Here is a 72,089-nt window from a genome sequence, read left to right on the forward strand (position 1 = left end):
GTAGCTAACATTGTTCCTGTGCCTAAGAAAGACGACAAGGTACAAATGTGTGTTGATTACCGTGATTTGAACAGAGCACGTCCTAAGGACGATTTCCCGCTCCCTCACATTGATGTATTGGTCGACAACACTGCATATTTCTCGATATTTTCTTTCATGGACAGTTTCTCCGGTTATAACCATATTAAAATGTCCCCAGAAGACATGGAGAAGACCACATTTATCACACCTTAGGGAACCTTTTGTTACAAAGTTATGCCTTTTGGTTTGAAGAACGCAGGGGCAACTTACCGACGTGCAATGGTAACCCTATTTCATGACATGATCCATAAAGAGATTGAGTGCTGTAAGACCCCAATTTTGCCCCTAAGATCCCTCATGGCATCATAAAATTGCATTGCATAGCCTCAAGGATCATTGAGCATCTTGGCTTCCTTTCCCTTTGGGTGGGACCTCCTTGTGAGTGGTTTGAGATCACCAGGCATGCTTGTGTTGTATATCATTGCTTTTCTCATTTTGTTTACTAACCAAAAGCACAAAAATATGTCATTAACATTTTTGTTTTGTAGCATTGAGCAATCACAGGTCAAGCACTTCAAGAGCATCCTTTGTGCAAGAACTGAGATATTTTCCTTGGTATAAGGACCACATGATCATTACAAAGAGCTTACATGAGCCAGAGTTTCATTTTGAAGCCATTTCATCAAGAGACAAAGGCCCAAATTCATTCAGACATTTCATGGTCATCTGAGGACCAAATAGTCAATTGTGCAGTCAACTGAGTGGCTTTGAGGTGGGGAAATGATTTGAAACACCTCAATCATGTTCAAACAAAGTCTATTTGTCATTTCAAACATTTATCTTGAACATTTTGAAGTCATGGCAAAAGTTACTAAAAATGGAAAGTGACATGTAATTTCAAGTTTCCAAAAATGGCAAGTTTCTGGTCCACATTCAACTTGACTTATCAATACCAAAGGAGCTTCAAATGGATTTTTGGTGAACATGAAAGTTGTAGATCTTTGTCTCCCATTTCCAAAAAGTCCTATTTCATGTTCATATGATGATTGGTTGAGAAGTTATGGCCAAATGATCACAAGGTGTGCATGGAAGTTCAAAGCGACATAACTTTGGATACAAAGCTCCAATTTGGTCTACTCTTTTTGCAAAATGCTCCTCATGACCAATACTTCTCAAAACAAGCCTTGCCATGCATGAGAGAGACTCGTATAACCATTATTTCACATGTGTTCATTTTGGAGGGAATTTCCACAATTTAAAATTGGCTTATGATACAAGCAAATTAACCATTCCATGTTGATTATTGGTTGATATTAAGTGGATTTGAAGCTCTGCATGGAAAAGATCACGTGTTGCATGGACATGTTGGTGCATTTGGCAATTTTGCAATTCACCTCATATTTCCCTAAGCATGATTAACCAAGGCCTAATTTGATTAACATTGTGATTAGTGAACCATATAAATACAAAACCCTAATCTCATTTTCCAAAACAATAACAGAATTCAGATCTCAAATTCTCAAATTCCCTCCATTTTTCTCTCTCTTCGAAATTCAATTTTCTTCACACAATTCTTCAAAATTCTTGCATAATCTTGTTCATCATCATTCATTGAACAAGAATCATCATCTGGATTGTTCAATTGAGCTGGATTTCGAGCAGACCAAGTGCATGAACATGGAAATGGATTTTTGAAATTGAAGTGGATCTAGGTGTTTTTAATTGATTCTTATTGCACAAAGCTTCAAGGCAAGGTTAAGGAAGAAGATCTGGAGCTGTAGAGACCTTGAACACGTGTGAACAGTGAACTGCATTTCAAGTAAGTTGAAAATCGATCCTCTCCTTTTGCTGATTTCTTGTTATAATTGTGTAGATCTCACTTAGTAGAGCATGCTGATATGTTTAGATCTTGATTTGGCTTAGAATTGAGGTTGTATGATGAGCTTCAAGTTTTGATGATGAAAATGTTTTTGCTCGATCCGTGCGATACATGATGATTTAGATGAATTGAACATGATATTTGAGATGTGTATGAGAAGAGCTTTCGATTGGTATAAGATTCGTTCATTTCTGGAAATTTTGTTGTAAGCTCAACCGGAATACCACCGGAGAAGACGACCGGAGCTTAGCTCCGGCGTCTGGTTCATGTGCTAGGGTTTAGCTGAGGTGGCTTCCACGTGCGCGCTTGTTTGTCTAATTGATTGGCTGTGCTAGCTTTGACCCGTGCCACGCTATGTTTAACTGATGATGTGGTATTCCATGTAATAAATGAAACACATCGTTTCATTGGTGCTTACTGGATGTTGATTGTGTTGCTTGCGTGTGTTATTGATTGGTTGCCATGCTTTTGATCGTGCCACGCTTTCATTTGACTGATGAGTGTGCTGCCATGTAATTAATGAAACGCTGAGCTTCATTTAGCTTGCGTGTTGCCATGTGTGTTTGCTTGCTTGTCCATTCCATTGGTCCTAATTGCTTTGACCATGCTTGCGTGTGCATTGACTACTGAGTGTGCTGCTGATGTAATTTAATGATGCGCTGCATTTTTCCTGTTCAAATGTGATCCGTTGATATTGATTTCGCGCTTCATCCAATGGCCATGATATTTTCTGAGTTTAATTCAAATATTTGCTTCCCTCCAATTTTATTTGCTTATTCCATTTATTTTGTTCATCTTTGAAAAATCATTAAAAATAGTAAAATGATCCAAATTAACTCCAATTTATTTTCATGAATTGTTGTGTGCTGGATTTTTAATTGTGGATTTTTGATTGAACCTTGTGTTAATTTGACATGTTATGATCAATGCTTTGTGAAATGCTATGTGTTGATCCAATTGATCTAATTTTTTGTATGCTTGATCTTCACATGTGATATGAATTTTTGAGCACTGGTTTGAATTTTTTCTCATATGCTATCATTGTTTTTGACACATGAAAATGTATGTGACAATTTGTGTCACATTTTTTGCATTGCATTCGTGCATTTTTGTTCATCTATCATTTGAACTCTTCTGGATCTGATTTTTTGCATATTGTTTGTTCATAACATGAGTAGCTGGCATAAAACATTTCTTAGCCATTAGATGTATTTCTGTTTTGATTTGGATTTTCTAATTTGGATGTCCATTTTCTGCTCATTTGCTTGCCTTTGCTTTACATTGATCAGTTGAGCTACTTGCCTTGTGAATTGATATTAGTCCTTTTGAGAACACTTTATTGAATGTTTGAATGTGCATTGTGTGAAAGATTGGGTTCTGTTTTGATCATTTGGTTTGGTTTTGAACTTGGTCTTTGTACTAGTGTTTTGTACATGAACTAACCTTGACTTGTGTTTCAGGTTTGGACACTTAGCATTAATGGTTGAGTTGCTCACCTTTTGAGATGCAAATTGGATTGTGTTCTGACTTCTTTGTGTTTTTAAGGGATATAAGTTGATGTGTTGAGCTCATTGCCTCATTTGATTGCTTGACCATTGTACATTGAATTGTGTAACAGTTGAATGGATTCACTGTTTGTCTGTTGATTTTCTGACTGAGATATTAACTGTTTAGCTTTTGTACAGGTACATTAGTTGCTTGTTTTTAGCTCTTGCTTGAGCTTTGGATTGTGGTTGATACACCACTTAGGTAGTTATCCTCTTGCTCCATGTAGTCTGGAAGTCCTGTCACCTTTTTGGCAGGCATTTTGCTGGCAAGTCCTCCTTAAGAGGCTCTGTTTGTGTTTGTTTATAGATTGTGCCAAAGACCTCTAAGATGAGGCATGTGCTACTTGATAAGTCCTCCTAAGTGAAGAGGCAATTGACGGATAGAAGGGATTAGTAGCCAATCCCCCGTTATTCAGTGAGTCATTCATTATGCTCGCACTACGTGCTGATGCTTTTGAACATGTACCCAAGATCTTTGTCCAGTGTCTGTCAAGTGGAATAGGATCCCACTTTCTGGATCCCCACGCTTTCTTTATCATGAGCTCACCCAGGCCAGGGTTAAGAGCATGAGGTCTCATCCTCATATCCTATTTAATCAGCATCACCCTAACTCTCAATGTTAGTGGTTAAGAGCTAACAGATTACCCTTGTACAATTTGGCTTGTTTGTCGAGGTTGATATGACCCTCTTGACTAAAGCCACCCCTTGGTTTGAAGCCTCTTGTATGTATATAGTGTGTGATGGTTGTTTGCATGTTTGCTTTTGATATTTGTTTTGTTGTTTGGAGTCGGATATAAGTTCATATATTGGCATTCTGTTTCCGTTTTGTTGTTAGGAGTCGGATCTAAGTCCATATATTGGCATTCTGTTTCCGTTTTGTTGATAGGAGTTGGGTGTAAGTCCATATATTGGCATCTTGTTTCCTTTCATTTGAGGATCTCTTTTGAGACTTGGTTGTTTGCTTTTGCTTTGTGCTTGCTTATTCCAAAGGAACTTACTTGGATCATCTCTATGATCTCAAGAGAGGAACTCCTTGCGTGGTTTCATTTCTCAACCATCACCCTTTTACTTCATTTCTCCATCCTAACCTAAACCAAAAAAACTATTTGTGCAAACATTTGACTTTGTTTTCAACATTAGAAACCTAAGCCTTAGGATTTTGATTTTCAAACTTTCTTTTCATAACACTCATTGTGAATTGAATATTTAAGTCAACTTTGACCATTTTGTACATACTTCTAATTGGTTAATGTAACCCATTCAAATGTGCTTCTTTTATGGTTTCAATGATCACTTCTTAATCAAAATTTTCATAACCTTTTGCTATTAGGTTTGAGTTATCTTTGTGGTAGATGTAATACTCACCTTTGTCCTTAGTGAGTGGACAATAAGTCTTCCATGCTTATTATAGGGTTAACCCCTCACTAGCATGTTGAAGCTATCCTCACATGGTGGACTTGTGGTTTTTCAGGTTGAGTTTTCTCCCTTTGATAACAAAAGACCTTAAGGCTTTTGGACCAATCAATCCACTCATTTGTTTTGAAATCTTTTACCCGAACTACGAGGTTTTGATCCTAATCTTTTCATAAGAGGGTACGTAGGCAATGGGTTCATCCATCCAAACACAAAAATGTAAATAAACTTGTATATTCTTTTCTCATCTCTTCAATCATGTTTGCATAAATAAATTTTCATAAACAATAACCTTTGCAACAAGCGTGAAAAGGGCTCCCTAGGAGTACCTAGGATGCTTTGGGTGCCTAACACCTTCCCATTGCATAACCAACCCCCTTACCCCGATCTCTGTTTCTTTTACTAGTTTTGTTTGTAAAACTTTCTAGGTTTTTGTTCGCTTTCTGACCATTCCTTTGGATAAATAGAAGTGCGGTGGCGACTCGACTTTGTATGATTTACCTTGGATTTAGTCAATATCTCCAATGGAAACGAATACACCGCTACATAAAAGTGGCGACTCTGCTGGGGATGAAAGACCCTGGTGGGTTTTGCCAACTTTTCACACTTGTTGTATTATATTGTTTATGACATATTTTTGTGCAATTTGGGATTACTGTATTGTATGTAATGATTGAATTGCTTGATATATCGATTGCTTGTGTGCTTGGTGATCTTTGTGAGATGAGTTCTATACCCGAACTCGAGTGCACTTAGGATAGGAGAATGGCGTAGTCTCGTCGACTTGTGTGGAGTTATTCCTTAGCAAGTTGACTTGCGAGTCCATTCACATGGTGGAGGTCATGTTGGGATCAATAATGTCACACAAGTAAGTTGTGGTTAGACATTACTCTTTCCAATATAGACCTTAGAAGCCAAGGACCTTAGTTTACCAAACTCATCTTGGCCTATTTTTAGGACGTAGTGCGGAGGTCGTTCAAATGTAAGATTTGATGCGATTGTTACGCGATACTACACTCATAAGAGTCTCTCTTGAGAATATTTTTGGAATACGAGAAGTCGTTTCTCCGATAATATTCGAAAGATGGGATGATGACTATGGGAACCTCTGGTAGAACATGCTTGGCAGGTTTAAACCCTAGTACACTCCCTTTGGGCGGTTCTTAACCGAGACTCCATGCTCGTGACTTGCAACAAACCCTTGATTCATGGTCGATCTGTTCATATGGCCTTAATATCAATGGAACTTGGGTGTCGATAAGGTGTAAACCATAATCCACCAAAATGGATGATTGATATTAAGGATAATATGATCCATCCCATGACCTTTGTTTGTTGTGCTTTGCTTGATCCTTGAGTGTGATTGTTGCATTCATGCATTCATGCATTCATCTGCATCCATATCATCAGTAAAAAAGAAAATTTTCAAGGAACTTAAGGGGTTTATTTGCAAAATTTTCAGACATGGAAAGAAAAAGAAGGAATTCAAAGAAGTACAGCTTCAGACATCCCGATTTGAAAGAGTTAAGGAATCTGACATCCTATGTATTAGATCCCTTGGGTTTCAAAGCTCGTTTTGGAAAGCTTCTTCCTCTTCTGACTACTCAGGTGGATGAAGGTCTGATGAGTGTGTTGGTGTAGTTCTATGATCCTCTGTACCGTTGCTTCACGTTTTCGGACTTCCAGCTTTTGCCTACTCTTGAGGAGTATGCCTATCTTGTGGGTATACCTATTCTGGACCAGGTGCCGTTCAGTGGCTTGGAGAGTATTCCTACTTCTCGAGAGATAGCTGACATGTTGCACATAGATGAATCCCTGGTTGGTGCTCATATGACTACCAAAGGTGGAATTCAAGGTCTCCCTTCTGAGTTCCTCATTGCTCAAGCTACTGTTTATGGGAAGGCCATGAGTGAGGATGCCTTTGAAGCCATATTTGTAATTCTCATCTATGGATTGGTATTGTTCCCCAACATCGACAAGTTTGTGGATGCAAACGCTATTAGGATCTTCTCTGCTCTTAATCCCGTTCTGACTCTGTTGGGTGATACCTATTTCTCTTTGCATCTGAGGAATGCAAAGGGTGGTGGCGCTATTGTGTGCTGTTTGCCTCTGTTGTATAAGTGGTTTATTTCTCACTTACCTCAGACGGTCGCCTTCAAGGAGAATAAAGGATGTCTATGGTGGTCCACGAGACTTATGTCTCTCACTAATGATGATATCTCTTGGTATAACCGTATATATGATGGTGTGCAGATTATTGATTCCTGTGGTGAATTCTCCAATGTGCCTCTTCTTGGTACATGTGGTGGGATTAACTACAACCCTGTTTTAGCACGTCGTCAGCTTGGGTTCCCCCTAAAGGATAAACCTAATAACATTCTGTTAGAAGGTGTGTTCTTTCAAGAGGGTAAATATCCTCAAGGCTTGAAAGCCAGAATGGTTCGCGCCTGGCGCAAGGTGCATAAGAAAGGAAGGAATGAGTTGGGTCCTAAGAATTGCATCGCCTTGGAACCTTATACTGCTTGGGTAAGGAAGAGAGCATATGAGTATCTCATGCCTTACGATTATCCGAGACCTACACCTTTGGTAGTGGCTGGGCCTTCAACCCTTCCTAACCAAGGAGTAGAGGAGTTGAGAGACGAAGACCTATCACGTGCCTGGATCCGTGAAAGGGAAGAGTTGCTTCAGCAGATTAAGGAGAAGGATGCTCTGATTGAGTTCCTCGAGCATCAGGTCATTGATGATCCTGATGATGCATGGACTTCTCTACTTCCTCAGTCTTCCAAGTTTTGGAAAAGGAGGTATGACCGACTCGCCAAGGAAAAGGCAGATATGGAGGCAGCTTACGAGAGAGAGGTGAAGAGGCTTCGCGCATCTGTTCTTCCTGTGTCCCGAGCTTCTAGGGATCCATAGGATGATTATTTTCCTTTTCTCTTGTATATGATTGACAAACACTGTACTTCTTTTTCCTGATGATATATGATGAGATATTTCCATATGCGATAAAATGCTTAATATTTCCAAAATTTGCAAATAAAACCCAAAAGTTCCTTTGAAATAAAAATAAATCATATGCACAAGCATTGTATGCATCATATGCATAAGCAGGTGTTGTTCTCAGCTTCTGGTCTTGTGGTCTAACTCTGTGCTCTTCATTTATTTTGAAGACAAGCTGACTCACCGGTACTACACCAGAGCCAACTCTTCCAGATTGATGGATCATCTAGAGTAAGAGAACTGTGAACTCTAGGAGAAAAGGCTCTCCTGGTTAGCCATTTGTCTTCCTTCTCATACATAGATGCTGAGGATGAAGTTGGAACTCCTTTCCAAGCTTTATCTATAGCTGAGCCTGTTGAGAAGAGAAGTCCTTCATTTGCTTCCTATAGAGATGCGAAATTGGCCATTGAATGTGGTGCAATTGATGGTCTAGGAAAAATGATTGAGCTGGAAGACAATAAGTCCCGTGCTGGCATAGGCTTTTCTTCTGGGGTCTTCAATGAGAAAGGGTTGTTCAAGAGTGGAGGTTTTATCCACACCGGTCAGGAGGAGGAAGCTGTTGCTATCTTGGAAGAGGATGCAGAGGATTCTGACAATTTCGTCATCCCTGGAGGGATCTGCAACAATTGGGTCGCTGTGGATATTCCTACAGTCATCCACAAGTCAAAGTAATAATCACTTTGTTTGAAAACCTTTCTCCCATGCCAAAAGGAGAAGTGATGACATTGTTGGCAACATAAATACAATGATATTTTCATTCAATAAATTCATGTTAAATGTTTGTTTTTCCAATTATTTTCCCTTTTTGTTTTTTGCATGAAATTGGTGATCACATAAAACCCTAAAAAGAATAAAATCAAGCTTTTCATCTGCATAATGATTTGCCTTGTTTGATTTCTAAAAAGCTTTTTATATCCAAAATCATTATGCAGGTTGGTTTCTAAACCTATTGAACATAATGATCCAACGCCATCTCCCAATTTTGAGTTCCCTGTATTTGAGGCAGAGGAAGATGATGTTGACGAGATTCCTGATGAGATTACCCGTCTACTTGAGCATGAAAAGAAGATCATTCAGCCGCATCTTGAGAATCTGGAAACAGTCAACTTGGGGTTTGAAGATTGTGTTCGGGAAGTGAAGATCGGGGAACTCCTTGAAGAATCTGCCAAGAAGGGGTTGATCGAATTGCTACGAGAATATGTTGATATCTTTGCTTGGTCGTATGAAGACATGCCGGGTCTAGATACAGATATTGTGCAACATTTCCTGCCTTTGAAGCCTGAGTGCGTGCCTGTGAAGCAGAAGCTCAGAAGAACTCATCCTGATATGGCAGTGAAGATCAAAGAAGAAGTTTAGAAGCAAATTGATGCGGGGTTTCTGGTGACTTCTACGTATCCTCAATGGGTGGCCAATATTGTGCCCGTGCCAGAGAAAGACGGAAAAGTCCGGATGTGTGTGGATTATAGAGATTTGAATAAAGCTAGTCCGAAAGATGATTTCCCTCTACCACATATCGATATGTTGGTAGACAATACAGCTAAATTCAAAGTCTTCTCATTTATGGACGGATTTTCCAGATATAATCAGATTAAGATGGCACCCGAGGATATGGAGAAGACAACATTCATCACACCTTGGGGAACATTCTGTTATCGAGTGATGCCCTTCGGTTTGAAGAACGCCGGAGCCACGTATCAACGTGCTATGACTACCTTGTTCCATGATATGATGCACAAGGAGATTGAGGTCTATGTTGATGATATGATTGCTAAGTCAAGAACGGAAGTTGAACATGTAGAGCACTTCGTGAAGCTTTTTCAGCGTTTGAGGAAGTACAAGCTTCGTCTGAATCCCAACAAGTGTACATTTGGAGTCCGTTCTGGCAAGTTATTGGGCTTTGTTGTCAGCGAAAGAGGTATTGAGGTTGATCCTGCAAAGGTCAAAGCAATACAAGAGATGCCTGCGCCCAAAACTGAGAAGCAAGTCCGAGGTTTTCTTGGCCGCTTGAATTATATTTCCAGATTCATATCCCACATGACTGCCACATGTGCGACGATATTCAAGCTCCTCCAGAAAGATCAGTCTCATGATTGGACCGAGGATTTCCAGAAAGCTTTCGATAGTATCAAAGAGTATCTGTCTGAACCTCCGATCCTGTCTCCGCCTGTAGAAGGAAGAGCTTTGATCATGTATCTGACAGTTCTTGAAGACTCGATGGGTTGTGTCCTTGGTCAGCAAGATGAATCAGGAAAGAAAGAGTATGCTATTTACTACCTGAGTAAGAAGTTCACTGATTGTGAGTCTCGATACTCAATGCTTGAGAAGACATGCTGTGCTTTGGCTTGGTCCCTAAGCGTTTACGCCAGTATATGATAAATCATACGACTTGGTTGATATCCAGAATGGATCCAATCAAGTATATCTTTGAGAAGCCTGCTTTAACTGGGAGGATTGCCCGTTGGCAGATGTTGTTATCTGAGTATGATATTGAGTATCGAGCTCAGAAAGCCATTAAAGGTAGTATCTTGGTTGACCACTTGGCACATCAGCCGATTGAAGATCATCAGTCAGTTCAGTATGACTTCCCAGATTAGGAGATTCTGTATTTGAAGATGAAAGATTGTGATGAGCCTACACTCGATGAAGGGCCAGAGCCTGGTTCCAGATGGAGTATGGTATTTGATGGCGCTGTAAATCAGTACGGAAATGGTATTGGGGCAGTAATCATTACTCCTTAGGGCACACATATTCCTTTTACAGCAAGGCTAACTTTCAAATGCACGAATAATATGGCTGAGTACGAGGCCTGCATTATGGGATTGGAAGAATGCATTGATCTAAGGATCAAGCATCTTGATGTTTATGGTGATTCGGCCCTCGTTGTCAATCAGATCAAGGGTGAATGGGAGACGAATCAGTCTGGTCTTATTCCATATAGAGATTATGCGAGGAGGATTTCAACGTTCTTTACTGAGGTTGACTTCCATCATATTCCTCGAGATGATAATCGGATGGCGGATGCTCTTGCTACGCTCGCTTCCATGATTGTGGTTAAATATTGGAATGAAGTTCCCAATATCACCGTGATGTGCTTGGATAGACCAGCTCATATATTTGCAGTTGAAGAAGCAAAGGATGATAAGCCATGGTATTATGACATTAAGTGTTTCCTCCAGAACCAGGTTTATCCGCCTGGGGCATCTGTGAAAGATAGGAAGACTTTGAGAAGATTGTCAGGTAGTTTCTACCTCAATGGAGAAGTGCTTTATAAGAGAAATTTTGACATGGTTCTGCTCAGATGTGTGGATAGACACGAAGCAGACCTGTTGATGACTTAGGTCCATGAGGGTTCATTTGGTACTCATTCCAATGGACATGCCATGGCTAGAAAGATGTTGAGAGCAGGCTACTATTGGCTGACAATGGAGTCTGACTGCTGCAAATATGTGAAGAAATGCCATAATGTCAGATTTATGCGGATAAGATTCATATTCCTCCGACACTTCTGAATGTGATTTCATCACCATGGCCTTTCTCCATGTGGGGAATTGACATGATTGGCATGATTGAGCCGAAAGCGTCCAATGGACACCGATTTATTCTCGTAGCAATTGATTACTTCACTAAGTGGGTTGAAGCCGCGTCATATGCAAATGTGACCAGGCAGGTGGTTGTGAAGTTTATCAAGAATCAACTCATATGCCGCTATGGTGTGCCAGATAAGATCATTACTAATAATGAATCTAATCTGAATAACAAGATGATGAAAGAGTTGTGCAGTGAGTTCAAGATTGCACACCATAATTCTTCTCCTTACAGACCCAAGATGAATGGGGCTGTTGAAGCTGCTAACAAGAATATCAATAAGATTATCCAGAAAATGGTTGTTACGTACAAAGATTGGCATGAGATGCTGCCATTTGCTTTGCATGGATATCGTACATCTGTCCGCACTTCAACAGGGGCAACCCCTTTCTCTCTTGTTTATGGCATGGAGGACGTACTCCCAGTAGAGGTGGAGATCCCATCAATGAGAGTCTTGATGGAGGCCAAGTTGACTGATGCTGAACGGATTCAGAGTCGTTATGACCAGCTGAATCTGATTGAAGAGAAAAGATTGACTGCCATGTGTCATGGTCAGTTATATCAGCAGAGAATGAAGAAAGCTTTTGATAAGAAGGTCAAGCCTCGTGTGTTCCGAGAAGGTAACCTTGTGCTCAAGAAAGTCTTGTCTTTCGCGCCCGATTCTAGGGGCAAGTGGACTCCAAACTATGAAGGTCCGTATATTGTTAAGAGAGCCTTTTCAGGCGGTGCATTGATACTTACAACTATGGATGGGGAGGATTTCACTCGTCCTGTGAATTCAGATGCAGTCAAGAAATACTTCGCCTAAAAATAAAAACAGAATAGCTCGCTAAGTTGAAAACCCGAAAGGGCGGCTTAGGAAAATATGAGCGTCTCGGTGGATTGAAAACCCGAAAGGGCGATCCAGGCAAAAGTTAGAGACATGAAAAAATGATATTTGCATCCCGCTAGATTGAGTACCTCATCCTGGGGTAATCTAGGCAAAAATTAGGGATTTGGCAAGTAACTGCATCCTGACAAGATTGTGTTCTACAACTGTCATCCGTCAGAGGTTCTTGTTCATTCGTCGTCAACCAAAGCTTCGAATACATCGAACTCGGAATTGGTGGAGAAATGGTCATTATGTTCAATGTAGCCCTTTTCCAATATATATCACCAATTTCAAATTTGTAAAGATCTATGGAGTCTTGCCATTTGCAGACTACCATTCCATCAAATAAATTTGAGCTTTTATCCAATTATTTGCACTCTTATTTGTTTCTATTCAACAAATGTTTTGCATGTTTTAATTGAGAAAATGTCATTGTTTTAAAAATAAATAAAAAAATTCACAAATTGTTTTTTAACAAAGTGAACATTCACAATGATGAAAGGATACTTAAGGGATTCTCAGTGCTCTCCCAAGGGTGGCATGATTTCCAACAGGGTAAGACATTTGTTCATATTCCTGGCATGACTGAATTCTTTTTCTCCAGAATATTATATTGTGGGTTTTCTCCCCATCAGAGTGCTTGTTGAGGTTTTTACCTCCCCTCCCTTCAGCAGAGCAGTGGTCTTCCCTCCTCAGCAGAAGTGTTTTCTTTGGATGGTTCGGTATTTGGTGGTTGGTCCCCAGAATTCTTTCACTTCCTCGGGTAGATTCCCCGGTAGAGTGGCTCGGGTGGCAGATTCCATTTGTGCATTAAGCTCTTCTCCCCAGCTGAGATTTATAGTTCATCCCCAGTCGAGTTATTGGTGTGGTGGATTTTATTTGTGATAGTTCATCCCCATCGGAGTTGTTGGTGTGTTGGATCTTATCTATGATGACGTTATCCCCTGCGGAGATATTGCTGTTTCCTGGCATATCTAATCCCTGGTAGAGTTGTTTGTGTGGCAGATTCTACTTGTGCGATCTTTTCCTCAGCAGGTGTGATTTCCTTGGTGAGTTTGGTACTTGGTGTTGGATCGCCAGTTTCCTTTTATCTCCCTCAGATGGATTTCCCAGTAGAGTTGCTTTTGTGGCAGTTTCCGCCTTCACAATGAACTCTTTTCTCCGGCTGTGACCGTTCATTCCTCCAGAGCCGTTTGTGTTTTTCCTCCCGAGCAGAGTGTGTGGTAAAGGTATTTTAGCCTCCTTCCTCCTCAGCAGGCGAGAGATATTGGTTCATTTGACCTTTGAGAGCTTCTGGTTGGTGGTTGTATCCCCATAAAGATCCCTCACCCCTTTTAGAGTTCCCTGGCGGAGTGGTCTCCCCAGCAGAACTTATTTGCGCCGTGATCCGTTTCACAGTCGGAATGATTGTTGTTCATTCCCCTGCAGAGATTTTATGATTTTTTCTGATATCTCTGATTCCCCAGTAGAGTTGCTTTTGTGGCAGTTTCTGCCTGTGCAATGAGCTTTGTTCCTCAGTTGGGACTGATGATTCATCCCTGCAGATGATGTTGTTGTCCCTGATCCCCGGCAGATTGGATATTCTCCGGTGATCCTGGATTTCTCTCTTGAGATGTAGTACCGGGTGGTTGATTCCTGGATCTGTTTGTGTTAGATATGTCTGTTTGTCAGCATTCATCAAACATAAATCACGCATATACATGCATAATTATAACATTCAGATATTCATGTTGCATTCTTTGCCATATATCGTTGTTTGTTGTCTCCTGCTATTTGGTGATATATTTTTCCCCAAGCAGATGTCGGTGTCTGATCCCTCCATGTAGAGTCAGACCCATAAGCAGAAAGTGTTTATCTTTCCTGCCATTTCCCCACTGAGTTATATCCTCGTGGACGACGGTTGTTTCCGTTTCCTCCCAACACATATATTAGGATGGGTTTCCCTATTGAGTTATATCCTCATTACGACGAGTCTTGATTCAATTTTCCTTTTTGGTTTGATCCTAAATTGGCCTTTTGTGACGGTCTCTGGTGCTTCCCTGTGGTAGATGAATAATTGTTCAGTAACCAATAATTATTCACCTTATCCTCAGCAGAGTTTGTGGTTTGCTACCCAGTATCCGGTAGTTTGTAAATCCTACTTTCTTCCCCTAGCGGAGTTTGTGGTTTTCTACCCTTATACCGGTAGTTGTAAACCCTTTGTTCCTCCCTTCCCAGAGTTAACCTTTGTTGTTCATCCTAGTTGATGACGGTTACTCTTCTGTGGTTTCTAACCCAGTATCCGGTAGGTGTAATCCCCTCCTTGTTGGTTATCTTTATCCAGTAGTCGATGTCGATATTCCCTCTTTTTCCTGGATAATTGCCTTGTGTTCGCAATTTATCCCCGGTGAGTCATCTTTCGTCTACCCTGTTGTTGTTGGTAACGATTGTTTCTCTCCTGAATTGGTCATCATTATATACCTAGTTCTGGTATCCCAATGCCTTTTCTTTTTCGATCGATTTATCCTCTTAACCCAGTAACCGGTTGTGGATAATCTTCCATGCGAGTATACTATCTACGTTCTGACGGTAATAGATAGTATATCTCATGCACTCTCTGGTCGAAACTTTTGTTTTTCCCCAGTGGAGTAAGTTTTTTCCCCATTTGCAGAGTTAACCCTTGTTGTTCATCCTAGTTGATGACAGTTACTTTTCCGTGGTTTTCTACCCAGTATCCGGTAGATATAATCCCCTCTTTGGCGGTTATCATTATCCAATATTCGGTATTGATATTCCCTCCCCCTTTCGGATAATTGCTCTGATTAAGCAATTTTATCCCCAGTGGGTCCTCTTTCATTTACCGTGTGCCGGTGATGTTTGTTAATCCCCTTTTTTGAGCATATCTCCCAATAACCGGTGGTATGTCTCCTGGATCGTTGCCTTTGTCAATGTATCCCCAGTGAGTCAGCTCTCATTTATCCTTTGTTGATAATGATTGTTTCTCTCCTGAATTGGTCATCATTATATACCTAGTTTTGGTATCCCGATGCCTTTCTTTTCGGTTGATTTATCCTTTATTGACCCAGTAACTGGTTGTGGATAATCTTCCATGCGAGTATATTATCTACGTTTTGACGGCAATAGATAATATATCTCATACGCTCTTTGGTCGAAGCCTTCTGTCCTTCTCCCTTGGAGTAAGATTCGTATTCCCTTTGCGGAATCGAATGTCCATCCTATAAACAAGTTTGCGTTTCTGCTCTCTTCAGGATGATGAGTGTCTTGGGCATAAACCCTAATTCACGCCTCGGTCGATTTATCCTTTATTGACCCAGTAACTGGTTGTGGATAATCTTCCTTGCGAGTATATTTTCTATGTTTTGACGGCAATAGATAATATATCTCATGCGCTCTTTGGTCGAAGCCTTCTGTCCTTCTCCCTTCGAGTAAGATTCATATTCCCTTTGCGGAATCGAATGTCCATCCTATAAACAAGTTTGCATTTCTGCTCTCTTCAGGATGATGAGTGTCTTGGGCATAAACCCCAATTCACGCCTCGGTCGATTTATCCTTTATTAACCCAGTAACCAATTGTGGATAATCTTCCATGCGAGTATATTATCTACGTTTTGACGGTAATAGATAATATATCTCATACACTCTTTGGTCGAAGTCTTTTGTTCTTCCCTAGTCGAGTAAGATTCGTATTCCCTTTGCGGAATCGAATGTCCATCCTATAAACAAGTTTGCATTTCTGCTCTCTTCAGGATGATGAGTGTTTTGGGAATATTCCCCAATTCACGCTTTGGTTGGTCACCTATTATATACCCAATAACCGGTATCCCTGGTGTTCCTTCCGGTATCCCTGGTGTTCCTTCCTTTTTGCTCCCTATTATGACATTGGTCCCTTGTGGAGTCAGATTTTCCTGAGTCGAGGTATACCTTTTTTAGGTCCTCCTCAGATGATTTGGTTGATTGATATCTCTCACCCTTATATCGGTCTTAGATATTCATTCTTCCCGAGCTTGTTACCCAGTAACCGGTAACACCTCATCCCTTTGCTTCCCCTGGAGAGTCTTTTTAGATTTCCCCAGCGAAGTTTCTGTTGTGATTATCCTTTTGCTGTGTTGGCTTTTTCCCCAATACATGCATTTTCCCGGCATGGAGGTTTTGTTCATATCTTTCCCCAGCCTGAGTCCGAATTTTTATCCGAAGTATCCATTGCGGATAGTTTTGCTGTGTTGGCGTATTCCCCAATACATGCATTTTTGAGTCAGTTTGAGTCTTTCCATTGGATTTGTTCTCTTTGGAAACTCTTTTTCCCAGTGTCAAGTCGTGACTTGCTCACGCGGTGTTAGTCTTTTACTCCCCTAGTTTTGAGTCGTGACTTGCTCACGCAGTGTTAGTCCTTTACTCCCCTAGTTTTGAGTCGTGACCTGCTCACGTATTTCTTTTCTTATCCCCATAAGAGTCCCCGTTAGAGTCTCTGTTCCTAGTGAGTGTATTAGTCCTATGGATTGTCTTTTCTCCCAATGTTTTTTCTTCTTTGTGGACGCATATCCCCACAGAGATTTGATTGTTTTGCATACATACCATTGCATCATGAGGTCTCTTAGGGACCAAAATTTGTCTCTTTGCTATTATTTAATCCCATTCTACCTCGTCAAGACGAAGATTTTAACCTTTACTTCGTTGGTTAGAATGACCTTAAATAGGGGCATCTGTAAGACCCAATTTTTGCCCCTAAGATCCCTCATGGCATCATAGCATTGCATTGCATAGCCTCAAGGATCATTAAGCATCTTGGCTTCCTTTCCCTTTGGGTGGGACCTCCTTGTGAGTGGTTTGAGATCACCAGGCATGCTTGTGTTGTATATCATTGCTTTTCTCATTTTGTTTACTAACCAAAAGCACAAAAATATGTCATTAACATTTTTGTTTTGTAGCATTGAGCAATCACAGGTCAAGCACTTCAAGAGCATCCTTTGTGTAAGAACTGAGATATTTTCCTTGGTATAAGGACCACATGATCATTACAAAGAGCTTACATGAGCCAGAGTTTCATTTTGAAGTCATTTCATCAAGAGACAAAGGCCCAAATTCATTCAGACATTTCATGGTTATCTGAGGACCAAATAGTCAACTGTACAGTCAACTGAGTGGCTTTGAGGTGGGAAAATGATTTGAAACACCTCAATCATGTTCAAACAAAGTCTATTTGTCATTTCAAACATTTATCTTGAACATTTTGAAGTCATGGCAAAAGTTACTAAAAATGGAAAGTGACCTGTAATTTCAAGTTTCCAAAAATGGCAAGTTTCTGGTCCACATTCAACTTGACTTATCAATACCAAAGAAGCTTCAAATGGATTTTTGGTAAACATGAAAGTTGTAGATATTTGTCTCCCATTTCCAAAAAGTCCTATTTCATGTTCATATGATGATTGGTTCAGAAGTTATGGCCAAATGATCACAAAGTGTGCATGGAAGTTCAAAGTGACATAACTTTGGATACAAAGCTCCAATTTGGTCCACTCTTTTTGCAAAATGCTCCTCATGACCAATACTTCTTAAAACAAGCCTTGCCATGCATGAGAGAGACTCGTATAACCATTATTTCACATGTGTTCATTTTGGAGGGAATTTCCACAATTTAAAATTGGCTTATGATACAAGGAAATTAACCATTCCATGTTGATTATTGGTTGATTTTAAGTGGATTTAAAGCTCATCATGGAAAAGATCACGTGTTGCATGGACATGTTGGTGCATTTGGCAATTTTGCAATTCACCTCATATTTCCCTAAGCATGATTAACCAATGCCTAATTTGATTAGCATTGTGATTAGTGAACCATATAAATACAAAACCCTAATCTCATTTGCCAAAACAATAACAGAATTCAGATCTCAAATTCTCAAATTCCCTCCATTTTTCTCTCTCTTCGAAATTCAATTTTCTCCACACAATTCTTCAAAATTCTTGCATAATCTTGTTCATCATCATTCATTGAACAAGAATCATCATCTGGATTGTTCAATTGAGCTGGATTTCGAGCAGACCAAGTGCATGAACATGGAAATGGATTTCTGAAATTGAAGTGGATCTAGGTGTTTTCAATTGATTCTTCTTGCACAAAGCTTCAAGGCAAGGTTAAGGAAGAAGATCTGGAGCTGTAGAGACCTTGAACATGTGTGAACAATGAACTGCGTTTCAAGTAAGTTGAAAATCGATCCTCTCCTTTTGCTGATTTCTTGTTATAATTGTGTAGATCTCACTTAGTAGAGCATGCTGATATGTTTAGATCTTGATTTGGCTTAGAATTGAGGTTGTATGATGAGCTTCAAGTTTTGATGATGAAAATGTTTTTGCTCGATCCGTGCGATACATGATGATTTAGATGAATTGAACATGATATTTGAGATATGCATGAGAAGAGCTTTCGATTGGTATAAGATTCGTTCATTTCTGGAAATTTTGTTGTAAGCTCCACCGGAATACCACCGGAGAAGACGACCGGAGCTTAGCTCCGGCGTCTGGTTCATGTGCTAGGGTTTAGCTGAGGTGGCTTCCACATGCGCGCTTGTTTGTCTAATTGATTGGCTGTGCTAGCTTTGACCCGTGCCACGCTATGTTTGAATGATGATGTGGTATGCCATGTAATAAATGAAACGCATCGTTTCATTGATGCTTACTGGATGCTGATTGTGTTGCTTGCGTGTGTTATTGATTGGTTGCCATGCTTTTGACTGTGCCACGCTTTCATTTGACTGATGAGTATGCTGCCATGTAATTAATGAAACGTTGCGCTTCATTTAGCTTGCGTGTTGCCATGTGTGTTTTCTTGCTTGTCCATTCCATTGGTCCTAATTGCTTTGACCATGCTTGCGTGTGCATTGACTGCTGAGTGTGCTGCTGATGTAATTTAATGATGCGCTGCATTTTGCCTGTTCAAATGTGATCCGTTGATCTTGATTTCGCGCTTCATCCAATGGCCATGATATTTTCTGAGTTTAATTCAAATATTTGCTTCCCTCCAATTTTATTTGCTTATTCCATTTATTTTGTTCATCTTTGAAAAATCATTAAAAATAGTAAAATGATCCAAATTAACTCCAATTTATTTTCATGAATTGTTGTGTGCTGGATTTTTAATTGTGGATTTTTGATTGAACCTTGTGTTAATTTGACATGTTATGATCAATGCTTTGTGAAATGCTATGTGTTGATCCAATTGATCTGATTTTTTGTATGCTTGATCTTCACATGTGATATGAATTTTTGAGCACTGGTTTGAATTTTTTCTCATATTCTATCATTGTTTTTGACACATGAAGATGTATGTGACAATTTGTGTCACATTTTTTGCATTGCATTCGTGCATTTTTGTTCATCTATCATTTGAACTCTTCTGGATCTGATTTTTTGCACATTGTTTGTTCATAACATCAGTAGCTTGCATAAAAAATTTCATAGCCATTAGATGCATTTCTGTTTTGATTTGGATTTCCTAATTTGGATGTCCATTTTGTGCTCATTTGCTTGCCTTTGCTTTACATTGATCATTTGAGCTACTTGCCTTGTGAGTTGATATTGGTCCTTTTGAGAACACTTTATTGAATGTTTAAATGTGCATTTTATGAAAGATTAGGTTCTGTTTTGATCATTTGGTTTGGTTTTGAACTTGGTCTTTGTACTAGTGTTTTGTACATGAACTAACCTTGACTTGTGTTTTAGGTTTGGACACTTAGCATTAATGGTTGAGTTGCTCACCTTTTGAGATGCAAATTGGATTGTGTTCTGACTTCTTTGTGTTTTATAGGGATTTAAGTTGATGTGTTGAGCTCATTGCCTCATTTGATTGCTTGACCATTGTACATTGAGTTGTGTAACAGTTGAATGGATTCACTATTTGTCTGTTGATTTTCTGACTGAGATATTAATTGTTATCTTTTGTACAGGTACATTAGTTGCTTGCTTTTAGCTCTTGCTTGAGCTTTGGATGATGGTTGATACACCACATAGGTAGTTATCCTCTTACTCCATGTAGTCTGGAAGTCCTGTCACCTTTTTGGTAGGCATTTTGCTGGCAAGTCCTCCTTAAGAGGCTCTGTTTGTGTTTGTTTACAGATTGTGCCAAAGACCTCTAAGATGAGGCATGCGCTACTTGATAAGTCCTCCTAAGTGAAGAGGCAATTGACGGATAGAAGGGATTAGTAGCCAATCCCCGTTATTCAGTGAGTCGTTCATTATGCTCGCACTACGTGATGATGCTTTTGAACATGTACCCAAGATCTTTGTCCAGTGTCTGTCAAGTGGAATAGGATCCCACTTTCTGGATCCCCACGCTTTCTTTATCATGAGCTCACCCAGGCCAGGGTTAAGAGCATGAGGTCTCATCCTCATTTCCTATTTAATCAACATCACCCTAACTCTCAATGTTAGTGGTTAAGAGCTAATAGATTACCCTTGTACAGTTTGGCTTGTTTGTCGAGGTTGATATGACCCCTCTTGACTAAAGCCACCCCTTGGTTTGAAGCCTCTTGTATGTATATAGTGTGTGATGATTGTTTGCATGTTTGCTTTTGCATGTTTGCTTTTGATATTTGTTTTGTTGTTTGGAGTCGGATATAAGTCCATATATTGGCATTCTGTTTCCGTTTTGTTGTTAGGAGTCGGATCTAAGTCCATATATTGGCATTCTGTTTCCGTTTTGTTGACAGGAGTTGGGTGTAAGTCCATATATTGGCATCTTGTTTCCTTTCATTTGAGGATCTCTTCTGAGACTTGGTTGTTTGCTTTTGCTTTGTGCTTGCTTATTCCAAAGGAACTTACTTGGATCATCTCTATGATCTCAAGAGAGGAACTCCTTGCGTGGTTTCATTTCTCAACCATCACCTTTTTTCTTCATTTCTCCAAATTATGAATGGCCATACGTGATAAGAATTTTTTTCTCTATATGAGCCATGATGCTCACCATTATAGATGGTGAGGTCTTCCCATTCTCTGAATGCAGACGTAGTCAAAAAATACTTCGCATAGAAAGGACCCGCTAAGTCGACGACTTAGGAAAAAAGTCATCCCGATAAACCTCCAAAAAATGAATAAAAGGTTCGGGCAAAAATTAGGGATAAAAAATAATAATAAGTACACCCGCTAAGTTGAAAAACTTAAAAGTCATCTTAGGCAAAAAAGGGTATCCCGGTGGATTGAAAACCTGAAAGAGCAATCCAGGCAAAAGTTAGAGATTTAAAGCGAACGACTACGTCCTATGTTGGATCTGTTGATTTCATCATACTACTACACGGTGGAAACCCCGAGGGGTAGGAATCAGTTTAATCATTTTCTTTAGAAAGAAAATGGATGAGAGCGTTAAGGTCATAAGGAGTTATAGCCGAATCAGAACCTGATGGAGATCTGTTTTCACATTGCCATTCCTGTAATGATCTTTTATTTTTGCAATTACCTCTTCCTAGGAGTTGCCTACTGATGTAAATGCCTATTTTACAGGAAAATTCTCAATCAATAAAAATTTCTTTTCATTCAAAAGCTTGTTCTTTATTTTTATTTTGTCTGTTTTGTTTGCAAAAACGTCCGAATTTTTGATAATCATTGTATTTGAATTTTTTTGGGCTATATGCGGCATGATAAAAGGACATGTGAATATGCTTTTGATTTTGTGTGTGGTCGGGTTGTCAGACGAAGTGGTCACGCTGTACGGGGAACATCTTGGGTGTGTTTTATGTTGCAGGAGGGATGATTTACCAGCACGAAGGCAAGAATCGTCGGAATGATTTTTAATATTGCTTTGTTCCCTCAACAAGTTTGTTAAGATTTCTTTTCTCCCCAAGCAGAGTCTGTGGTTGAAGGGGATAACTGTTGAAATCTTTGGTAAATAATCCTCATTCCCCAGTAAAGTTGCACTGTTGAGACTTATTGATCAAGACTTCTCACATCTCCAGCAGAAGAGATGTTTTTCCTGTGTTTCTTACGCAAAGTTCACCTCATTCCCAGCAAGAGTACATTGGTAACCTTCCTCAACAACGTCCAATCTTCATTGGCGTCCCCACTCAGAGCTTGCATTGAGATTCGAGTTTCTTCGGCAGAGTTTGCAATATATTTTTGCAAATTCCTCTCAGAGTTTGTGGCTTGTAGTTACCGGTCACTTTGTTTTGTTACTCCCCACAGAGTTTCAAATATTTCGAGGACTTTTCTTTGACAATTCCTTATATTTTATTTATTCCTCTGCAAAATCATGCATCATTACACTTGATCCATAAAATTTCATAGCATTCCCATTTTACACGGAGCATTACGCCATAGAAAAATTCAAACATGCATCAAAGCATAAGCCAATGGTGTTTCCTTACATCCCCAGTGAAGTTGTCATCCCTTCAGCGTATCTCCAGTTCCTTTTTATCCTCACAAGATTCATTTGTTTTTACTTGTGAGTATCCATGGAATCTCTGATTCCTTTGGTCCCTATTTCAAATCCAATTCCATTCTGGTACCTTTGTTGGTGATCCATTTCTCTCCTAGAGAAATATCTTTTGTTCATAAGCGTGCCCATTCAGATTGGTAGTTTTTGTGATTTCCAAATCCAGTTCTACCATACTAATCTTGTTAAATCCAATTCTATCCTGGTAACCTTTCCAGGTCGAGTTCCATTCTGGTGTGTTTGTTGATGATCTAGTTCTTTCTTGGCGCAACATCTTTTGCTCAAAGACGTGCCCGTTCAGATTGGTAGTCTTAGTGATTGTTAGGTCTAGTTCCATCCCGGTACCTTCGTTAGTGATCCAGATCTTTCCTGGTGCAACATCTTTTATTCACGGACGTGCCCATATAGACTGATAGTCTTTAAGATTGGATATTTTGCTCGAATACACCATAAAACCTCGAAACCTGCACACTGATCTCTTTTGCCGCTTGAAAAGAGGCAACTGTTGTACCCTAAAATTTACCCTATTCTTTTCAATCATAATTGGCTTATCTTTTATCATCATATACATTCATGCATATCATTGGTTCTATGGTTATGGGATCAAGGCATCTCTCTTGTGACCTTCTTCAAGGCATCTCAACTTCATAATCACCCAAGCTACAAGGGGTTTCTTATGCCCTAAGACCTCTCAAATGGTCCATCACCTCATTAGTTGATTGAGAATTACAAGATTTTGGAAGTTGATCACACTTTTTGTCTCTTGGTCCTTGAGCTAGGGTGCCATAAACTTTTTAAATCATCTTCATCTTGATGTTATGCAAGACCTCTTTGTTCAAGGTTATCTCCATTTTCCCTAGAAGAATCAGGGTTTGTGAAGTGGTACACTCATCTCTTGTCCTTTTTGGCTAAATTAAGGTTTATGATAAAATCAGTTTATTTCTAATTTTTTGAGAAAGACTTGATTCCATGGTATTCTATGTGTCCAAAGTATCTATGAGTATGACATTGTTCATCAAATTCATTCATAAGAGGTTCAATTGCTCAGATGACCAATGTTTTGATTCAATTGGGGAAAAATCAATTGGGCAGGTTAAAAAGTTAACTCTTGATTCCTTTGGTCAAAATTGTATTCCACATGTCAAATATGGTCTATGGTTGAAATTTAATCAAGAAAAGTCAAGAGATTCATCAAAAATCAAGAATTATGGAAAGTTACCTAAATTGGAAATTAGGGTTTTAGAAACTTGTTGTTTTTGGCAAGTTTGGTGTTAGTGAGCATTTACCTTCATGGCCAATGTTCTCTATGATCAAGACTCCAAATCAAATTGGTCTTAACATGAATTTTGTCCTCCTTTCTCCAAGCTTTAAGAAGGTACCAATATTGGAGTATTTGGATCATCATGGTTCAAGATATGATCATTGAAAGATTGGTATTTCAAATTCATTCAATTGTCCCAACACATAGAAAATTTCTAAGTATCCCAAGTCAGGATTCCTAGGCATGTTCATGGCAGTTTTAAGGGATGTTACAGACTCCATCTCAATGTGCTTCCAACATGAAAATTATAGTGTCAAGTCCCCTATTTCCATTGGTTCCAAGAACACCTCAATTGGTTGGCCATAACTCAAGATACCATCCTCTAAAGTTATGACCTTGGATTGTTGATTTAGGTTTATACTTAGTGAAATTTTTTCTAAGTATTTGATCATCTCAAGCAACCCACTTCATGTCCAATTTTCATAAGGTTTCAAGCTTCATTTGGATCCGACCTCAACATAAGAGTTGTAGATCATTTTCTCCTCTCCACTTTTGCTTCAAGTATTTTCCTATTTGGTAGCTTAAGGAACAAATTATGGACATGGCAAGTTAGGACCTCAAGATCTCTAAGTGACCAATAATTGACATTTTGACATGCAGTTTCAAGCAACCATTTTCGTTCCCATTTTTGAAGGAGCTCAAGGTTCTGTTTCAAATTTCCTCCAACATCAAACCTTTTCCTCTCCTTTCCATCTTTCCAAAGAGCCCTAATTCATTCCATTTGGCCATGAAACCCTAGTGCTATAATAGTTTGAAAACGACTGATATTTAATCTCCATTATCACACTTATTGTTGGGTTTGTGCATGATGTTACCTTTTTTTACAACATGGCTTATTCCGCACGACCACAACACACCACTATTTTCCTTGTATGGACCAACAACACACGTATTGTGTGCATGCACATCATATCCAAACTTGGCCAAAAATTGAAATGTTTTTTATTGTCACCTTTTCTCTCTCCACTGCCTCCAAGTCACCTAAATCTTGAGGCTTTTCACTCCACCTCAGGCTCCCTAAAATGACACAAAGCATACATACTTTGCATCCAAAATGCAGCCTTGCATTCCACTCTTCAATCTTTGCACAGACTACCAAACTTTCCCTCCAATGGTTCTTTCACCTTGCAAAACATCACACCTCATCACAAGCATCATATAAAAGCCATTCTTCGTAGATGTTTGATTGGCTGCATTGTATGGTAAAACACTAGCTGGATTCTAATGTCTTGACTGATGTCATGACATGCTGTGGAGATGGTTGTGTAACTGCATTGTAGGTTAGAATATCTAACTGTACTCTGATGTCTTGACTAATGTCATGACATACTTGAGTAGATTACTGCAGGATTAGCTAATACAAGATTTATTGAATGTCAAATTGGATGTGGTGACATTCATCCCTGTCAGCAGATACTGAGGAATAGAACAGTTGGTGTTCTGTTAGAGCTCAGTATTCATTTCCAGTCTGGTTATCAAGGAAATACCAGACCTGGCATAAGGCCTACTGTCTGAATGTCAAACTGGATGTTATGACATTCATCATTGACAACATATACTGAACAATAAGCAGATTGGTTTTCTGCTACATTTCAGTATGCAACTCAGCCTGCTTATCAAGAGGATAACAGACCTGATGTAAGACTCTATGTGTGAATGTCAAATTGGATGTTTTGACATTTATTAATGTATGCTGATACTGAAGTATGGACAGATTGGTTCTGTACAATACAGTAAATTGTACAGTGTGAATGTCAAATTGGATGTTTTGACATTTATTAATGTACGCTGATACTGAAGTATGGACAGATTGGTTCTGTACAGTACAGCAAATTGTACAGTCTGTTTTCAGGAAAAACAGACTTAGCATATGGTTAATGATTTGGAAGTCAAACTGAATGTTGTGACATTCATTCTTGACAGCATATGCTATATTGTAGGTTGTTTAGTTTTTCTGTTTCAGCTTTTTTCTCAGGCTAAAATCCAGGAAACCAACAACCAAGCTACAATTAAGGAACCTAACAAATAGCCTATTTGTTAGCTCACTAATATGTGGAAATTAGTTAGAATCCTATGTAGCATTATTTGTGGAGGTCTTGGAATATATATAGGCTCAAAATAAGGAGATATATATGGAGAGATTTTAGGATTGAAGACCTTGTTTGTAGCAGAAAGTTTCTGCTGAATTTGTAACAGCAAAGAACAAGTTTGCTGCGATTTCTGAAGGCCCAAATCCAGTTGGGTGATTAGGTTATAAATAGCTTATTGTCACCTAGTTTTTGTAAGCCTCTTAGAATGAATTTTTAGGGGTGTGTGTGAGGTAAACCTCCCAATCTGTGGGAAGGTTACCATGTGTTTCTCAATGGTAAAAGCTGAGAGTTTTTGTAACTCTAAGCCTGTAGGCAAGAGTGATTATGTTCTTGAACGAAGCTGTGAAGCAAGTTCAAGTTGTTTAGTATTACATTGTAATTGTAGTGATAGGAATGGAAACTGGAGGTTTCTATCTAGGAGTTCCTAGGTATAGATTGCATTGGGTAGGGATTAAGTGAAGAGTTGTAAACGGGGGAGTTTAACTCTGAATTAATACTGCTGATAGTGGATCTTCTTCCTGGCTTGGTATGCCCCCAGACGTAGGTGATGTTGCACCGAACTGGGTTAACAATTACTTGTGTTGTTTACCTTCTGCATGTTATAATTTTGTCTGTTATAAAATAAGGTAAACCTGTAATGATGTAACAGGTGATGTTCAAATCAATGTTGAGACATCATGCTGATAACTGTGCAGGCTCAACAGAAGCAAGTGCTATGGTTGATCTCTGTTGTGTCTTTGTACCAGATGGACAGAAATGGGTGTTCTTCCATACTATGGTGATATAGTAGCAGATGTCGTGACATCTGTGAATGTGTGCATATCAGTACTAGGTTTGAATTGTATAACTATCTTGCTGTATTTGTAGCAATGTTGGATCAGATGTCATAACTTGGAGTAGAACATCTGAAATCTGACTACGCCAGAATTTCATTCTTAACCTAATTTCGGGAGGGGGGACACTGAAGAGAGATAATTTGAAGAGTGCAACATTGAAGCTTGAGGATTTTTTCTTCATTTGAAGCTCGCTTTCACTATTCGTTCAACTTCATCTTTGCCTCTAGAAGAACACCAAGCTTCATTGGAGGGGTTTCTGAAGCTCCATCCAGTTCAAGAGACAGTAGATCTTCTCCCCTAGGTAGAGTTTTCTTCACCCTACTCTTCCTCATGTTTAGTTATTAACCATGCCTAAGTTTACACACATGCATCTGGAGAGTCTACTACTGAGTAGACCATTGGAGCTAGGCTCAAATTGTTGTTTTCAGTTTTAATGTTTGATGTTTAAACATGTTGAACCCATATGTTATTTCTAATTTTCCTCCATGTTCTTCCATTTATTTTTGAAAACCAAGGATACCATTTGTTCTACTCTTTACGTACTACAATTTCGGTTTAAGTTTTGTTGGATTTGGAGGCGAGATGAAGAAGTTATTTGAGGTAGAAGTAGGCCTGTTGGGATAGGGATTAGGGTTTTATTGTGCATGAGCCGAGGTTGAAGACGAGTGTCTGACACGTTTTGATTGGCCATGGAGATGTTTTGTCCTTTAGTGCATTATTGAGGGAGTGACTGGTTGACATCAAGTGTACCACATGACCAAACGTGACATCCCACTCTTTTATTTCATTTTTATTTTTCTGATATTGGTTTGGACTGGGCCGCGTGTGCTTATGCTTTCCCCACCCCCTTGTTCTGGCCCAATTTCCTATTTCAACTAAATGACCTTATATTTAAATTACTTATATGCACTCTTGGGTAGTGTATATGAAGACCTTGAAGACTTTCAAGGAGGGTTTGTTCCAAGGAGGTGGAACTAATGTTCTATGCGATGTTAGAACATGTTGTTCAACAAGTATGCAGCTACTGGTTGAAGAGCAGATGTGTTTAGGTGTCAAACAAAGGGATACTTTTGTTTGGAACCTACTCCTGACCTGGAAGAGGAGACATCTGCTTGTGCTAAGTTGACAAGGGTAGGGTCAACTGTGTGTGTGCTCAAGAAGGTCACTCTTAGAAGTCTGTTCTCTAGAAGTGGAGCTGGTTGAGATGTGACATTGTGCAATTGCCTGCTATTTGCCTTATTCCTATAACTTGATCAGGGTTAGATAGTTGTTCCCTGAAGTACTATGTTGTGCTGGAAGACAAGTCCCCTGGATGATAGAAGTCAATAATGGGGTAACCTGACTGCTATTCCATTTAAGAGGATTGGGACCATGAATCTTGTTATTCAAACACCTCGCTCAGAAGTGGCAGTTCTTTCAAGGAGTGAGAATCTGAAGATTCAGAAGTTGGTTGAGGTAGTCTGCTTTGGCAATGCATATCTACTATTGACTGGTGTTGTTTTCGCTCACTAGTACGTATGGTCAGCTGGAGTCTGATTGGTGTGATTGGAGTATGTATAGGTATAGCTCATAGAGTTAGTTGCCTCTGGTATGGATGATGTATGTCATGTTGAGACATTTTTGTACAATGCATGGATATTAGTGTGGAGTTTCCATGATTGTTAATTTGAGGGGGAGCTTTGGTTAACCTCCTCACGTTTGGTCAGCCTAGGGTCTGGTTGGCTGTTGATCTGTGTCACATGGATTCTGGTGGTTGTGTGACACATTTGCAAGGAAGAATTCATCTCTCTCATTCCTAAGGGTGAATTTAATCTGAGAAGATTTTCAAAACTGTTGAAGTGCTTGCAAGCAGAAGATGTTGACACTTGAAGAGTATTTTCAAAGTAGTCTTATGGTGGAAGTATCTGAAAGGAATATTGGAAAAGGATTTAAGATCAATGTCAACTTGTGCCAAGTACAAGTAGTTAATTGATTATCCTTGGAGCTCAAGATAACTGATGTTCTTAAAGATGTTGGAACATCTCTTCTTCAAGACCCTGTGCAGAATCACAGGAAGGATAGTACATTGGTTTATGATCTATCTCTTTGGTGGCAGCAAAAGCATATGATCTCTGAAAAGGTTTCCTGGCAAGAAACATGTCCAGCCTTGGTGTGTACAAGAAGAAGAAGACATCAGAGTCTTGATGGTGGTTACTTGGATCAGTTTATCTCTGATCTAAGTAAGGAAGTGCATTGGCTAATGCACACTATGAAGTTAAGAACAAGTGGCAGCATTCTTAACATCATGGAAACAACCTTGCTTTAGGAAGTGGAATCCTTGGTATAGCTGAAGGGTTAGTTTCTAACTGGTCCTTCTGAAGACTCATGCATCAGAGTGTCTGATGTCTTTGGAGAAGAAGCAGGGATTCATCAAGGTGTGAGCTTGGATGACTTAACTGCAAACCTGCAGGATGGAGGTTGTTTACTCAAACTTGGTTCCACAATCAAGTCTATGAGAACATTGAACTCTTGTTCTGTGAAGGGAGGAAGTTCTTTCAAGTGGCAGAAGAAGGAGCTGAATTCAACAGCTAGATGTCAAAACACAATGTTGTGACATTTGGTTCAACATCAGATTCTTAGTTGGTGAAGTGTCACATCAACTTGAGATAGAAGGGTCTACAGGGTTGTAGATTGGATACTTCAAAAAGGTCGTCCTCGATGCAGTTCTTTGGAGTTGCTGGATATAAAGGATGTTACATGTTCATGCCTTAGAAAATCTAAGTTTTGTTCAACATGTAGCTTGAAGTTCAAGTCTCACTTGGAAGGTCAGAATATCTTTGGGAGAGGTCTGATAGACGTGGAGAGGTCAAAGAATGGCATTTGACTTTTTCATATGAGGATTCATGAAGGAGGTAATCAACCAGTGGCATTTGGTCTATCTCAGAAGTGAGTTCGAAGAATCAAGATAATCCACATATGGCAGCTGATTATTCTTGAGGAAAGTCTGAGACAAATTAATTTTGATAAGAAAAGTAGTAAGTTGAAGACAAAAGGAGGTGTTTTCTATTCATCTCTTGGAACTTGTGGTAGAAGCTCTGAGCTATCTATGGAAGATTATCTCTCGTAATGGGATGAGAATGTATATGTCCCAATTTATGTCTGGGTTCTTTTGGATCAAGCTGGTGACTCAGTGATATCTGAAGATTATCAGATGGTGCTCCTTATTATGTTGTGAAGGATGTCCTAATGAATGTTAGAACATTTTGTGAAGTGGTTTTCTGTTCTGATTAGAAGAGAGATTGACACAGAGTGTGGATGTGTTCAGCCAAGAGGGTTGAACAGAGGGTGTGCTCTTGAAGACATGAAGATGAGTCTTATGTTTTCCATTCATCAAGTGGTCTGGGTTCTCTTTGAATCAGGAAGTATGTGAAGGCCCAACTTTGGGGTGTTTGATATGTTCATGTGTGATCTCCAAGTTTCAAGAGGACAATTGGTTGTTCATGACAGGGGGAGTTCTGTCTTTGTGCTGCAAGTAATCATCAAGCTTGTGGTCTATCTGTGAAGACAGTGTGTGACTACTTGATCAAAGTTGTGAAGCAAGATCAAGTGGGTAGTGTCTTGATCAAAGCTGTAAAGCAAGATCAAGAGGGGGTATTCTTGATTAAAACTGTGAAGTAAAATCAAGATTGTGTATCTGTCATTTGTGTGTAATTCTGTTTATGTTGGTCTGTAATTTAAAGTGTTGCTTTGGCAACATTTTTGACAAAAAGGGGGAGTAACACCTGTGATGCCCCAGGACAACAGAGTGTTTTCCTAAATAGATATTGAAGTGCTGCAGCTGAGGTTCCACTTCTATGAGTATGTGTATGTGTGCTGCAATTAGAAGTTTTTATTTAACTTCTGTGTGAGTGTGCTGCTACTCTGAGTGTATTAGCTAGGTTAATTTCCTGCTAGATGTGTGTTTTCCGCTGCTATGGACTCTGTTGTGAAGCCAAAGTGTTTTAGCCAAAAATTTGCCAAAGGGGGAGTTTGTAGATGTTTGATTGGCTGCATTGTATGGTAAAACACTAGCTGGATTCTAATGTCTTGACTGATGTCATGACATGCTGTGGAGATGGTTGTGTAACTGCATTGTAGGTTAGAATATCTAACTGTACTCTGATGTCTTGACTAATGTCATGACATACTTGAGTAGATTACTGCAGGATTAGCTAATACAAGATTTATTGAATGTCAAATTGGATGTGGTGACGTTCATCCCTGTCAGCAGATACTGAGGAATAGAACAGTTGGTGTTCTGTTAGAGCTCAGTATTCATTTCCAGTCTGGTTATCAAGGAAATACCAGACCTGGCATAAGGCCTACTGTCTGAATGTCAAACTGGATGTTATGACATTCATCATTGACAACATATACTGAACAATAAGCAGATTGGTTTTCTGCTACATTTCAGTATGCAACTTAGTCTGCTTATCAAGAGGATAACAGACCTGATGTAAGGCTCTATGTGTGAATGTTAAATTGGATGTTTTGACATTTATTAATGTATGCTGATACTGAAGTATGGACAGATTGGTTCTGTACAGTACAGTAAATTGTACAGTGTGAATGTCAAATTGGATGTTTTGACATTTATTAATGTACGCTGATACTGAAGTATGGACAGATTGGTTCTGTACAGTACAGCAAATTGTACAGTCTGTTTTCAGGAAAAACAGACTTAGCTTATGGTTAATGATTTGGAAGTCAAACTGAATGTTGTGACATTCATTCTTGACAGCATATGCTATATTGTAGGTTGTTTAGTTTTTCTGTTTCAGCTTTTTTCTCAGGCTAAAATCCAGGAAACCAACAACCAAGCTACAATTAAGGAACCTAACAAATAGCCTATTTGTTAGCTCACTAATATGTGGAAATTAGTTAGAATCCTATGTAGCATTATTTGTGGAGGTCTTGGAATATATATAGGCTCAAAATAAGGAGATATATATGGAGAGATTTTAGGATTGAAGACCTTGTTTGTAGCAGAAAGTTTCTGCTGAATTTGTAACAGCAAAAAACAAGTTTGCTGCGATTTCTGAAGGCCCAAATCCAGTTGGGTGATTAGGTTATAAATAGCTTATTGTAACCTAGTTTTTGTAAGCCTCTTAGAATGAATTTTTAGGGGTGTGTGTGAGGTAAACCTCCCAATCTGTGGGAAGGTTACCATGTGTTTCTCAGTGGTAAAAGCTGAGAGTTTTTGTAACTCTAAGCCTGTAGGCAAGAGTGATTATGTTCTTGAACGAAGCTGTGAAGCAAGTTCAAGTTGTTTAGTATTACATTGTAATTGTAGTGATAGGAATGGAAACTGGAGGTTTCTATCTAGGAGTTCCTAGGTATAGATTGCATTGGGTAGGGATTAAGTGAAGAGTTGTAAACGGGGGAGTTTAACTCTGAATTAATACTGCTGATAGTGGATCTTCTTCCTGGCTTGGTATGCCCCCAGACGTAGGTGATGTTGCACCGAACTGGGTTAACAATTACTTGTGTTGTTTACCTTCTGCATGTTATAATTTTGTCTGTTATAAAATAAGGTAAACCTGTAATGCTTTAACAGGTGATGTTCAAATCAATGTTGAGACATCATGCTGATAACTGTGCAGGCTCAACAGAAGCAAGTGCTATGGTTGATCTCTGTTGTGTCTTTGTACCAGATGGACAGAAATGGGTGTTCTTCCATACTATGGTGATATAGTAGCAGATGTCGTGACATCTGTGAATGTGTGCATATCAGTACTGGGTTTGAATTGTATAACTATCTTGCTGTATTTGTAGCAATGTTGGATCAGATGTCATAACTTGGAGTAGAACATCTGAAATCTGACTACGCCAGAATTTCATTCTTAACCTAATTTCGGGAGGGGGGACACTGAAGAGAGATAATTTGAAGAGTGCAACATTGAAGCTTGAGGATTTTTTCTTCATTTGAAGCTCGCTTTCACTATTCGTTCAACTTCATCTTTGCCTCTAGAAGAACACCAAGCTTCATTGGAGGGGTTTCTGAAGCTCCATCCAGTTCAAGAGACAGTAGATCTTCTCCCCTAGGTAGAGTTTTCTTCACCCTACTCTTCCTCATGTTTAGTTATTAACCATGCCTAAGTTTACACACATGCATCTGGAGAGTCTACTACTGAGTAGACCATTGGAGCTAGGCTCAAATTGTTGTTTTCAGTTTTAATGTTTGATGTTTAAACATGTTGAACCCATATGTTATTTCTAATTTTCCTCCATGTTCTTCCATTTATTTTTGAAAACCAAGGATACCATTTGTTCTACTCTTTACGTACTACAATTTCGGTTTAAGCTTTGTTGGATTTGGAGGCGAGATGAAGAAGTTATTTGAGGTAGAAGTAGGCCTGTTGGGATAGGGATTAGGGTTTTATTGTGCATGAGCCGAGGTTGAAGACGAGTGTCTGACACGTTTTGATTGGCCATGGAGATGATTTGTCCTTTAGTGCATTATTGAGGGAGTGACTGGTTGACATCAAGTGTACCACATGACCAAACGTGACATCCCACTCTTTTATTTCATTTTTATTTTTCTGATATTGGTTTGGACTGGGCCGCGTGTGCTTATGCTTTCCCCACCCCCTTGTTCTGGCCCAATTTCCTATTTCAACTAAATAACCTTATATTTAAATTACTTATATGCACCCTTTGCCATTTTCTTTTATTATTTGATAATTGCTTCTTTTATTTTATTTAAAACACCCCCTCTTATCCAAAAACTCCCAATTAAATCATGATTAATATTTTGTTTATTATTTAATTTTACATATTTTAATTTTTAATTTTTGATTTATTTTATTAATTGTTTTGATTTTTGTATTTAATTATATTTAATTAACATAGTTTTATTTGTCAGGGTTTGATTTTTAATTCTCCCATTTGAATATTGATCCAATATTTTGTACACTTGTAGACATTTGTATTTAGGTCATTTGGGTTTCATTTGATGTTTGGATAATTAATTTTGGATTTTTTTTGAACCTATTCTTGAAAGTTGTTTAGTGTGATCAATTAATGTGCATTGCTTGAATGATGGATTTGTTTGGGCATTTTTTTTTACATATGAATGTGAGTATATCTTTGGGACACTTTGAGCTTCTTGTTTCATCTTGCTATGCCTAATTTTTCATAATTATTCTATTCTCCTAACAATTTTTCTTGATTTATTCAAGGCATACTTGTTTCTTTGAGATACCTTTTACATTTAATAGATTATTTTGGAATACACTTGTGCAACCATTAGGGATCTCTTTCCCTTTCTCTCTTGACCTCATCATCATCATCATCATCATCATTTAGGAGTCCTAAATTCACCCATGAGAACCATTTTAGGCATCTCCATTTGATGTTTCTTTGCTTGCTTGTCTTGAGTTCTTCTTACTTGCTTTTGAGACCATAATTGGATTTTGTCTTGTGCATTCCAATTTGAATACTATGAGTCCAATGGATTTTATTTAATCTTGCCTAAACTTATGATTTACTTGTTCTTGGTAAACTTATACCTTGATCTTATGATTCTTTGAATGGTATTCCATTGCCATTCATCATGATGACACACTAAGAGCTACATACTTCTTTTCTTGACCTAGTTTTGAGCTTTAGTAGATGGTGAAGCTCTTAGGAGCTTGGGATCCATTTTTGTGTGGTTTGATGTTGTTATCCTTTCATTATTAATTTCTCAACTTCATTTTGCATTGGTCATTTTCTTTGATTGGGCAAAGGATTCCTTACTTCGATGATGTCCACTTTTGGATTTGTTAGTTATGCTTAAACTTTGAGTTTACTTGATTATTGATACCACTTGAGGTTTGGAGGTTGTATTTGATGATTTGAAAAGGATTTTATTATTTTCCCATGACCTATAAGCATACCTCTTTTAATCTTGGTTTATCTTGTTGAATTTTGATAAAGGATTCTTTTTCTAGGATGATATACTTGTTTATCAAGTTACTTGGCTTTGATATGTGTGTGTAGTTTGGATGACTTACCTTGTTGATCTTTAACCTCATATTTAATTAACTTATTGAAAAACTCAAACATCCCTTGATGTCATGTATGTGCCTTCATTGTTTAATTACTTCCTTTTTAAGCTTCTTTGAACTTGTGTGATTGTTTGCGTATCTTTTGGCCTATCTCTGAGCATGGCTTGTGTGATTTATCCATGATGCTTGAGTGACTTGTATGTGGAGTTTAATATGTTATATACTTATGACTTATGAGGAATAATACCATTTCCCCATGATTCTATTCCATATATGCTTGCTTGAAATGCATTTTGCCTTTAAGAGCATGCCTAGGGTTTGATTTTGATCATTACTTGCCTCAACCTTTGAGTATGCTTTGATGTGATGACTTTGTGATGTCTTGAGTTTATTTATGAATATTGACATCATGTATATGCTTTTGATCTCATTAATTTTTAGTTACTTTTCCATGATCAATTGCTCACATTTTTGTTCACTTCCCTTTACAACTCTGAATGATGCTTGTGTACTTAGGTTCTTGGATCATGGGCTCAATGCTTGTTTGATTTTCTTCTTGATCTAGAGACTTTAGTTATTTGAATCACATGTATTTATGTTCATATTGATGTAATTCTTCTACTCATTTTGGTTTGGAAACTTGTTGCTTGCTTAATTTGCTTTCTCAATTTGTTTGAGCATTGGCTCCCTTTTTCATGACTAGTTCGAATAAGATTGCTGCTATTTGTTAACCTGTGACCATTTGGTGATAATTTGTGATGTTATAAAGCATGTTTAGACTTAATAATTCACCTCTATCTCTTGTTTGTGTGAGGTACTTTAATCTTCTCTTCTATGACTTGATATGGATTTCTATTGCTTTATTTCTCTTCCATGACTTGATATGGAATTACTATTGTTTTTATTTTCTTCCACAATTTGAGTGGATTGCTATTGCTTCACTTATCCCTCCATGACTTGATATGGATTACTTTGTTCATTGTCTATCTCTTTGTTCCATGACTTGAAATGGATTACCTAGTTTATCTTTCATATGTTCTTTCATGACTTGATATGAAATTGTTTGCTTTTCTTTTCCTCCATAACTTGATATGGATTACTATTGTTTATCTCTTATCTATTCTTCCATGACTTGATATGGTATTGTTTTTATTTTCCTCCATGACTTGATATGGATTATTTTGTTATTTCTTTACTTTTCTCCCATGACTTGATATGGCTTATTTTGTTATTGCTTTCCTTTCCTCCAATGACTTGATATGGCTTATTTTTTTATTGCTTTCCTTTCCTCCCATGACTTGATATGACTTACTTTGTAGATTTATTTCTACTTTCACCATAACTTGATATTGATTTGTCTTCTTCTTTTATCTCCTTTCCTTGTATGGATAACATGTTCCCCGTAGGATTTCTTTGGTTCATTCTTGTTTAAGATTGAACTAAAGTAGACTTTAGGTTTATGAACCAAACATGACAACATTAGGTAGACCCTCTTGATCCTTAACCATAGGTCAATCTTAGCATGTTAATCTAGGTAGATGTTCCCCTTTTATCCTAACTTTAGGACCACTATTGTATGCCAACATTAAGGTTATCTTTATAATTCCATTAGATTTTTCATTTTCCTCTTTGCATTCATTCAAAAACAAAAACCTTTTCTCAATCAAAATCCAAAAACATTCTAAATACTACTTGAACTCTTTCAACAATAAGAGAGAAGTACTCAGATACCTCCTACTTTGGGTGGATCATTTGATGCATTCTTTCAATAAAATAATCAACCAATTAAATTTCTTTTGCCACTTGGCTTTTCTTATTACAATTTTCAATAAGGGTGATTACCCATAAAAAGCACCGACAAACCAATTTTTTTAAGAAGAACTACGATGCTCTGATTCTTTATTGATACACGGGCATTGGGTTACAAAACCTAAGCGAGCGCAATAATAAAAACTTTCTTTTTATTTTTCAGTCCTTTTGCATGCATTCCCTTTTAGTCAGTAAGTTTTAGAATAAACACACCCTTTTGATTAGAACAACAAGAGTGGATCCTATAGAGTACTACAGATGTGAGGGGTGCTAATACCTTCCCCTCATGTAGTCGACTCCCTTACCCATCTTTTGGTTGCGAGATCATTAGATTCATCCTTTTGTAGGCTTACTCAGTGTTCCTTTTCCCTCTCTTGGGATAAATAACATTGGTGGCGACTCTATTTTATATGCATGTTTCTTTGAGATGCGACAATCTGCAATGGCTTAGACAATCGCAGGTGTGTTCGGATATGCTTCTCTGGATTTGCTTTGGATTATTTCCGGAGATTCATCTCCTGATTGGACTCAGGCAAAAAAAAAGGGTGATTTTATGGAATTTGTGAATTCCTCCGGATATGTTGTTCATATCTGTCAATGTTTCTAATGCAGTTGCAATGGCTGAAAATAACATTGGTCGGATTAGACTCGTGCATGTATCCCAAACTGCATCAGTACGACGTGAGAAGGCTGCAACGAGGACCACTAGGCCATAAGTTGCTGATAACTCATTTGATGGTGCATCTACTTCACAATTCCGATGTTCCCACCCGTCTGGTTCTTATAGGCGACTCTTCCAAGCCTCACATGTAGCATAACCTAAAGTTCATGAAGCGCCTGTTGACCCTGAAGCCCAGGAGGAAGTTATCGTCGATCTCGATGCCCGATTAGAGAGTTACCTAGGAGACCCATTTGACACCTCCTTACTTCATCTTTATGCTGTCCATGTTGCTAGGCATGTTTGACACGGAGAGGTATATATTTTTTCTTTTATAACATATATGTTATCCACTAATTAAATCCATACTGATGATGGCTATATTTTCTTTTTATAGGAGCGTGATCATTTGAAATTTCTTAACAACAACAAGAAGATTCAGAGACATCATATTTCCACCTACCTATAGGAAAGATGACCATTGTAACACCCTACAATCCGAAACTTATTTAAAAATATTTACATGATAATTTAAGGTGTCACCAATGACAACCCTTCGAAATATATCAAATAATTTGAAAATACGTTGCAGAAAAACATTTCATAGAGACTTTGTAAATAAAGTAATAAACTTCATAACAATAAAACATGATATTAACTCGAAACATAAAAACTCCCTCCCCTGATGTTACATGATTAAAGCACTAAAAACCATTAATGTATGATAACACGATAAATAACAAAATGAAGAGTAGCTCCAACAAGTCACCTTCCATACACGACAACAATGATCACTCATGAGCATCTGCAAGATGTCCATGATGGACAACATGAAGCAAATGGGTGAGAAACAATATTCAAAATGAATAGTGTAAAAGAATACGAAGGTAGAGAAACATACAACAAAACACTCATTAAATACACAAAGCAACATCACCAATGTCTCACATCCATTCAAAACAACACGCACATTCACCAGGTATACACACTGTTCATAACAACTCATTAACTGTGTCAAGTATTCTCAACCAATCAACAATATCACAAACAATCATTTACATATGCAAACATGTATGAAATATACTCCGCAACTGACTCATTATGCATGCGGTACCATTCATGGATAACACATGTCCATCTCGCTCCTGAATCCCCACCATAGGACTAGAGCACACCAAAAATGTTACTATCACCATAGGTAACACTTCACCGATTCCCATATGGAATAAGCTACTCGCTCCTGAATGCCCACCATAGGACCAGAACACACAAAATCTTTACTATCACCATAAGTAATGCTTCACTGATTCCCATCTAAAACCAGCTACTCGCTCCTGAATCCATACCATCAGACTAGAGCACACCAAAACTGGACTGAAGCCTGTACACCATTATGCATGACTCCAAATCACATGCATTATCACCAAAATAATCATCATACAATCACCACAATTATGCATACCATTATACTCACTACACAACAATTGACTAATGCCATAATAAATAATAAACAACACCAAACAACAACAACATATTAAATGCATAATCACATAGCATTCACCCATTTTAATTCATTATAACATCAACTCACCATTAAATAAACATAACGATTCACTAATTAATCATACATGTCATCATATACATTCCTATAATGGACACACAAATACGAATCAATCATCTCTCTAAGCACTACCATGATGTAGCTTCACGCGTTAGCTTTCTAACATTTCAAACCGCACCTCCATTGGAGTCATGTAGCTCAAGTTATTGCTAAAATAACAAATGAACCAATCAATTGATGTAACGAACCAATCAATTGGCATAAAGGACCAATCAATTGACAAAAGAGACCAATCGATTTTCATCAACTCACTGAATTTGTTTTTTTATATAAATTTTTCAAAGGGATCAATCGATTGGCATAAGGCACCAGCCGCTTGCTCCAAAGCTACTGTCTAATTTTTTTTTTTGTGTTTTCAAAAGGAACCAATAGATTGTTTCCTCCTATCAATCGGTTGGTCACTGTAATTTTTCCAACAATTTCATGTTTCAACAATTTTAATCACTTTCAAACACCACCCAAACATGCGCTAACATACCCAAACAACTTATTTCGAGAAACTAACTTTATACACCGACTATCTACTACTATTACCATAACATATACATCAATTAACATGAAACCTTAATCATCACCTTCATCAACATTTACACTCATGTCAACACTTTATACATTCATCAATGGCAGAAAAATACAGATGCATAAAGATGATGAATAAATATGAATTCAGTCACAACCAATCAATTAATCAACGAAATCAATAACTAATTCAGATTTGAACACAACAACAACACATCCAAAACAAAGTTATACAACCCTAATTAGAGCAATGACCTGTCTTCTCTACCCTATCATGCAATACCTCTCTTTTCTTCATCCAAATAACTGACAATCCTTCTTACTAAGTCTCTTGATCCTACACTTTTTCATTCCTTGGTTTTCAAGCTTGGTATCCTTAAAATATACATCCTAACTTGAGGTGGGATATTAGGTCATAAGAGTCAACTAGTTAATTATATTGCAGTTAGTTAATCAATTACTATTGTTAGTAAGTCTATTACTATACAATTGTATATGGTATTTAAGGACCATATAAAACTCTACATTTGTATTCTACATGATGAAATGAATATACAAAAATCCAATTTCCTTTCAATGTTCATTCACTCTCTATAAGAGTAATAGTACCTAAATACGAGAAAATATAAACCTCACAAACATACAAGAAGAATACAAAAGAGACTACTCACAAGATAAAGACAAACAACCAACATAACTAATCTAATAGAAATAAAAAACCCCGCATAACAAATATAGGGAAAGACTAAATCTCAACTTTTCGAGACCATCATCGACGTAAAAGAATACTTCAAAGGTATCACCGTCAACAGTCAACCACAAGGTCAAAACTACTCTGTTCACTATTGACTGAAACAGAGAGTGTGATTCTCAAGCCAATAAGAGAAGGCATAAGATTTACCCACATACATACCAAAATACTATTTTCAACCCATGAAAATGCTTTTATCTTCCATATCCTTCACACTAGTAGAGATACTTGTAAACACAATATCATTATGGGATTTCTAGATTGACCATAGAACAAAGTGTAATATCATAAACATCCCTCCCCTATACTTAGACAAAATTACCAACACACTAAAGATCTGAAAAAGAGACGAGAGATCCCTAACAAATACTGAACACCGACCCAACCACCTAAAGATCTTATACCATACAAAAGAAACCAAAACACAAGTCACAAGTAGAAGGAAAACATACTCAACCGACCCTTTGCAAATTTTACGAAAACCACCATTCGGATCCATTAAAACCATCTGCTTAAGGATATTATCTCTGGAAGGGACCTTATCTTGAAGAAGTTTCCAGAAGAAAACAACTACTTTAGATGAAGGTCAACTACCTCAAATAAAAGGGAAAGCCAATGCCATAGGGTTAAGTGCAACCACAGGAGGAGGACCACACTTAAGAAGAGCTAAGTAAGCAGAAGCAATAGAAAATATGCTATCTTTCAAATGTCACCACCACAAAGTATTAAATTTCAAGTATAAGGTGGCATCTACAAAAGCTACCAGGACTATCCACCACCACTTGCTGGTAAACAAAAAGCCATGTCTTCCATTTCAAGTTGCAAGTCAGATTTCCATTATCACAAACCACCAACTCATCCACAAATAAACCCTACTGATCAGAGATATTGAAATGCCTAAAGAACTAGACTCTAAGCGAAATGGGATTGACCTAAGTATCTTCCAATAAGGATATAAAAAACATACCCCACTTACTTCCTAAGACCAGTTACAAATCAATCAGAAGAGTCCTCAACAACAAAACCAAGAAGGGATCCACCTTTCCATTACGTATACGTTGAGCGAAATCGACAAGTCTACCCCTAACAGGGAGGTGATAGAAAGAGTACCATATATGGAAAATAGAATATCACTACAGAGATCAAATGCATCAGAGATAAGGTGTTACCTTCACTTGGCCAGAACGATCAAATTAACCAGGCAGAGACCCCAAAGACTCAACCCTCAAGGTGCTTAGGCTTACAATCATCAAACCAATTAATACAAAGAATATTAGAATCACCTTTAACTCCACCCCTAAATAAATCTTCTTTGAATCCTGACAATCTTCTTTCAAATCTTAAGAGATAGAATTAACTAAAACAAAAATGATATTCATACACCAATTTTTACACTACACCATATTTTACTTTTCACCAATACGGTGAGTAGAAAATATTATAATTATAATATTTTTTTAAAAAAATAATATTTTATTTTATTTTAAATTAAGAGGTACCTATATAAAATTGTGTGATTAACCAACTTTATAATTTTATTAATCAACATTTTACATTTAATTAATCAACTTTACTTTACTGCTAAAAAATATTTTTAATATCTGAACGTTTATTAACCAACTTCATCACTTCATTAACCAATTTTTATTTTTTATTAACCAATTTTAATTTATTTCTGAAAATTATTTTTAATATCTGAATTTTAATTAACCAACTTCAATATTTTATTAACAAATCTTTCATATTTCATTAATCAATTTTATTCTACTATTAAAATTGACTTGTATTTACTATTTAAGGACACTATGTATGAGCACTCTTTACGATCACTATTCATGCATATGTACTGTTCATTGTTCATGCACTTTATATAATAGTGTTATGGTATTGTTCACCATTCATATCATTGTTCATCATATTGTAAATAATCCACGTTATAGGTATAAAGGATAGTGTAAGAAAACTGTAAGTAAAATCACCCTCCTGTCATTCTAACATATCTATGTATCTACTAAAGTAACCTTTTACGAATACACTTTACACGTGTAAAACTTGAATGTGTGAAATCTGTTTTTCCAAGACAATGTTTATAGAATGCATATATTGTGACTTAACAAAATCTGTAATATTTTCAGCCACACACAGATAATATAAATTAGTAAGGTCTTTGTAATTACAATAAGTTCGTACAACATCACTAGCAAAATTTGAATTGAGTTTCTTTGTCATCCAAGACACCTGTCCCTTGCTTAGTGTGTATAGTATTTTTATTAGTTAATCGATCGTGCTTGTGGCTTTCAAAATGCATAATAGACACAAATCGCTTATGTTGCCATTTTGTCCATATAATTGATAACTTTATCATGATAGTTACATTTCCCCAATAGAGATTGATATTTACTGTCTTCCATGTTTGAGTCTCTTGTCCTGTAAAATTAAGATACGTGTCAATCTTGTAATATAACGGCATACATCATCCGATCACTATTATAAATAAATTTGATTTTTTTATACTTAACTGTCAATATATATATATATATATATATATATATATATATATATATATATATATATTAAAAATTAAATATATAAAAAAAATCAATTTTATTTATAATAATGACAAAAAGATATATTTTATAGGGTAGTAATATTTTTGTGCATAGATTAATGAATAGTATAATAAAATTATTTAGAAATGCTACTATATTTTTATTAAGTTAATTTTTAGCTGTTAGTGAGCTTTCTATTTACCATCACAAATTTAAAGTATATTATAATAATTTAAGAGTAGAGAATAATATTTTTTTTTAAAATTAATTACTATACATTGTCAATGTAAAAAATTTTACACCGTCGACTCATCAACATCATCCGTTTGTATTACTTTATAGATTTTTAAAATAAAAGTCAAACTTCTTTTAATATCCGACGTCTATGATTAACTGACAGTGTAAAATCCTTTTACACTGTCAGTGTATTTCAATTAAACTCTTTTTTAAAATAAATTTTCTTTATTAAAATGATATTTACTTTAAATCAGGATGAAACACTCCATTAAAAAATGGTTTTATCTTGTACATGTATTTATTATTTTTTAAATATAATGTCAACAATTATTACTTTTTTAAATATAAAAATTTAGTATTAAATATTTAGATCAAATTTATAAATTTTCTAAAATCAAATTATTTGATGTTTTATCACATTATTTTTTTAATGCATGATAAATTATTTAAAATATAGATAAATATTAACTATTAGAATAAATATTAATGAATGTTTAAACTGTTTGAAATTTTATACATATATTATGTTAACTTGTAACTTGGCATTGTTTTGTATTGTGTCTTTCACATAATTTACTGTTGTAGGTTGTTAGTTTTTGTGTTGATGGCAGAGTTAGTTAGGATTTGAACAAACTAAATAGCATATTGTAAATAGTTTATAGTAGATCAATTCCATTTTCAATCAACTTGAGTTTGTTTGCTTTTCTCATTTTTTTTTCTTTTATGTTGTTGTTCTTCTTTTTTACAAAGAATTCATGATGGTATCATAGTTTTTTTAACCTCTATTGCGCATCGTTCATCATGGTTCGTGGCGTCACAAAATGTAGTTAATCCTCTGGTTGTAAATCCATCTCAAATCTCTATTATTGTCTATTACGTCGATGCATCCAATGAACCTTTTTATGTTGCTGTTTAACCAATTATCAATTATTCAAATTATTCAAATTATTCAAATTATCATGTTTGAGTTTGATCAATTAGACAAACACTTGAAGGTAAGAATAAGTTTGATTTTGTTGACGGATCTATTGTCATTCATATTGAATTCAATCCAAACTCTAAGGCATGAAATGATTGCAACATGTTAATCCATTCTTGGATTATAAATTCAGTAGACGATTCTATTGCTTAAAGCACTGTCTTCTTTGAAAATACTATTGATGTATGGAATAAACCCAACGAATAATCTTTTCAAAGTGATTACATTCGAGTTTTTGAACTTCAATGTGAAATTTTTGGCTTGAAACGTGATTCAAGATCTATTTATGAATTTTTTAATGCTCTCACGATTCTATGGGAGGATCTTGAAGCTTATTTGCCTACACCAGTTGTTCATGTCTGCACCGATGTGTATGCACAACTAACATCAACAATGCCAAGCATCGCCATGAAATTACTCATTCCTTTCATTTTTTGGATGGCTTGAGTTACCATTTTGATCTAATGTGCGCTCAATTTTTTCAAATGAATCATTTACCAACCATTAACCGAATTCTCTTCATGGTTTTGCAACATGAAAGACAATACAATGCAGTTTATTGTGACGAGTCTAAAGTTCTCATTAATGCTATTAATTCTAGTGATGTACGTAGATTTTAAGGAAATGAGTGTGACTCTAGTTCTTCTTCCTTCCGTTCAGACAATAGACCAAACACCCGTGGATACAAGAATAAATAGTGCTTTCAGTGTGGAAGGACTGGTCACACTAATGGAAATTGTTATAGAAAACATGTTTTCCCCCACAATTATGGCAATAATTATTCACCAAACAATATTTCTCTTGAATCCATGAAGGGGATGGAAGATATTGATGAGTCCAAGACTACAAAAGGAAATGATTTTTATGTTTTCATAAAGGATAATCAATATGAGCAACTTGACAATCTGCTACAAATTTCTCTGTCTTAGAATCGACATGTTTCAGATAGTAAGGTGAATGTAGAAAATAATATTAGCAACCACATTACTTAAGGTGACACTAAATTAACCTTCTTTTTAAACAACTTTACTTCGTGTTCATGGATTGTTGACTATGGTGCAAGTGATCACATATGCTCATCCTTGAAACATTTGAATTCATATCATCATATTACTCCAATACAAATTAAAATACCAAATGGTCACGTGTCAATAGTCAAACATGGAAGAACTGTGCAATTTTCCCATGTCTTGACCATCGTCAAACATGGAAGAACTATTCAATTTTCCCATGTCTTGACCATATACGATGTGTTATTTATTGTTGGTTTCAATTTAAGTTTGATTTATGTTCCTAACTTCGCCTTGATAATAATTACAGTGTTACATTTGATCATTATAAATGTTGGATACATGAAAAGAAGACATTGAAGATGATTGCACTACTACGAAAAATACATACAATCACAATTGGAAAAGATATATAATCACGGAGGATCAACCATAATTAAGTAGCGTGTGATTGTATATGTATTACTTACAACCATAATCTAGTGTCTATTGTAGAAAACTAGAATGCGTGCTACCTATCACCACGATTGTGATACATAACTGTTGTGAAAAGTTTAAAGGTCATTGGTTTGATTCCCATCAACGCCATTTTTGGGATTTAAATTATTCTGGATAGCATTCAACATATAACCACTGTTGGATTTAGCAACCATGGTGAAATTATATATATATATATATATATATATATATATATATATATATATATATATATATATATATATATATATATATATATATATATATATATATATATATATATATATATATATATATATATATATATATATATATATATATATATATATATATATATATATATATATATATATATATATATATATATATATATATATATATATATATATATATATATATAGACACACACACATACATTTTCTCATTTTTTAACCTATATTTTTGTGAATCATATCAAACCAAAAACGACAACATGCATTTATGAATCATAATCATACAAAAAATTGTATTGCATCAAATATGAAAATGTATATTACATCAAAATCAAAATGGCATAAAACAACCTACAATTTACACACCATTATATCAAATAATTGTATCTTGGTGTTTTGGTATCTTGACTTTAAACACCTATAATTTTAAATAATCATACTTGTTAGTAAATAAACTTAGAAGTTATAACTTACATGCTTATTATCATCATCATTTTTTACTTGATTCCAAATTTTTTCCGGGACATTTATTTTTTTGGTCCACCGAGATACCTATTTTTGCCTTGGTTGTCCTAATGGGATCTTTGTTCATTTTTTGCAGGCATAATATTTTTTGACTAAGTCGGAGTTCACGGAAAATAGAAACTCCTCCCCATTCATGGTGGTGAGGATCAGAGATCCACATGAAAATACCTTCTTTACGATGAATGGTCCTTCATAGTTAGGAGTCCACTTGCCCCATGTATTCGAATGTATTGGCGAGTATTTCTTGAGCACTTGGTCACCTTCTTTGTATACGCAAGGGCGAAACTTTTTGTAAAAAGAATTCTTGATATGTCCCTGGTATAGTTGACCATGGCAGAGAGCAGTCAAGCACTTTTTGTCTATGAGATTCAGTTGATCAAATCTAGACTGGACCCATTCCGTTTCATCAAGATTGGCTTCCATGATGACCCTCAATGGAGGAATTTCAAATTCAATTAGAAAGACAACTTCCATGTCATATATCAGTGAGAATAGATTGGCCCTAGTAGATGTGTATACTTAAGTTTTGTAGCCATGTAGAGAGAAGGGAAGCATCTCGTGCCAATCCTTGTAAGTCTTTACCATTTTCTGGACAATCTTCTTGATATTCTTGTTTTCTACTTCTACATCGCCATTCATCTTGGACCGATATGATGAAGAGTTATGGTGTTCAATTTTGAAGTTCTTGCACAATTCTTTCATCATTTTTTTGTTCAGGTTATTGATATTGTCAATAATAATCTTGTTAGGTACTCCATAGCGACAAATTATTTCCTTATTGATAAACCTTGTAACCACTTGTTAAGTGACATTGGCGTATGAAGTAGCTTCAACCCATTTTGTGAAGTAATCGATATCGACTAAAATTAAGCGATGACCATTCAAAGCTTTCAACTCGATCATTCCAAACATATTAATTCCCCATATAGAGAAGGGTCGTGGTTATGTCAAGACATTCAATAGAGTTGGTGGCACATGGATCTTGTAAGTATAAATATGGCATTTGTAACACCTAGGTAGATCATGTCTGCTTTGTGTCTATTGGCATGGACTCCTTCACAACCTTCATGGATTACCTTTATGATCATGTCTGCTTTGTGTCTATCCACATATCTGAGTAGGACCAGGTCATAATTCCTTTTCTAAAGTACGTAACCATTCAATAAGAACTTAGTTGATAGTTTCCTTAGAGTCTTCTTATCTATGACAAACACATTCTCGGGATACTCTTGTTTCTCTAGGTACCTTTTGATGTTGTAGAACGAAGGTTTATCATTAGATTCTCCATTGGTTTCTAAACAATATGTTGGCTCGTCCAAGTGTTCAATTGTTATCGAGGGTGCTTCGTTAGCCCACTTAACTTAGAACATGGAAGACAGGGTATCAAAAGGATCTTCTTGTTGATTCTCTTCTCTAGGAATGTAATGAAAGGTAATTTTTTTGAAATTCTTCATCAATTCTAGAAGGTGATCTTGACAAGGAACCAATTTTGAGTGACGGGTTACCCATTTGCACTTTACTTGACAAATAACGAGTGTTGAGTCTCTATACACCTCTACATATTTGATCCTAAGTCGATAGCAGCTTTGAGTCACATGATACAAGCTTCGTATTCATCCATATTATTCGTGCAGTCAAAGCATAATCTTGTAGCGAAAGGAATATAACCACTGTCTAGAGCAATCAAGACTACCCCAATTCCACGCCCTTTTGCATTTGAGGCACCATTTTCTTCTAATCTGAGGCCTCTTTTGCCTCCCAACTGAAACTGCATTAGCTTCACTATCCTTCTTCTTACTGAAACTATTGCCATACCTCTTACTGGAGACACCTCTTCTCTAGTCAACCATCCTTCTCGGACACCTTCTTCTAGCCTCAGCCCCATGTTTACCACTTCGGTAAAGTCACTGGGGGCACTGGCAATCATCCGCTCATAATAAAATGAGCTCAGGGTCTTCAGAAAAATATTAGTCATCTCATTTTCCTCTAAAGGAGGGGTGATATGAGCAACAAGCTCTCTCCATCTCTGCACATACTCCTTGAATATCTCCATGTCCTTCTAAGACAATGAACTCAACTGATCTCTATCAGGAGTCATATCAACATTTTATTTATACTTCTTTACAAATGCTTCTCCCAAATCATTGAATGTGCGAATGCTCGCACTATCCAACCCCATGCACCACCTCAAAGCGGCACCGGTCAAACTGTCTTGAAAATAATGGATCAACAGCTAATCATTATCTGTTTGAGTAGACATTTTTCGGCCATACATCACTAAATGACTGAGTGGGCATGTATTCCCTTTGTATTTTTCAAAGTCAGGCACTTTGAATTTCACCGGAATCTTCACATTTGGGACCAAACACAGTTCTGCATCACTCTTCCCAAACAAGTCTTTACCCCTCAAAGTTTTCAACTCCTTACGCAGCTCAAGGAATTGATCCTTCATCTCATCCATATTCTCATACACATCAGGGCCCTCAGACGGCTCAGAATGATAGATGGTGTCTTTCACACGGGGTAGAGTATGCACAATAGACGGCGGCACAGACATGACCGGGCTAGATGCCGACATAGAAGCAAACGTAGGTGCAAAACCTTAAGGTAAGATGTTCGACGACATTCTCCACGAGAATCCGGAAGGCATGTTGGGTGAAAAATGAGCAGCAATTGTAGGAATGATAGAGGTAGCCACCTCGGAAATGACGGTCCTCTGAGGAAGAGGAGTTGCGGGTGTTGGAGAAGACTGGCTCTGAGCAGCTAACACTAACTCCATCATGGAAGTCAGGTGGCCAATCTCCTCTCTAAAGTATCTATTCTCTTGCTCAAGATGTTCCATGATTCTGAAGTGATTGGCGCGAGTATTATATCGATGAGTCAGCTTGGGTGAAGCACATAAGAAACACCAATGAGACATCTGGCGAAAGCGAAACCTACTTATGCAAATGATGCATGAAATGCAATGCTTGATTATTTTTATTTTCAAGGAACTTACTATATTATTTGCAAATATGTATACATAACAATAATTACAACAATTTGATATGACCATAAAAATCTCTTTTATTTATATAATTGGAAGGATTACACTGAGTACAATTTCAGAAAACCAAATGAAAAATACAAGAGAAAAGGAGACTAGTCATCCTAAGGATCCCTAACTACAATTTCAGAAGATTTGGCTGTAGGCACGTACTTCCTTCAAATGCGTCGGATCTCGGTCTCAAAAGAAGCCTTCATCTGAGTCTTCTCGAGGACAAGCTGATCAACAATCTTCTTCCATGCAACGGAAGGCTGAGGCATACTAGAGGAAGATGAAACCTCTAGATCTCAATGTCTCTTTGTCACTTGGTCTTCAAGTAGCTCAATGAGTGCCTCTTTGTCCTTAGACTCAAGCTCCAACTCTTCATGCTTTCTACTCAAAGCATGGAAACGCTCTTCCCACATATCCTTATCTTGTTTCATCTTGGTGAGCACGTCTTCCAACTCCTCTACATCTTGGTTAGGGAGAGTTAATGGCTCAACCACAACCAGAGACATAGGTCTTTCACAAGCATACGACATCTTCAACTCCATAGCTCTCTTCTTCACCCAAAGAGTGTAAACTTCCAAAGCTACACAATTGCACGAACCAAGCTCGGATCTTCCTTTCCTATCACATTATGCCAAGCATGCACAATCCTCTGCTTCAAATGTTAGGGATCTTTATCCTCTTGAGAGAAAAGACCTTCTAACAAGGTGTTATTAGGGTTGTCTCTCAAGGGGAACCCAAGTTGGCGATGAGCCAAAGCAGGGTTGTAGTTAATTCCTCCTTGTGTACCAATGAGAGGCACATTAGAGAATTCATCACAACAATCAATAATCTCCAAATTGCTCAAATTAGGATCATACCAAACTATATCATCATTAGTGAGAGACATAAGTGTCTGAGACCATCATAGACATTGTTTGTTCTCCACAAAAGCAGGTGTCAGAGGCAAGTCTGAAATAAACCACTTGTACAGAAGAGGAATACAACAGAAAATCCTTCCACCACCTTTAGAATTCCTTAGATGCAAAGAGAAATACATATCTCCTAACAGAGTAGGCACAGGATTCCCAATCAAGAAAATTCTAATGGCGTTAACATCAACAAAATCGTCAATGTTAGGGAACAAAGCTAGTCCATAGATGAGCAACACAAATATAGCTTCAAAAGCGTCAACACTACCGGCTTTAGCAAAGGCACTAGCTTCCTTTATGAGGAAATCAGAAGGCAACCCAAACAATCCTCCTTTCTTCACCCAATGAGCCTTTATCTCAGCCTTCTTCAAGTGAAGAGCTTCAACTATAAGATGAGATATGGGAATCTCTTCCAATCCACTAAAAGACACTTTGTTAGAAACAGGCATTCCCAAGAGATGTGCATACTCCTCCAACGTAAGCACGAGGTGATAATCTGGAAAAGTGAAGCAACGGTAGAGAGGGTCATAGAACTGAACCAACACACTTAGAAGTCCTTCCACTACATCGGCAGACAAGATAGACAGAAGCTTCCCATGGCGTTGTTTGAAGTCCAAGGGATCTAATACAAAAGATGCTAGTTCCCTTAACTCTTTCAAATCCGGGAACCTGAAACTGTACTTCTTAGTGTTCCTTCATCCGCAATCCATGGTCTGAAAATATTTGCAAATAATATCTCAGTTCCTTGAAAGTTTTTCTGGTGTGATGAATGTTATGATGCGCATGAATGTATGAATGCAACAATCATGAATAAGGGATCACACACAAGGTAAACAAACAAAGGTCAAGGGATAAATCGAGTCATTGTCAAGATCAATCATCCATTTTGGTGGATTATGGTTTACGCCTTATCAACACCCAAGTTCCATTGATATTGACAAGAATTGATTGGATCAACCAAGAATCAAGGGTTTGTTGTGAGTCACGAGCATGGAGTTTGGGTAAGAACCATCCCAAAGGAGTGAACTAAGGATAGAAACTTATAGATCATGTTCTAAAATGTTCCTAGAGTCTTAATTCCATCTATCGGATATTACAGGTTAGGATGACTAACTCATCAACCCATAATATTCTCAAGAGAAGCTCGTCTGAGTGTAGTATCGTGTAACAACTGTTATCAAGTCTACACTTGAACAGTCTCCGCACTATGTCTTAAATAGGCCAAGAGGGGTTAAATGTTCTATGGTCCTCAGCTTCTCGGACCCCAAATCATAAATAGTAATGCCTAGCCACAAATAACTTGTGTCACATTCCCAACTCCAAAAGGGTCTCCACATGGTAGATGGGTCTCAAGCCAACTTGTTAAGGACTACCCCACACAAGTCGAACATGACTATACCATCCTCCTATCTTAATTTCACTCAAGTTCGGGTTAGAACTTATCTCACCACTCAGAGATCACCAAGCACAACAAGCAAATTATATCACACAAACAACTATACATACATCAAATATACAAATATATACACATAAAAAAGTAGGATAAACCCACTGGAGACTACTCCCTAGCAGAGTCTCCACTTAATTTGTGTAGCGGTAAATTCATGATCATCAAGCTATGGATAAGCTAGACATCAATTAAACAAGAGTCGCCATCGCGGTTTTATTGTTTCCAAGAGAAAAGGGAAAAGTACGAACAAAACCCAAGAATAGGAAGTTTTCAAATCAAAACTAATAAAACGCCAGAGATTACAGGTAAGGGGGCTGGTTACACAGAAGGAAGGTGTTAACACCCAAAGTGTCCTAGGTACTCCTAGGGAGCCCTTTTTTATGTGCATATGTGTTTTTGTACAAATGATGTTTGCAAACAAATAGAATGGAGGGATGAGAAAATGATTCATTAATTATATTTTTGAGTTTGACAAGACCTTCAGACTTGTGCCTACGTACCAACATAAAAATGAGGGATCAAAACCTCGTAGTTCGTGGTATCAATTTCAAAGTGAGTGCATTACTTTTAACAAAAATTTAAGTTTGAAAGGCACAAAGGCCTAAAATGGTTTGAATGAGTGTTAGTTCTTTTTGGCTTTTGAAATTTTAAGCCACGTATAGTTAAGTTCATTTACAAGTTTGATTAAGAAAATGAGTTTGAAAATGCAATGGCATAAGGAAAAAGTTTCTAGTTTGCAAAAGTGGTCAAAGATTAGAAATCAACAAACACAACCAAAGAAGATTTTAAAAAAAGAGGGAGAGATTTTGAAATTAAAGAAGTGGGGAGGAGATGAAGAGACTAATCCTAAGCATAAAATTTAAAAGTTGAGAGTTGAAATGATCTGGCCAATGGGCTGCAATCCAATAGACAAGAATGTCATATAGAAACCCAAATTTCCCTTGGGCTTTAGAATCACGCAACAATCAATATACAAACAACAAGTTGAAAATCAAGGTATCAAATAAAGATAGCCACATCCAAGCTTAGCAACTTCATGATCTTTCTTCAAGTTTTACCCATGTAACAGATGAATTTCAAGATGGCACAAATCACAGGTTCAATATAACAGCTTCACCATGATCATGTTGCAGATGAAACCAGATGGATCTTCAATGATGTATCAGATGGAGTTTCAAATTTCAAGCATTTGGTTACATGAAAATTTGCATTGGCCAAGTCCTTTGCATAGGGAGTGTTGCCTAAATTCTAAGTTTAATTGTCTCAAATCAAACCAACAGTCCACACAAGATATCTTTTAGGGTTTTTGTTCTTATTATGCACATTAATGGTCAAAGACCACACAAACAAGATTTTTGAAAAAACGTCTATTACTTCGATTTCGGAATGTCAGAAGTATCGTAAGCTTTCCAACACCGCATCTCAAAACATGGGGTCCTTGAATCGACAATCACGATCTAAACAACACAGAAGTTTCTTCCAGTTAATCAAGCATCATGGCCCAGTACATGGACATATCAAGGTCTCAACGGATTGGAGAGTCAAAGTGTTATTGAAACCACGGTTCTCACAATTCCCACAATTTCACATATTCATCATACATATCACAAAAGAGGTTGTAGCATATGATTTATGACCACTCTTAGAAGTCTAATCCCCAACTATACCAATACAATACCTCAAGTCAAAGGACCTCCCTAACAAGTTTAACACATTCAGTAAATTGGTAATCTCACATGGTCGTTATCAACAAGTGAGCAGGTGTCCATCTCTCACATCTTAGGCTTGGTAACATATCTCGCACATGGGATAAGTTCCATCAATTACACATGGTTTTATCAAACAACGACCGGAGGATCGTCATAATCCTACCAAGATTCTAAATGATAAGTTCAGCATAAGAATCACAACCACCAGAGGATCGTCAGAGTCCTTCCCGATTTCCGTAAAATGATCAAATGATCATAGGAGTCGCACGCAAGTTTCACCAGGATGGGCTGAAATTATTCAAAGGGGTTCTACCAGGGTTTTATCAAACAACGACCGGAGGATCGTCAGAGACCTGTCCGATTTTCGTAACATGATCGGATGATCATAGGAATCGTACACAAGTTTCACCCGGATGGGCAGAAACTAATCAAAGAGGTTCTAATATAGTTCTATCAAGCAATGATCGGATGATCATAGAAATTGTATGTCAGTTTCACCTGGATGGGCTGAAAGTAATCAACAAGATCTCACCAGGGTTCCATCATAAGTTGGTTTAGATACCAACAAAGCATTAAGGATTGTTCAATCCTTCCTCATTCCCAGGATCTACTAACTACAGGGTCAAAATTAGGGACCCTTCTATATTTAATCGCCTTCTCTCAAGAGGATAACAACTAATTATCATCCTCCTCCTAGTTTAAGTTGATTAAATAGGGGCAACCGTCGTACCCCAAAATTTCTCACCCTTCATATGCTTTTTACTATCACTTTATTTCAAATAAATTAAATGGTACAATTGGTAGAAGAGCATGTGACATGAGATACAAAGGAGAGGTCTTAAGTTTGAATCTCACTTCCCCCACTTTTAGAGTTTTCTCCCTCTTATTTTCCTCACTTTTAGAGTTTTTCTCTTCTTTTTTTTGTTTTATTTTATAATTAAAATTGCACTTTTTTTATTTTTATTTATATATTTTCGAATTTTTTATTATTTTATTTTTAATAATTATAATAATATTCATTTTTTATATTTTTAATTAAAAAATTAGAAAAATTAGTATAAAATAAAAAAATATCAAAATACTTTTATTATTATATTTAACACATTATTATTTATTATCAAAATTTATTTTTATTCAATTTATTCACAAAACCAGGAATCCATCCAGATTCATTGGCTTAACCTTTAAGAAATACATAAAAATCAGGTCAACTGAAATCATTCCAAAAATATTCAAATCTCATTCAATTTTTGACTTAATTCTTATCTATAAATAGCACAAGTTTTCTACATTTTTTCCATCCATGATTCACAAATTCAGTCCCTAAAAGTTGTTGCTCTTCACACCGAAGAACAACAACAACTAAACTCTAACATCCACCTTTGAAGTTTTTCTTTGCTATTAAGCATTCATCACCAAGGTACCTCGCACAAAAGATACGGAAAGGAAGAAAGAGTTATAGGAAAGAGAATCAGAAATAAAATAAAATAAAAAGAAAGAAGGAAGGAAGGTAGCTTACATTGTCACGACACTCCAGGTTAGTGTTCTCATTTATCCTCTTTAAATCACGAAAAATATAGACTTTTGTGATCTATGTTTAGGCTATGGCTTGCATTTTTTGTTGGATTTTTGTGTTGTTGGATTCATGTTGGGGGGTTGATTTTTCTCCCTACTATTTTATTTTGTCAATTTATTCTTCATTTATTTTAATATAGTTTGTTTTTTATTTTAACTGAAAAAATGCTACATATTTGTACTCCATTAGTTTATATTTTAAAAATAAATTTTACTATAAGTACCCCTTGATTTAATTATATCTAATTGATTAATATAGTGTAATTTCTTTTATTAGTTTATTTGATTGTTTAATTTAGTTTATTTAACTTATAAAAAATACAAAAAATTATTTAGAGCATTTATTTTATTTTAGGAGATTATAAAAAATACAAAAAAAAAAGTTAAATCACTAATTTATTTTTTACACGTCAATTGTAAATAAAAATCATTTAGTTTTAAGTCTAAAATCCTAGCCTAATTTTAATTTTCTTACCACATGTACATAAATGTACCTCTTTGATTAATTCTAATAAAACACCAAAAATATACAAAAACATTCCTCTTATTCAAAAATACCAAAAATATTCTCTTTTCTCTATTAGTTCAAAAAAAATCCCTTTTTCATTTAAATGTAAAATATCTAAAGATACCTACTATCTAATTCAAAAAAGACCAAAAACAATTTATATCTTGTATAATTTTGTACATAAATCATAACTTTTATTTTCTTTTAAATCAAATTAATTCAATCTTTTTTTTAAAAATAAATCAATCCTTTCAATTATGAATAATTCATGGACATGTACATAATCAAATTAATTTTATAAATCAAATTAACTCAACATTTTTTTAAATAAAAATAGATGAGGGGATGCACATCCACTTTATCTCTGAGCAATTGATTGGTTCACGCTCGCCATATCAATCATTATCCAAAATTAAAAACTCCTAAAATCAACATTACCTATCAAAATGTCGTATGTGCCCATGTGTACTAATTCAAAATATTTTCATAAAAGGATTGGTTAGGTCATTTCGACACAAGAATGACCTAAACTTCATCCCGTAAAACCAACCAACCAACACTATTTTAGAAGAAGTACGGTGCTTTGATCCTTCATCTAATATGGAGGTACGTAGGCATAGAGTCTCAGCACTCTATCGAGTACGATAACCAAAAAACCTTGTATGTGTCTAAACTCCATTAATAAATTATTTTATCTAAATAATAACATTTTCTTCATAAATAAATAGATAAAAAAATATAGGCAAACATTCTCTTAAAAACACACATTAATCCTAGGATTATAGGAGGATCCCATTGAGTATTATGGAAGTGAGGGGGGCCTAACACCTTCCCCTTTCTTAACTGACTCACGAACCCTAGTGTCTCCCTTTAACTATAGGTTTTATCATTATTTTCTTGTTCCTTAGGAACAAATAAAGGATGATGGCGACTCTGTGATTTTTCCAGTCACGACAATGACAATGATTGTCGTGCATTTATCTTCCGACGAGTTTCTACCCTCCTCGACTATCTAACATCTTCCTCCATCTAATGCCTGGGATGTCATATCTTCTACTTTTGTTGTTGTGTTGAATTTTTTTTGAAGTGCATGATTATTATCCATTATTATCTCTCAAGATTTTTATCAGCGTTACCCCTTGTTGAATTAATTCCTACAAATAATTGAAAAGGATTATGACTCGCCAATACTTCTTGTGGACTCTAGTTGATCTTATCGGACCCAAGCTTATTCTCACTTCTTACTGATATTGCTTGAAGAAGTTGGAGTTGATAGAAGCAGTCTTGCTCTGTCTTCACCTAAACAGATTTCTAACCCGGTTGTGTGCAAACTCGTTCTGCTTCGGCAATGTGAGCAGTGGCATTTTGATTTCGTAGCACAAACTATTTATCTTTTGTTGTTGTGTTTTCACTACAGGGACTTTATTGATACAATTTCAGTGCATAACTCTGTTTGGATTCAAATTCGAGCCCATTCGAATTTGGTATTGCATCTTGGGGTTAATCTTATTTACCTTTTTATTAATACCATAGCTTGATATGAATGTTAGTTTGATTATTCTTTATTTTTGTTCAATTTCTGCATTGGACTTTATGTTGCTTTTAATTTGAGTAAACTTGACTTTTCATTGTTGTTGCATGAATTCTTGAAATGAATAATAAAATTCAGAAGAAAGCAAGGAATAGTTTATTGAAATTTTTTCAAATTTGTCTACAGTAGCATTTGTAGTATGTTTTGAGATAGCATGTTTTGTTCTCCTTGTTCAAATATCTGACTGAACATTTTCTATTCAATTAATCAGAATAAATATGAGAAATAATTGGAGGTGGGGCGGTCCACATGTTGTTTCTTTTTTTTCTTCTTAATTTCATTTAATTTAAGATTTTATTCTAATTAAGGTTAAATAAAATTAGATTTTTAATATATTATGTGGATTAGGCCAACTATTGATGTGAAGCTAGCTGACTGAGATTGGTGTACTTGAAGGAGAAGGACGATCCAAAATGCAACGGAATTTAAAATTTCTCCTTTAATGATCCTTACGAATGAGCATGATCAGTGATAGAATCGTTACCTCTTGTGGCGATTGTAACCTTTGATACAGATCTACGGAGCGATCACGAATGTTGAACAATGACAACGTCTCTACTCAGTCCACACGAACGGATTCCTTCAATCTCAGTGCTAGCTGCTACGAATGAAGGCTTTGAGTGAGTGAGAGAGAGAGACGAAATTGCAACTGCACAAATGCTTCTACACAAGGGTTCTATTTATAGAACCACTTGTGTGGGCTGCAAGCTAAAAATCCCACTCAAGTGTATGTGGTCCATATCTTAAATATGCCAATATCACTTAAGCGTGTGGTACCTTACCATATTTCGTATTCTACTTAAGTACATCGTACCTTACGATGTTCTACAATTCACTTAAGTGCACCGTACATTACGGTATTCCTTAGTTACTTTCTCTCTCATCAATCCTTCCTTTTGTGTGTGACCCTGTAGGTTTTCGCGACATTGGTAATTATATTAAATCACGTATTTAACATAATAAATAGTGAGCGGTATCTAGCAACACATCACTGCTACCCAAGACACAAAACTGTCATGTGATCTGACAAATCCTTCTGTGATAATGCTTATGTGTACAATTACCCTTTTGCCCTTATGTCTATATTGAACACAAGGCATAGACCGTGTCATCCTTGTCCAGTTCAATATTGGGCCCATAGACATTTATCCTGTTACGCAGGATGGGCAAATTCCATCTAGGTCACTCATGTCCCTTAGCATGCTTCGTGGAGTACCCATCAACTGTCTTTATGGTCATCCAATTACGGACAATGTTTGATCAGCAATAAGGCACTCGACTCTACATCTAGGGTCCATAGTGGTTTCAGGTCGAAGGGTGGTATACACCATTATCACCATGAGAATAACTTATGACACTTTGCATAACATTCTATATATTATTCTCATAGCGGGTCAATCCAGTATAAATATTACTCTTAATATTCATACCTATGTTTAAAACTTGATAACTCCTTATCCATGATCCATGAGATGTGATCATCAGTCTATATACATAATAGTCTTAATGCTTTAATGCTATCCCACTTCACAATAAAGCTCGACTACGGATACTTTAAGAATAGTATCCTTATGTTTAATTTGATCTCATGATTAAGTCACACTTGATACATTAAACGGACTATCTATTCTAGGGACTTTATTAAACAAACATAATAAAGAAAAAGCCTTTTATTATTAATAAATAATTCGATACAAGTACCAAAAATATTGGCCTCTAGGGCTTACACCAACAATCTCCCACTAGCACTAGAGCCAATCAGGCATACCCCTAATGCCCATAGATCTAGTATGGCCATCATGCTTCTGCTGCGCAAGAGACTTTGTCACTGGGTCAGCAATATTGTCAAGTGTAGATACTCTGCATATTTTCACATCTCCTCTATCTATTATCTCTCGAATGAGGTGATAACGCCTAAGTATGTGTTTGGATCATTGGTGAGATCTAGGCTCCTTAGCTTGTGCGATAGCACCATTGTTATCACAATAGAGACCAATGGGATCCACAATGCTAGGAACTATGCCAAGTTCACTAATGAACTTTTTGATCCAAACAGTTTCCTTTGCTGCACTTGAGGCAGCAATATACTCGACCTCAGTTGTAGAATCAGCAACTGTATATTGCTTTAAACTTTCCAGCTCACAACGTCACCGTTTAAGCAAAACACATAACCAGATTGCGATCTAAAGTCATCCTTATCTGTCTGGAAGCTAGCATCGGTGTATCCAATTACAACCAACTCTTCCTGACCTCCATATATCAAGAATGAGTCCTTAGTCCTTCTCAAATACTTAAGGATATTCTTGACAGCTACCCAATGAGCATCACCAGGATCAGATTGGTACCTACTCGTTGCACTTAAAGCATACGAGACATTTGGTCGAGTACATAACATGGCATACATGATAGATCCTATTGCAGATGCATATGGAATCTTATTCATGCGATCCCTTTCTTCCTTAGTTGAAGGGGATTGTGTTTTTGATAGACACAGGCCATGTTGCATAGGTATGAATCCTTTCTTAGAATCATGCATATTAAAGCGTCTCAGCACTTTATCTATGTACGTACTCTGACTTAGGCCAAGCAGTTTTTGTGATCTATCTCTATAGATTCTGATTCCTAATATATAGGCTGCTTCACCTAGTGTAACACCCCAAAATTTGCCCTCCTTATTCATGCATTCATTTAGCATTTCATATTGCATTTCATCATGTCAATCAGAATTAAATCCAAGAAACTTTATTTAAAAAAATAAAAATAAAATAAAAATAAAACGAAAAAAAATAATAATAATAAAATAAAATAATAAAATAAAATAAAATAAATAAATAAATAAAAATAAATAAATAAAAATAATAATAAAATAAATAAATAAATAAAATATAATAGAAAAACTTGGACTTGGACCTCTCTCATTTGAGCCCACAAAGCCATGAAAATCAGGTTATAAAAGAGGGAGATTAGACAGAAAAAGGAGGAGAAGCAAAATACTCTGAGGTTTCCTTGAAACAAAACCCTTGACAAAACCTGGAGAGAAACCTGACAGAGAACTCAGAGCAACCCCCAGGCAGCTCTGAAAAATTCAATCTGACTCACACACTTTCATCTCACGCAAACCCTAACATTGCCTTGCAAACCCAGCCGTGCCATTTGATTTCAACCGGTCTCTCCCATCAGACTCTTGCAGAGATGGTTTGCGTGGTTTTCCCACTTTATTTGTGGGATACCCCCTGGAGGTTCATTCCGATTACCTGTACTGACTCACCTTTCTTTGATGGCATCAGCTTGGGAGATCCCTGGGTTTCTTACTCCTTTAATTGCTATTACTTCGGATCTTTATCCGTGTGGTACTTTTACCTCTTTTCCGCATTTTATCGCTTTCTTAGCTGGAAGACCTCGATAGGAGGAATTTGTTTTCTTTTGTTTATTTACTTCTGAGCCCCTTGTTGGCACATTTACTTTATACATGTTTGTTTTGTATGTGTTCGTATCCCTGCAGGTAGCGCGGTTCCTTCGTCAAGGACTGCCTTTTGCCCTTGAGCATCCCAAACCCTAAAACCCAAAGCAACACGTTAACTCCTTCTACTACAGGCGAGTAAGTCTCCAAAGGTCGAGCATCCGGTAGATTGAGTAGTGACGTCGTTCGTCCAAAACCCAATCCATAACCCCGTAGTTAGCCGAACTACGTTTTACTCTGATTCTCAGGCCAGATGAGATACGTAGGCATAAGACGCGATGTCTTAGCGAGCACACATCCCCCCAACCTATAGGTCAGCCGAGCTACGAAGACTCTGATTCTCATATTCAGATGAGATACGTATGTAGTGGATGCGACATCCGCGCGAGTCATTGTCATTTAACCCTTTTTTTTTGGTAAACAACACAAGATAAACTCACACCCTTTAGACAAGAACTACAAAAGTGGATCCCGTAGAGTACTACAGATGCGTAGGGGTGCTAATACCTTCCCTTCGCATAACCGACTCCCGAACCCAAGATTTGGTTGCAAGACCCCGTCTTGTCCTTTCCTTTTTCAGGTTTACTTCAAGCGTTTCCTTTCCCTCTTTTGGGATGAATAACGCACGGTGGCGACTCTTCTGTCATTTTCTTTCGCCGGTTATTTTTTCGCGCACTGTATTTTTCAGGTTGCTACAACTGGCGACTCTGCTGGGGAAACTAAGAAGTTGACCTCTTGCTGGTCCATCTTCCCTAAGCGAGTCCCTCCTAGCTTGTATGATTTCTTGTTTATTGGGTGTTCATGCTTTTGTACATTTATTTGCTTACCTGCTTGCATGCATCTGTTGTATCTGTTGGATCTGTTTGTTTGTTTGTTGGGATGGGGTGTTCTATGAGAGATAAGCCCATTACCCAGGCTTGAGTGTACACACAGGTTTTAGAGTGGATAATCATGAGGCTTGCGTGGCGTGTTGCGACGTTAAGTCGTTCGTGAAGAACCACACCCAGACGAGGTTTCTTTTGGATATATTATGTCTTACGGGTGTTCCGTAACGGCAGGATGTTCCTCTAGAAATCGTCGAATCTGGTGACCATTTCCCGAGAACTCAGTCGAGGCCTCTCCTCCGAGACGTGATTATGTTAGCTCTGGTGGGCGCATTCTCGCTGCTCAATCCGAGGATCCCGAGATTGGGAACTTGCTATTAGGATGTCCTGTTGAGGGGAGTCAATGGAGGTCTTTTGTCCCGTAATAATACCAAACCTTCAGTGGTAAACGTATTATTCGCGACTGAAGGGCTGAAGCTGACGAACTTCTGTTCTTAGAACCTACTAGTGAGGGGCGGGCTAAATTAAGGAAACCTTAACCTCCAACCAACCCGGTTTTCTGGAGCAGAGTTTTGGTCTTGTATTATATTCCTCAGTGAATTTCTCTCCAGGCAGTGCAACCTGACAGATGTTCAAGCGGATCCATCAATTCTGATTGACATGCCTTTGCATTGCATAACATCATCTGCATATTTGCATCCAACATCTCATGCTTATTCATTTGCAGGGTATTCCCTTTCAAAACGGGGGTGCCTTAAAACTGAACAAGCAGTGCATCGCATACCATGCATATTAACCCTTGTTTGTTTTGCAGGTGTCACTGCAGTGTCTAATGTTTGTTCCCTGTATCAGGCAGTTATTGGTCCCAAGCGAGTCCACAGGTACCCGACAAAGGAAAATCGTCCACAGCTAGCGATGGACCAAGTACAGAAAGAGCTGACTGATATGCGTGAAAGGATGGATCAGTTCATGACATTGATGACTGGTATGGCAGAAGGCCAGGAAAAGCTGAGGGAATTGGTTGAGCAACCGAGACCCGATCCGGAGGTGGAGATACCAAATGCTGAGGGAAACCCTGGTAACCCTGGGAACGCTGATAACCCTGTGAACACTAGTAACGCGGGTAACGCGGGTAACGTAAATGTTGATGGAAACCCGGGTAATGTTGGCAACACGAGAAATGTTGGGAATGGTATTGGCAGAAGGTACAATGTGAATCAAGGGATTCGTATTAACGGGCGCCCCGTTACTGAAGATTGTCAGTATGATCAATTTTCTTTGCACGACGAGGCCCTCGAGACCACTCGTCGTATGGATGAGCTTGCTGAGAAGCTCAAATCTTTGGAGTCTCAAAATTCCTTAGGCTTTGATGTCACAAATCTTGGTCTGGTTCAGGGAGTAAGGATTCCTCACAAGTTCAAACCCCCTACTTTTGAGAAATACAACGGGGCTTCTTGCCCACGCACTCATCTCCAATCTTATCTGGGAAGGTTGGGAGCTCACACAGAAGATGAAAAGTTGTGGATGTACTATTTTGAAGACAGCCTAACTAGAGCTTCTCGTGAATGGTATTCTCATTTGTCTCGTACTACCATCAAGAGCTGGAAAGACTTGGCAGAGGCTTTTGTCAAGCAATATCAATACAACTTGGACATGGCTCCAAATCGGACCTTGTTGCAAGGTATGTCTCATACTGCCAAGGAAACCTTTAGAGAGTATGCTCAGCGTTGGAGACAGATTGCTGCGTCCGTCCAACCCCCTATGTCTGAAAGGGAGATGGCGGACATGTTCATGAACACTCTTCAAGGAAATTATATTGAGAGATTGGCTGCTTGCCCGTCAATGAGCTTTGCAAAGATATTAATTGCTGGAGAAAGAATCGAGAGTCTGTTGAAGATGGGCTAAATTCAAGACAATAGTGCTTCCAACTCATCAGGTCCCAAGAGACCGTTTACTGGTAACGGTCAGCGAAGAAAAGAAGGCGAGGCAAGCGTTGTGTATGCCGGCAGAGGCAGGGGTAGAGGACGCCCTAATTATTATCAAGATCAAGTGGCCGCAGTCACTATTCCAACACCTATTCCTCAACCGCAATATCATCCGCAACAACAACCCAAGTACAACAATCAACAACAAGGAGGTAATCCGGGTCAGCAGAGACACTATCAACAACGTCCAAGGCAGACGGACCGGGTCATCGAGCCAATCCCAATGCCTTATTCAGTATTACTTCCCAAGCTGATTGACATGAATCTGGTTACGTTGAGAACTCTGGCCCCACCAATCGATCCCAATAATTTGCCTAGAGGTTATGATGTCAACGCCAGATGTGCTTTTCACTCCAACGCACCTGGCCATACTACAGATAATTGCAAGGCTCTCCAGTTAAAGGTACAAGATTTGAGAGATGCCCAGGCTATCAATTTTGCTCCGGTGCCTAAAGTTATCCAGAACCCGATGTCGGCTCACGGCGGGCAGAGGATTAATGTTGTTGATAGTGGGGAAACTTTGAATTTGGTTTCTGATGTGACTAAGGTGAAGACTTCGCTATCGGTGGTTAAAGACCGACTTCTGAAAGGACAGATTTTCCCGGGCTGTGGGGAAGAATGCAGATATTGTCAAGCTGCCGAAAACGGATGTGACAGTTTGAGAAGGGGTATTCAGCAACTGATAGATGAAGGTTGTCTTCAGTTCGATCAGGCACGTCCAGTGAAGAATGATGTATCGACGGTGACGTTTTATTTCACTCCTGAAGAAATATATGTTCCCGAGAGACTCGCTCCGACAATAATATATTTCCCAAAAAGTACAGAACCAGTAGCGGTGAACATCGAAAGTTCAGCACCAGTTGCAATTTACTCTGACAGCCCTCAACCGACTTTGGTTGGTCCGATCACCATCACAATACTAGGACCCGTTCCGTATGAGAAAGACAACGCTATCCCATGGCACTATGGGGCTGATATCTACTGCCAGGGGCAGAAAGTTAACGAAGAAGACATTGACATTGGTAGCTCCGCTATAGACAATGTTGGAGGGGTTGGTGGCTTCACTCGCAGTGGACGCCTATTTGCACCATCAACATTACGCGCGAATATTGAAGCCAAGGCAGCTGCCAAGGCTAAAGGGAAACAGATGGCCGCCGAAGAGGTTACTACTGAGGAAGATCCTCCTAAGACCACATTCGAGAAAGAAGTGGATGAGTTTATGAGGATTATCAAGAAAAGTGACTACAAGGTAGTCGACCAGCTAAATCAGACACCCCCAAAGATCTCCATTTTGTCACTATTGCTGTGCTCTGAGGCGCACAGAGCAGCCTTGTTGAAAGTACTGAATATGGCATATGTTCCACCGGAGATAACTGTTAACCAGCTGGAGTCGTTAGTTTCCAATGTAAACGCTAGCCGGGGGCTAGGTTTCACCGATAATGACCTGGCATCTGAGGGCAGGAATCACAACAAAGCCTTGCATATCACAATGGAGTGCAAAGGGGTGATGCTTTCCCATGTTTTGGTTGATACATGCTCTTCTCTGAATGTTCTTCCAAAGAAAGCCTTAACGAAGTTGGATTGCGATGACACCATCCTGAGGCCAAGTAACTTAGTTGTGAGGGCTTTTGATGGCTCTAAGAGAGCTGTCTTTGGCGAAGTTGAGTTGCCAGTTAAGATTGGACCGCAGGTATTCAAGAGTACCTTTTATGTGATGGATATCCAGCCTGCCTATAGCTGTCTGCTAGGTCGGCCTTGGATTCATGTTGCCGGTGCTGTTACTTCTACCCTCCACCAGAAGCTCAAATATGAACTAGAAGGTCAGGTCGTCACTGTCTGTGGTGAAGAGGATATTTTTGTTAGCCACCTGTCTACATTTAAGTATGTAGAGATGGACGGCGAGATGCACGAGATGCTGTGTCAGGGCTTCGAATCCATAAACATCAATGAGGTCGCGCTCGAAGCTGTCTTTTCACCTGAGTTTGAGAAGGTCGGGACTTCTATCTCTTCATACAAGCAAGCTGTCGAAGTGGTTAAAGCTGGTAATGCCCAAGGCTGGGGTAAATTTGTGGAGCCACTCATCAAAGAAGACAAGTTTGGATTGGGGTATGCTCTGGGATCTCAGAAGAATGAAACCGGTACTCTCTCCAGCGGGGGTTTGGTTTCTCCCCACATCGTCAATGCTACAGATGAAGACAAGGCTGACAACGACTGTGACTTAGATAGCTGGATTCGCCCGTGTGTCCCGGGAGAAAAGCTCGACAATTGGTCGTCTGAAAAAACCGTCCGGGTTACTCTACTGAAAGAGTGATTTTTATTGTTTTCCTTTATTACATGCATAATAAAGTCTTACACTTTGCCCAAGGTGTAACGGCTCATTTGTAGGGCCATCCATTTAGTTACGTTTCACAATTATTTTTATCATCAATAAAAGACGGCTTTTGCAAACAATTTTGTGTTCTCTTTCTTTCGGTTTTTTTCTACTTTTACAAAAAAAATGGCAATGTTTCTTTTTTTCGTTTTTTCTTTCTTTCCAAAAAAAACTCTCATTCTAAGGTAAAGCATGATCCTCCATCATGCAGAGCTGACCACCCGGATCTCACTACTAACGACACTGCTATGGCCAAGTATGACTTCGACAATCCTATCTATTAAGCCGAAGAAGGGGTTGAGGAAGATTGTGAATTGCCTGAAGGGAGAGCCAGATTGTTGAAACATGAGGACCGAGCTATTACACCTTATCAGGAGGTGATTGAGACCGTCAACATCGGTACCGCAGACGACAAGAAAGAGATCAAGATCGGGGCAAGTCTACAGGCCGAGAGGAAAGACCGTTGATCATGTACTTGACTGTGTTAGAAAGGTCAATGGGTTGTGTGCTCGGTCAGCATGACGAGTCAGGTCGAAAAGAGCATGCAATATACTACCTTAGCAAAAGTTTATCGACTGTGAACAAAGATACTCATTGCTCGAGAAAACTTGCCGCGCTTTGGCATGGGTTGGTCGCCGACTAAGACAGTATATGTTGACTCACACGACTCTATTGATATCAAAAATGGATCCAATCAAGTATATTTTTGAAAAGCCAACACTTACCGGAAAGGTTACTAGGTGACAAATGATAATGACAAAGTATGACATCCAATACACTTCACAAAAAGCCATCAAGGGAAGTGTCTTGTCAGACTATCTTGCAGAGCAACCGATTGATGATTACCAACCTATGAGGTTTGACTTTCCTGATGAGGACATCATGTTTCTCAAATCGAAAGATTGAGAGGAACCACTCTCGGAGGAGGGGCCTGACCCTGAATCCAAATGGGTTATGATGTTTGATGGGGCGGTCCACGTCAATGGTCGCGGAGTTGGTGTAGTGTTGATCACACCGGAAGGGGGTTCATATGCCATTTGGTGCCAAAATAACTTTTCCCTGCACCAACAATGAAGCCGAATACGAAGCTTGTATCCTAAGACTTGAGGAAGCCGTCAATATACAGATTAAAACCCTGGATGTATACGGGGATTCAACTTTGGTCATCAATCAAACCAACGGGAAATGGTATACACCTCAGCCTCATCTGGCTCCTTACAGAGACTACACGAGAAGATTGTTGACTTTCTTTTGAAGAAAACCAATTTGCTGATGCTTTGTTTACCTTGTCTTCGATGATTAAGGTGCTATGCTGGAACTACGTATCTCGGTCAGAGACGAATGAAGAAAGCATTTGGTCAGAAAGGGCACCCTCGGGGGTATCAAGTTGGTGAATTGGTACTCAAAAGATTTCTTCCTCCCAACACAGATCACAGGGGCAAATGGACACCGAACTATGAGGGTCCGTACGCGGTTAAAAGGATTTTCTATGGCGGAGCTTTGATGCTAACAACCATGGATGGCGAAGGATTCTCGTCCCCTATTAACTCAGACGCAGTTAAAAAAAATACTTCGCATAAAATAGACCCGCTGGACGATAAAAAGAATAGTCCAGGCAAAAAAAAGGGCATCCCGACGAACCAAAAAAAAAAGAATAAAGAGGTTCGGGAAAAAATTAGGGATATAAAAAAAGAGTACACCCGGTGAGTCGAAAACCCAAAAGGGCGGCTCAGGAAAAAATGGGTATCCTGGTGGATTGAAAACCCGAAAAGGGGGCGATCCAGGCAAAAGTTAGGGAATAAGCGAATGACTGTGATCTGAGTTCATCAGTGTTATATCACTGTTTCATTCAATCCGACAATCTTCGAAGGTTAAAGATCGACTAATCATCCACTTCAGAAAGCAAGATGAGCAGAGCGTCTTGAGGACATACGAGCCATAGCAGAGTCGAAACTCGGTGGGACCCCGTATCCCCATTGCCATTAGGATAGTTCTCTTTTTATAGCGATCACCTCTTTTCAGGGATCAGCTTCCTGATACCCTCGCCTATTCCTGGCACAAATTTTCTCCCCAGTAAGAGTCGAATAATTCAGTTAAAGAGCCTCTTTATTTTTCATTTATCAGTTTGTTTGCAAAAATGTCCGAATTTTTGATAAAACATATTGCATATGAACATAATGGTGGCTTTTGGAGATGATTTGCACAAGAAAACATTTAAAATTGCTTTGAATGTGCTTAATCCCGGACGGTGAATTTAAACCGAGTAATTCCCCCGAGGCATACGTGTATTTTTGGTTGCAGGTCACAGGAACCGGATGCCAAGTCATGAATCCTCATCCCCAAGCGGTTGACAAAGTCTCTCCTCAGCAGAGCATGTTCCCCAGCGGAGTTGACAGTGTCAGACTGTATCTTCCTAGCAACAGCGGAGTGGTTGCATAACCAACAAATGAGAGGGTGGTGTTCCCAGTGTTCATCTCATTCCCCAGCAGATTATTTTTAACAGATTTGTTAATCCCCAGCTTGAGGGCGATTAGTAAGTTCATATCCCCAGCAAAGGTCGTTTCCTACGACATTTCCCCAGGAAATGTTTTCCCCACAGACTCTCCTCACAGAGCCTCGCCGAACAAAGTTTCCATAGTTGATACTCCCCCCCCCCCCCCCCCCCCCCGCAAGGTCAACTTTTCAAGCAGCCAATTTATTTTTGGTGGCTCATTGGTCCCGGCAGATGGATCATTCCCCACAGAGCATTCAAAGATTGATACAACGATCTGTTCCCTACCGGAGTTTGCTTCCCCAAGCAGATTTCTTTTTACACCATGCATAACATTTGCATTTGCATGCATATCATATCAAGCATACACATAAGCTGATAAACAGGTTCTTCCAAGCAGACTGAAGAATTACTTTACAACCAAGGTCATGAGATCCAGCCTGAGGGTCGTTTTGAAGATTCAGCCTGAGAATCGTTTTCCAGTGATCCAGCCTGAGGGTCATTTCGAAGATTCAGCCTGAGAATCGTTTTCCAGTGATCCGGCCTGAGGTTCATTTTGAAGATTCAACCTGAGAATCGTGTTCTAGTGATCCAGCCTGAGGGTCATTTCGAAGATTCAGTCTGAGAATCGTGTTCCAGTGATCCAGCCTGAGGGTCATTTCGAAGATTCAGCCTGAGAATCGTGTTCCAGTAAGCCAGCCTAAGGCTCAATTTGAAGATTCCCCAGTGAAGTCGCCTACAAGCTTTATTTCCCCAGCAAGCCCAAGTCTAATTGAGGAGTCGTTACAACATGTTCTAGCCCGAAGAATATGTACGAAGCCCAAAAGTGGAATATTCTCGAAGCTGCATATCTAATATGAAGGTTGGGTGTAGATTTCAAAAGAGGGTCAACCAGCGCATGCCTCAGATGCGGGATCCTAATGATGGGAATTTATCATCAAAACAATCCAGATCTAGCCAGAAGATCAAAGTAGATTCAGCCAGAGAATCGAAACAAAGAAGATCTAGCCAGAAGATCGAAAATCGAAACAATTCAGATCTAGCCAGAAGATCGAAGTAGATTCAGCCAGAGAATCAAAGGAAATAGATTCAGCCAGAGAATCGAAACGAAGGAGATCTAGCCAGAAGATCGAAGAAGATCTAGCCTGAAGATCAAAATCGTATCCAGCCCGAGGATCAAAATTAATATCCAACCAGAGGACTAAATTGAGTATAGGTTCAGCCAGAGGATCGAAACTCCAGATTAAGGCAGAAGACTGATTCAGATCCAGCCAGAGGATCGGAAGAAAAATAAACAGCGCGGTGTATTTCCGCGTTTTTGTGGTGTTCTCAGAGCGCAAATTTTCGGTCTGTCTTTGGTATTCAATCACAGCTCACCCCGTTTGTCTGATAAGCTGTTCGCTTTCATCCTACTCAGGTTAGCTGATGATTGAATAAGGGCAGCTGTAACACCCCAAAATTTGCCCTCCTTATTCATGTATTCATTTAGCATTTCATATTGCATTTCATCATGTCAATCAGAATTAAATCCAAGAAACTTTATTTAAAAAAAAATAAAAAAAAATAAAAAATAAAAATAAAAACGAAAAAAAAAAGAAGAAATATATATAAATAAATAAATAAAAATAAATAAATAAAATAATAATAATAAAATATATATATATATATATATATATATATATATATATATATATATATATATATATATATTATATATATATATATATATATATATATATATATATATATATATATATATATATATATATATATATATATATATATATATATATATATATATATATATATATATATATATATTATATATATATATATATATATATATATATATATATATATATATATATATATATATATATATATATATATATAATAGAAAAACTTGGACTTGGACCTCTCTCATTTGAGCCCACAAAGCCATGAAAATCAGGTTATAAAAGAGGGAGATCAGACAGAAAAAGGAGGAGAAGCAAAATACTCTGAGGTTTCCTTGAAACAAAACCCTTGACAAAACCTGGAGAGAAACCTGACAGAGAACTCAGAGCAACCCCCAGGCAGCTCTGAAAAATTCAATCTGACTCACACGCTTTCATCTCACGCAAACCCTAACATTGCCTTGCAAACCCAGCCGTGCCATTTGATTTCAACCGGTCTCTCCCATCAGACTCTTGCAGAGATGGTTTGCGTGGTTTTCCCACTTTATTTGTGGGATACACCCTGGAGGTTCATTCCGATTATCTGTACTGACTCACCTTTCTTTGATGGCATCAGCTTGGGAGATCCCTGGGTTTCTTACTCCTTTAATTGCTGTTACTTCAGATCTTTATCCGTATGGTACTTTTACCTCTTTTCCGCATTTTATCGCTTTCTTAGCTGGAAGACCTCGATAGGAGGCATTTGTTTTCTTTTGTTTATTTACTTCTGAGCCCCTTATTGGCACATTTACTTTATACATGTTTGTTTTGTATGTGTTCGTATCCCTGCAGGTAGCGCGGTTCCTTCGTCAAAGACTGCCTTTTGCCCTTGAGCATCCCAAACCCTAAAACCCAAAGCGTCACGTTAACTCCTTCAACTACAGGCGAGTAAGTCTCCAAAGGTCGAGCATCCGGTAGATTGCGTAGTGACGTCGTTTGTCCAAAACCCAATCCATAACCCCATAGTTAGCCGAACTACGTTTTGCTCTGATTCTCAGGCCAGATGAGATACGTAGGCATAAGACGCGATGTCTTAGCGAGCACACATCCCCCCAACCTATAGGTCAGCCGAGCTACGAAGACTCTGATTCTCATATTCAGATGAGATACGTATGCAGTGGATGCGACATCCGCGCGAGTCATTTTCATTTAACCCTTTTTTTTTGGTAAACAGCACAAGATAAACTCACACCCTTTAGACAAGAACTACAAAAGTGGATCCCGTAGAGTACTACGGATGCGTAGGGGTGCTAATACCTCCCCTCTGCATAACCGACTCCCGAACCCAAGATTTGGTTGCAAGACCCCGTCTTGTCCTTTCCTTTTTCAGGTTTACTTCGAGCGTTTCCTTTCCCTCCTTAGGGATGAATAACGCACGGTGGCGACTCTTCTGTCATTTTCTTTTGCCGGTTGTTTTTTCGCGCACTGTATTTTTCAGGTTGCTACACCTAGGTCCTTCATAGAAAAACATTTCCCCAACCAGGACTTTACTTTTTGCAGGGTATGGACATCGTTTCCAATGAGTAATATGTCATCTACATATAATACCAGGAAAACGATCATGCTCCCACTAACCTTCTTGAAGACACAAGGCTCATCTTCGTTCTTGATGAATCCATATTGTTTTACCATTTCATCGAAACGAAGATTCCAACTTCTGGAATCTTGCTTCAATCCATAGATTGATCTTTGTAACTTACATATCTTTTGGGCTTCTTCTAGTATGTCAAATCCTTCAGGCTGTGTCATGTACACATCCTCAAGAAGATTCCCATTAAGGAAAGCAGTTTTGACATCCATCTGCCATATTTCATAATCATGATATGCAGCTATAGGAAGTAAAATCCGAACAGATTTAAGCATTGCAACTGGTGAAAAGGTTTCATCATAGTCAACCCCATGAATTTGTTTATATCCTTTTGCAACCAGTCTTGCCTTATAGGTATGTACCTTACCATCCATGTCAGTCTTCTTTTTGAAGACCCACTTGCATCCTATAGGGTTAACTCCTACAGGAGGCTCTACCAAGGTCCAAACTTGGTTTGTGTACATGGAATCCATTTCAGATTTCATGGCTTCTAGCCACTTCTCAGACTCGGGACCAGTTATGGCCTCTTGGTAGATCACAGGCT

Source organism: Lathyrus oleraceus, chromosome 1, assembly GCF_024323335.1.
Source record: "Lathyrus oleraceus cultivar Zhongwan6 chromosome 1, CAAS_Psat_ZW6_1.0, whole genome shotgun sequence".
In the NCBI taxonomy this organism is placed as follows: domain Eukaryota; kingdom Viridiplantae; phylum Streptophyta; class Magnoliopsida; order Fabales; family Fabaceae; genus Lathyrus; species Lathyrus oleraceus.